The sequence below is a fragment of the Gossypium hirsutum genome, chromosome A10 (assembly GCF_007990345.1).
Source record: "Gossypium hirsutum isolate 1008001.06 chromosome A10, Gossypium_hirsutum_v2.1, whole genome shotgun sequence".
NCBI lineage: Eukaryota > Viridiplantae > Streptophyta > Magnoliopsida > Malvales > Malvaceae > Gossypium > Gossypium hirsutum.
This window is the reverse complement of record NC_053433.1, coordinates 36,139,310-36,211,398: the sequence shown is the minus strand read 5'-3', so window position 1 is coordinate 36,211,398 and position 72,089 is coordinate 36,139,310. Positions and strand designations below refer to the sequence as shown.

Below are 72,089 nucleotides of genomic sequence, written 5' to 3'. Positions count from 1 at the left end.
GCATAAAGTGCAAAAGTCCTAATTTGATAGCTAAAGGTGTTATTTTATTAGAGAATCAGATTTAGGGGATTTTAAAGGGAAATTAGACCCTTTTAAAGGAGCATAGCTGGCCATAGAGTCAAAGAGGAGACAATTTTAAAATTTGGTGGGTTAGGTGGCTTATTTTGACCAAAAATAGAAATAGATAAAAAAAATGATGATATCATCCCTTTTCATCTTCTTCCTCCACCAAAATTTTCAGCAAAGAATGGGGTTTTAAGAGCTTGAAATTTCAGCAACTTTAAGCCTTCACAAGTAAGTGATCCTAATGGCTTTTCTTAAATATTTTTGTACTTTTGAGGCCCTTGAAGCATGAGCTTTCAAATGAGGGTACTATTTTGAAAAATGATTAAGAGTCTAGGGCTTTGCAATGAAAGGATTTTTGATGTTTGCTGAGTTTTTATGGAAGAAAATGTGTCTTGGGTGTCTTATAAACAACTTTTGTGAAAGGTGTTAGCACGAAAACACCTAAAAGGACTAATGTGCATAAGTTGTAAAATAGATAATAAATGTGTGAAATAGTGGGAATTTGGAGTTTTTATAAGAGTCAAAAAGGTTTAATTTGTCTTGAGAAATAAAGAAATTTGATAAAAATTGATTTTTGGGCATAGGGGTAAAATGGTTATTTTGTCAAAATCTAGGGGCAACATAGTCGTTTTTACCAAATATGTGAATTTTTTATTCCTTAATTTTAATTAGAGACTAAATGAGTACATTTTTTCTATTATAGATCAAGAAATACAGAATCCGAACCTAGACTGAGGGAAAGCCAAGCAAATCTACTAAATCATCTAGTCACCACATTTTGTAATCCGAGGTAAGTTGTATGTAAATAATACAACTACTTTGATAATATATGTGTTTGATTTGTATCGAAATTATTATAGCATAAATTGCTTAACTTGTGGAAATGAGAAAATGTGATGAGGATAAAGATAGTAAAATTCTCGTTGGAACCTTAGGGAAATAAATCGGATACGCATGCCATGACAATGGGGTTATTTGTGAGAGCTAGTGTAAGATCATGTCTAGGACATAGCATCGACATTGAGACGAGTGCTAGTGTAAGACATGTCTGGGACATGTATCGGCCTTGAGACGTAAGCCAGTGTAAGACATGTCTAGGACATGCGTTGGTACGAGATGATAGTTGGTGTAAGACCATGCCTGGGACATGGCTTCGACTTGAGATAGTGTAAGACCGTGTCTAGGACACGACATTGGCATCTTACCCCACGTTTGAGGCTATGGTATATCCGATAGCATTCCAAATGGTTCAACGGTAGAAGTTCTGATTTCTAGTTAATGAGGAAAGTATAACCGTGTTGTGAGTAATACAGGTACCTATTTAGTATGTATAAAATGTGAGCCACATTATATGCTATATGATGTATATTGAGTATCGATGAGTAAGTTTTTCTTATGCCCACTTGTGTATTACGATACTTGTTGATAAATGGCAAAGTATTGTTGTATAATTATTTATATACAACTTACTAAGCTTTATGCTTACTCCTTCTCTTTTTCTTTTTCTTATAGTGCCGTCTATCTATATCAAGGATCAACGAAAGTCAGAGATATCAATCATACTATCAATCGAAGCATTCGGTATAGTTTGATTTATATTTTTTAATATGGCATGTATAGGGAACTAGACTTGAGTTTTGTGTTGTTATTAATTTGGCCAAATGTGTTGGCTTGGAACAAATTCCTCATTTTGTATTAAGCCCTTAATGATGGCTAATATTCATTTTGATATATGCAAATGGTGTTATGTTCATGGATGAGTAGAATGCATAAATGAAATATTGTCTATTGTGGCTAATTTTATTGCATGAAATAGTCATGTACTGGCTTTGGTTGCTTTTGTGTAAGTAAGGGTGGCAAAGGGGCTTGGTAAATAGCCTGATTCAGTCTACATGGTTAGACACACGGGCGTGTGTCTAAGCCGTGTGTGACACATGGCCAGCACCATGGGCGTGTTGTCCAGCATGATAGTAAACACACGGGCATGATAGTAAACACACGGGCAGAGACACGGCCGTGTGTCTCAGCCGTATGAAGGGCACGGTCTAGCACACGGGCATGTGCCTTGGCCGTGTGACCCTTATGAAATGCTGACGTCAAAAATAGAATGTCCAGGTTTTTACACATGGGCTAGGACACGGATGTGTCATGGCCGTGTGAAAGACACGGGCCAGGGACACGGGCGTGTGCCAGGCCGTGTGAAAACCCCTGTAGGTGTGCATTTTGAATTAATTCCACATGGGTGGAGGACACGGGCGTGTCCCTGTTTTGCTTAGGCCGTGTAAAACACACGGGCCATTAGCATGGCCATGTTAGAATGGTCACACGGGCGTGTCCCTGTTTTGCTTAGGCCGTGTGAGACACATGGGCCATTAGCACGACCATGTTGGAATGGTCACACGGGTGTGTTACCCCTCCTACACGGGCGTGTATCCCTTTGTCAAATAAAATTTTTCTATAATTGTGAAGAGGACCCGGATTGGTTCCGAATGATTTCCAATGTGTGTTTTGGGCCTCGTAAGCCCATGTTAAGAATATATTGATAAGTTTAAGAATGTTTGAAGTTTTCCAAGTCATGAAGACTCGAAATTGGTTGTAAGTATAAGTTCAAGTTAGGTAACGCCTCATATTCTACCCCAGCATAGGATACGGGTATGGGGTGTTACATTTAGTGGTATCAGAGCATGGTTTAGTTGGTTCTAGAACTAACCTAGTATGAGTACGAGTCTAGCTATACATGCCATAACTGTATACTGATAGTGTGACAATTTCTGACAATTATAAATTATGTTTTTATATATAGTAAATGGATCCTGATAGAGCCACAGTAGATGGCGTGGAGAGTAATGCGCCGACTCCCGCTGAAGGGACCGCGCCAATTAAGAGTGAGCCCGTAACTATGGGTTAAGGCGAAGGGGCTAGAGAAGCCTACCTCCGAATGATGGATGCTTGGTACACAGAGTTCATTCGTGCGAACCCAAACACTCTACCTCCCCCACCTCCTCTGATTCCTCAGTATGCTCCCGTAGCTCCACAAGGTATGGACATAATTAGGAGAGAGAAGCCTCTGGTAGACAGGATTTGGAAACAAGGGGCAGAAGAATTCCAGGAAAATCTTGATGACGACCTGGAGAAAGCAGAGTTTTTGTTAGAGAATACCATCAAGGTATTTGACGAATTGTCATGCACGCCTGAGGAGTGCGTGAAGTGTGCCGTGTCGCTCTTGCGAGATTCGACTTACCAGTGGTGGAACACACTCGTGTTTGTGGTACCAAGAGAGAGAATAACGTGGGAATTCTTCTAAGAAGAGTTTCGAAAGAAGTATATTAGCCAGAGGTTCATAGACCAGAAAAAGAAGGAATTCCTAAAGTTGAAGTAAGGAAGTAGGACACTGACAGAGTACAAATAAGAATTTGTGAAACTCAGCAAGTATGCGCGGGAGTACGTGTCCTCAGAAGCCGCCATGTGTAAGAGGTTCAAAGATGGCCTCAATGAAGATATCCGAGTGTTTGTTGGTATTTTAGAAATAAGAGAGTTTATAGTGCTCGTTGAGAGAGCATGCAAGGCAGAGGAACTAGTAAAGAAAGGAGGAAAGTAGCTATTGAGTCACAAGATTCAAAGAAGAGATAGATGGGGAAATCACATCAGTCCTCATCTAAAAGATCAAGAGAGTTTGCTACCCGATCTAATGCTTCTGAGGGGTTTTTGAATAGAAATAAGAACCGGCAAAACGCAACTTCTAGAGCTCAGACCACTTCTATTGCGAGCGTCGGTAGTGCTCGGCCAATTAGGCCAGAATGTTCGCAATGTGGTAGAGACCATTTCAGCGTATGCCGAGGTAAAGAAAGAGGGTGTTTTAAATGTGGGTCACTGGACCACTTTATTCGAGATTGCCCCGAAATGAAAGAGAGAGAGAAAAATCAAGAAGCGAAGGTAAGTAGTGCTCCATTGAGGGGTAGACCGCAAAAGAACCCTGGAAGTAGAAATTCTAGCAGAAGTGCACCCAGAGATGCTGCAGTGAAGTCTGAGGGTAGAGCGCTTGCAAGGACTTACACTATTCGTGCTCGTGAAGAGGCAAAGTCTCCCGACGTGATTACGGGTACCTTTACTATCCATGAAATATCTGTTGTTGCTTTAATTGACCCGGGGTCGACCCACTCCTATATTTGTATGAAATTGATACCTCGTATGAACATGTTAGTAGAGCCCATAGAATTTGTGATAAAAGTGTCAAACCCCTTAAGTAAACATGTGCTTGTAGACCAAGTGTGTAGAAATTGTCCTTCGACAATTAGAGGTCATTGTTTTCCGGCTAATTTGATGTTATTGCTATTTAATGAATTTGATGTGATCCTTGGGATGGATTGGTTGACTTCTCATAGTGTTGTAATGGACTGTGGGAGAAAAGTTATTAGTTGAAATGTGAAGACGAAAATGTCCTTTGGGTTGGACCAAATGAACCAAATAAACCATCTGTGGTGATATCGTCCTTGGTTGCTAAAAAATATTTAAGGAAAAGATATGAGGCTTATCTCACTTTTGTGTTGAATGCTCAAGTGTCTGAGTCGAAGATTGAATCGGTACCAGAGGTTTGTGAGTTTATAAATGTGTTCTCGGAAGAGTTACCCAGATTACCCCCAGCTAGGGAAGTTGAATTCGGTATTGAGTTGGTCCCTAGTACGGCACCTATCTCGGTTGCTCCTTATAGAATAGCCCCAACAGAGTTGAAAAAGTTGAAAGTACAGCTATAAGAGTTAACAGATAAAGGTTTTGGGAGATCTAGTTATTCACTGTGAGACGCACCATTGTTGTTTGTAAAAAAGAAAGACGGGTCGATGAGGTTATGTTCGACTATAGATAGCTTAATAAGGTAACTGTAAAGAACAAGTATCATTTGCCAAGGATTGATGATTTATTCGATTAGTTGAAAGGAGCCACGGTGTTCTCCAAGATAGACTTGAAGTTTGGTTATTATCAGTTGAGAGTTAAAGAGCAAGATGTACCAAAGACTACTTTTCGGACGAGATATTGGCATTATGAGTTCCTCGTCATGCCATTTGGTTTGACTAATGCCCCTGCGGCATTTATGGATTTGATGAACCGCATTTTTCAATCGTATCTGGATAAGTTTGTAGTCGTTTTTATTGATGACATATTGATTTACTCGCGTGATGAGGGTGAACATGCGGAGCATTAGAGGACTGTGTTACAGACCTTGAGAGATAAGAAATTGTATGCCAAGTTCAGTAAGACTGAATTTTGGCTTAAGCAGGTCGAATTTTTAGGACACATTGTGTCGGGTGATGGGATTAGAGTTGACCCAAGCAAGATCTTGGCTATTGTTGAGTGGAAACCGCCGAAGAATGTGACTAAGGTTTAAAGCTTCTTGGGCTTGGCCAGTTACTATTGAAGGTTTGTTTAATGGTTTTCTATGATCGCTACTCCAATGATGAGGCTATTACAGAAAGATGTCATGTTTGAATGGACAAAAAAGTGCCAACAAGGTTTCGAGAAGTTAAAGGCTTTGTTGACTGAAGCACCAGTGTTAGTACAACCAGAGTCAGGCAAAGAATTTGTGATATATAGAGATGTCTCCTTGAATGGTTTGGGGTGTGTGCTCATGCAAGAAGGCAAGGTTATAGCCAATGCCTCAAGACAACTAAAGCCACACGAGAGAAATTACCCGACCCATGACTTGGAACTAGCAGCTATAGTGTTCGCATTAAAGATTTGAGACGCCAATTGTATGGTAAGAAATGTCGAGTATTCACCGATTATAAGAGTCTTAAGTACTAGATGACTCAAAAGGAGTTGAACCTGTAACACCCCTTACCCGTACCCGAGGTCGGGATAAGGTACGAGGCATTACCGGACAAACATACAAACATTAAACTAAAATACGGGTCATAAAATTTCATTCATATTTCAAAACGTTCATTCACTTACACATAGTCCCTTATTTGAGTCTAGAAGCCCAAAACATACTTTAGAAAGGGTTCGGGACTAAACCGAGAACTTACGAAAATATTGGAAATTTCATGCTTTAAGGCTCCACATGTCCGTGTCCCAAAGTCGTGTTCCATACACGGCTGAGACACATAGTCGTGTCTCTGCCTGTATGGAATATACCTAGGCTATTTTCCAAGCTTTGGTCAACCTTAATCTCTTACACACTTATACAAAATCAAAAGCATATAACATGGTATTCATTTAATGATTAAATATTCTCAATTAAACCACAAACATAGCATTTGTATGTCATCATACATGTGTCTCTCATACTCATTTTACCTTGTTTATTATAGTACCACTTATACATTTATATCAAGATTATCATCTTACAAAATATATTCAGCTTAATCATCAAGCATTCATATTTAAAACTAAATCATATCTTTATAAAATACCACAATTCAGATACGCAAAATAGCATGTTTGCCTGAAACATTTCAATTCAACTCCATACCCAATGAACATTACATTGAGACTAGTCATATATATATATATATATATATGTCATGATACATATTATTCTCTTTCTGTTTTCTTATAAACACATATCATTTATTTCATTATATCAATATTTCATATACCATAGTTTCCATGTATTCCACATATATTTATTTTCCTCCTCCTCCTCTCCATTCCACATCCTTAATGTATATAGCATTCTTGTAAGTACGATTTCACAATTTACTAATAAATGCTCACATCAAACTGTCCACACGAGTCATAGTCACTTACTTATTTATAATTTGATACAGAGCTCCAAATTAAGATACGTAAATTTCCCCTAAAACTAGACTCACATATCTTTCTACGATAAAATTTTCATAATTTTTGGTTTAGCCAATTAGTACAGTTTATTCATTAAAATTCCCCTATTTCACTTTCTGACAGTCCTAACCTCTCTTCACTAAAAATTAATTATCTCACAGTACAGAACTCGGATAATGTTATTGTTGATTTATCTTGAAAATAAACTCATTAGGGATTTTAAAAATATAAGTTTAAGCCTCTAATTATTTTTATCCAAAATTTTTGATTTTCCAAAGTCAGAACAGGGGATCACGTAATCATTCTAAACCAGTCTCACAAAAACATAAATATCTCAAAATATAGAACTCCTTTTCTTGCTCTGTTTCTTTTATATGAAAATAGACTCATTAAGCTTTAATTTGATATCTTAATCAGTCTCTGTTTCAATTTATACTATTTTTGGTGATTTTTCAAAATCACATCACTTCTACTATCCAAAATAGTTTTATTGCTAATTCACTCTTTCACACTTTCTTTGTATTAACCTCATTTTAACATACATATCACAAATCATTTTTAGCACATTTCATACATCACAAGTATAGGCCCATGATCACGAGGTCACCATAGAATCATCCTCATGTATAACTTACTTGTTTATAACCTCACCACATCCTGGTCACTTAATGAACACATCATTCACATAATCAAGTTCTTGCACTTATTCATCACAAAACTCACAAAGCAATACATAGAGAGTCTCCCGTTGAACACTTCGGATCAATCCTCGATACTTGGTGGTTTCAGCACATAGCTCCACCCATCATATAGTTCGGCTCTCCTGTCCACATGGTGAACACTCAGTACCACCCATGTGACCTAGCCAATTTATCTCGTAGCTCTCTTGTCTACATTCTCCTGGAACCACGCATGCGACCTAGCTAAATATATCCCGTAGCTCTCTTGTCTACATGGTGTACACATAGTATCACCCATGCGACCTAGCTACATCATAATGTCTTGTATCTCTCTTGTACACATGATGTGCACTCAGCACCATACATGTGACCTAGCTACATACTATCTGTATCATCCAATATTTCCGAAGGTTCAACTGAGATTTCTCTCTCTTTTCTAACAATTTCACCAATCAAGTAATTAACCACAAACATATTTCCAATATTATTATAAAATATCATAATACAAGTAATATTGATGTATTACTTACATATAAACTTACATCTCATTTAATATCAAGGCAATAACATTAATTACACATTGCCTTATTAAAAATCATATGAACTTACAATTTCCCATAATATCCATAATCATAGAAATCACATTTATGTATGATAGTTCAATGCACTTCATGTACCATAGACATATTTTTAAATCAATTCATAAACTTGGCACCATAATCATTTAATTTAATATAATTCAATTAATTCACTAAATTTAACTTTCAAATATAAATTACAGCATTATTGCTGTATTATTATCATACCAACTTACATACTTTCAACACCTCGAAAATCATAATGAGTATATCAATTTTACATTGAAACATGCATAAATTAATGCTTATTATACATATGAACTTACCTCGATACTAAAACAACCATTTTACCAACTTTCCCAATTTTGATTTTTCTCTCATTCTAGGTTCAAATCTCGTTTTTCGGGATCTAAAACATCATATTTTACTTATTTAATTAATTTACTATTCAAAACAGTCCTTAACTCAAACTTTGGAAAAATTATAATTTTGCCCCTAAACTTTTGCATATTTACACTTTTTCCCCTAGGCTCGGGAATTAAACTTCATCCCTTATTCTTATGTTTTATGACATGCTGATCACTTTTACCTTCTATGGCAACATCAAATTCTCACTCTAACATATACTTATGACTATTAGGTATTTTTACCGATTAAGCCCTTTTACTCGTTTTCACTCAAAACCGAGTAGCACAAGTTGTCACCGAGTAGCACAAGTTGTTTAACATAATTTAAAACCTCATATTATATTATAAAACAGTAAAATAAACACATTTCACCTATGGGTGTTTTTCCAAATATGAACCCTAGCTTAAATTATTGTTAGAATAAGCTTAATCAAATTACCGGGATTCCAAAAACGTAAAGAACTTGAAAAACGGGGTTATAACGGACTTACTATTGAGCTTGGAAAGCTTGAAAGCCCTAGCCGTGGCTTCCCCCATGCTAATTTCGGCCTCCATGAGAAAGATGAGTCAATTTTGGCTTTATTTTCCCTTTTTATTTCTTTTAATTACCAAATGACCAAAATGCCCTTTCTTACTAAACTTTCAAAAATTCCATCTATGTCCAATTTTTTTCCATCACTTAGAAATTGGTCAAATTTCTATTTAAAACCTCCTAATTAATATTTCAAAGCAATTTCATACTAGAAACTTCTAGAATGCAAGTTTTGCAACTTATTCAAGTTAGTCCCTAACTTTAAATTGAGCATTTTATGCATAGAATTTCTTCATAAAATTTCACACAATCATGCAATCATATCATAGACCTCAAAATAATAATAAAATAATTATTTCTATCTCGAATTTTGTGGTCCCGAAACCTCTGTTCCAACTAGACCCAATTTTGGGCTATTACAAAACCTACGGTAATGACGATGGTTAGAGCTATTAAAAGATTATGAGTTGATTATCGATTACCATCCGGGAAAGGCAAACGTGGTCGCCGATGCATTGAGTAGAAAATCATTATTTGTGTTGAGAGCATTGAACGCCAATTTAGAAATGTTAGATGATGGTTCAGTTCTGGCAAAGTTGAGAGCTAGACCGATGTTTCTGCAAGAAATCCGTGAAGCTCAAGACAGTGACAAAGATTTGTAGGTTAAGAGAACTCAGTATGAGTTGGGGATTGAATCAGATTTTCGGATTGGCACCGATGGATGTCTAATGGTCAAAGATAGAGTTTGTGTACCAAAGATAATGGGATTATTCAAAAGATTCTACGAGAAGCACATAGTGGTTGTTTGTCCGTCTACCCGGGTAGTGTGAAAATGTACAATGACCTGAGGAAAGTGTACTGGTGGTCAGGGATGAAAAGAGACATTTTAGAGTTCGTTTCCAAGTGTCTAGTGTGTCAGCAAGTGAAGGCTGAACATCAAGTACCTTCTGGTCTACTTCAGCCTATCACGATCCCCAAGTGGAAGTGAGATCGGATTACCATAGATTTCATGATGGGTTTGCTATTAACCCTGAAGAAAAAGAATGTTGTTTAGGTTATTGTGGATAGGCTAACAAAGTCAGCCAATCTTTCAAGGGATTAGTTGGCTTCATGGAGTGTCGTTATCGATTATTTCAGATTGAGACCCGAGATTTACCTCGAGGTTTTGAAAAAAGTTACAAGAGGCACTGGGAACAAAGTTGAGTTTTAGCACGGCATTTCACCCGCAAACCGACGGTCAGTCAAAAAGAATGATTCAGATCTTAGAGGACATGTTGCTGTGTTGTGTTCTTGAGTTTCAGGGAAGTTGGGAAAGGTATTTACCATTGGTTGAATTCACCTACAACAATAGCTATTAGTCAAGTTTGAAGATGGCGCCTTATGATGCTTTATATGGGCGAAGGTATCAAACGCCCTTATATTGGACCGAATTCAGAGAGAGTTAGATTCACGAGGTCGATTTAGTCAAGGAGACTGAAGAAAAAGTTAAAGTGATTCGCGATTGTTTAAAGGCTGCCTCGGATAGGCAGAAATCCCATGCGGATTTGAAACGGAAGGATATCGAATTTCAAGTTGGTGATCGAGTGTTTTTAAAAATATCCCCGTGGAGAAAAGTTCTCATATTTGGTAGAAGAGGTAAGTTGAGTCCTCGTTTCATAGGACTTTATGTGGTTACCGAGAGAGTAGGGCCAGTTGCCTATCGATTGGCTTTGCCACTAGAATTGGAAAAGATTCATGATATGTTTCATGTGTCCATGCTACGTCGATATAGATCAGACCCTTCGCATGTGATCGCGCCATCAGAGGTTGAGATTCATCCGGACATGACTTATGGCGAAGAGCCGGTCAAGATATTGACTCGTGAAGTCAAACAGTTGAGGAATAATAGTATAACACTTGTGAAATTTTTTTTGCATAAACATGGAGTCGAGGAAGCCACATGGGAACCTGAGGAAACTATGAGAGATTAGTACCCGAACTTATTCGCCGGTAAGATTTTCGAGGACGAAAATCCCTAAGGGGGGAGAAATGTAACAACTCGATTTTGAGGCTAGTCGAAATAGTAGTCTTGGGACCACAAATCCAAAGTTATAAAAATTATTTTACTATTAATATAGAGTCATAGCATGTTTCTATTGGTGCATGAAAATTTTGGTGAGCTAATTTTAACGTTTGTGAGCCCAATTGCGAAAAAGGACTAAATCGCATAAAGTGCAAAAGTCCTAATTTGATAGCTAAAGGTGTTATTTTATTAGAGAATCAAATTTGGGGGATTTTAAAGGGAAATTAGATCCTTTTAAAGGAGCATAGCTGGCCATAGAGTCAAAGAGGAGACAAAATTTTAAAATTTGGTGGGTAAGGTGGCTTATTTTGACCAAAAATAGAAATAGATAAAAAAAATGATGATATCATCCCTTTTCATCTTCTTCCTCCACTAAAATTTTCAGCAAAGAATGGGGTTTTAAGAGCTTGAAATTTCAGCAACTTTAAGCCTTCACAAGTAAGTGATCCTAATGGCTTTTCTTAAATATTTTTGTACTTTTGAGGCCCTTGAAGCATGAGCTTTCAAATGATGGTACTATTTTGAAAAATGATTAAGAGTCTAGGGCTTTGCCATGAAAGGATTTTTGATGTTTGCTGAGTTTTTATGGAAGAAAATGTGTCTTGGGTGTCTTATAAACAACTTTTGTGAAAGGTGTTAGCATGAAAACACTTAAAAGGACTAATGTGCATAAGTTGTAAAATAGATAATAAATGTGTGAAATAGTGGGAATTTGGAGTTTTTATAAGATTCAAAAAGGTTCCCTTAGTCTTGAAAAATAAAGAAATTCGATAAAAATCAATTTTCGGGAATAGGGGTAAAATGGTTATTTTGTCAAAATCTAGGGGCAAAATGGTTATTTTTTTACCAAAGATGCAAATTTTCGATTTCTTAATTTTAATTAGAGCCTAAATGAGTACATTTTTGCTGTTATAGATCAAGAAATACATAATTCAAACCTAGACCGAGGGAAAGCTAAGCTAATCGACTAAATTAACTAGTCGCCACATTTTGTAATCAATGGTAAGTTGTATGTAAATAATACAACTACTTTGATAATATGTGTTTGATTTGTATCGAAATTATTATATCATAAATTGCTTGACTTGTGGAAATGAGAAAATGTGATGAGGATAGAGATAGTAAAATTCCCGTTGGAACCTTGGGGAAATAAATCGGATATTCATGCCATGACGATGGAGTCATTTGTGAGAGCTAGTGTAAGACCATGTTTGGGACATGGCATTGGCATTGAAACGAGTGCTAGTGTAAGACATGTCTGGGACATGCATCGGCCTCGAGACGTAAGCCAGTGTAAGACATGTCTGAGACATGCGTTGGCTACGAGATGATAGTCAATATAAGACCATGTTTGGGACATGGCTTCAACTTGAGATATAAGCCAGTGTAAGACCGTGTCTGGCACACGGCATCGGCACCTTACCCCACGTTTGAGGCTATGGTATATCCAATAGCATTTCTAATGGTTCAACGGTGGAAGTTCTGATTTCTAGTTAATGTGAATAGTATAACCGTGTTGTGAGTGATACAGGTACCTATTTGGTATGTATAAAATGTAAGCCATATTATATGCTATATGATGTGTATTGAGTATTGATGAGTAAGTTTTGCTTATGCCCACTTGTGTATTATGATATTTGTTGATGAATGGCAAAGTATTATTGTATAATTATTTATATGCAACTTACTAAGCTTTATGCTTACTTATTCTCTTTTCCTTTTTCTTATAGTGTCGTCTGTCTAGCTCAAGGATCAACGAAAGTTAGATATATCGATCACACTATCAATCGAAGCACTCGATATAGTTTGATTTATATTTTTGAATATGGCATGCATAGGGAACTAGACTTGAGTTTTGTGCTGTTATTAATTTGGCCAAATGTGTTGGCTTGGGACAAATTCCTCATTTTGTATTAAACCTTGAATGATGGCTAATATTCATTTTGATATATGCAAATGGTGTTATGTTCGTGGATGAGTAGAATGCACAAATGAAATGTTGTCTATTGTGGCTGATTTTATTGCGTGAAATAGTCATGTACTGGCTTTGGTTGCTTTTGTGTAAGTAAGGGTGACAAAGAGGCTTGGTAAATAGCCTGATTCTGTCCACATGGGTAGACACACGGGCATGTGTCTAGGCCATGTGTGTAATATCCTGATTTTGGGCCTAGTCGGAATAGCGGTTTCGTGACCATAAAATCCGAGATAGAAATAATTATTTTATGATTATTTTGAGGTCTATGATATGATTGCATGATTGTGTGAAAATTTCGTGAAGTAATTTTATGCATAAAGTGCTTAAATTGAAATTAGGGACTAAATCGAATAATTTGTAAAACTTGCATTCTAGAAGTTTCTAGTATGAAATTGTTTTGAAATATTAATTAGGAGGTCTTAAATAGAAATTTTACCAATTTCTAAGTCTATGGACAAAAATTGGACATGGATGGAATTTTTGGAAAGTTTAGTAGTAAGGGCATTTTGGTTATTTAGGGGTAAAATGAATTAAAATACAAAATTAAAAGCCAATTTTGCTCATCTTCAACCCCATGGCCGAATATAGCAAGGAGAAACCATGGCTAGGGTTTTTCAAGCTTTCAAGCTCGATTTTAAGTCTGTTCTAGCCTCGTTTTTAATTATTTTTACGTTTTTGGAGTCCCGGTAGCTCGATTAAGCTTATGCTAGCAATAATTTAACCTAGGGTTTATATTTGGAAAAATACCCATAGGTGAAATTTGTGTATTTTGGTGTTTTATGATAGAATATGAGGTTTTAAATTATGTTAGACAACTTGTGCTACTCGGTTTTAAGTGAAAACGAGCAAAAGGGTTTAATCGATAAAAATACCTAATAGTCATAAGTACATGTTAGAGTGAGAATTTGATGTTTCCATAGAAGGGAAAAATGATCAGAATGTCATAAAACATAAGAAAATAGGCTGAAGTTTAATTTACGAGCTTTGGGGCAAAAGTGTAAATATGCAAAAGTTTAGGGGCAAAATTGTAATTTTTCCAAAATATGATTTTGGGTTAATTTGAATCATGTGAGTCCTAATTAGACTATATTTTAAATGATAGAGCAAGGAAAACTGAAATTCGGGCTAAAATGGGGAAAATACCAAGTTGTGGACGAAATGGTAAAAGTAGCCATTTTCGCATACGAGGTAAGTTCATATGTAAATGTTGGTAACATAGTTATTATTTTAAATGTTTTAATGTTATTTAAATGATATGATAATTATTATGAAATGTGACAGCCCTCAATTGACCCTAGTCGGAAAGTGGTTTCGGGACCGCTAAACCGAGTCACCGAAGTATTTGAATATGATATTTATTGTCTAAAATATGTGAATATGAATGTGTGAAAGTTTTAAGCTTCGATTTAGTCAATTGCATGTGAATTTAATTAATAGGACTTATGTGTGACACTTTTAAAAGGTGATAAGTTAATCTATAAGGACCTATTAGTGCATGTTATAAAAATGATGGGTTTGCATGTCAAATTTCCATTTATAATAAGTAGTGGCCGGCCATGGTATGGGTCATTGATGATAATATGTATTTTCTATTAGCATTATTAGTTTACAAAATAAAATAAGGAATTAAGAATAATAAAACATGTGGTAAATGGGAGGAGAAACCAAAGTTTTCATCTTTGCTCCTCATTGCCGTGACTAGGAGAGAACAAGCTTGGAAAAATTCAGCTATGGTGGTTAGCTAAATCAAGGTAAGTTCAAGGATGATTCTTGGATTTCTAGCATTTTTTTTGAGTTAGTCATTAAGCTCCTTGCTTAGCCCATGTCCAAATTTTGAATCTTGTTGGTAACATGAGTAATCGGTTAAGAGAAAATGTTCAAGAAATGGTTGTTGTTCATGTTATTTGGATGAAAAGAAAAAAATTGATAGTTAGGTGAAGTAGAGTCTAACAAATGAGCACATATGTGCATTAGTTGCTAGATGGAGAAAAATCGGCTAGCAAGTTGAGTACTAAGGCCGAATATGATTTTGGATATTATTGGGCAATGTATGTGTTTTGAATTGATGGAATGGAGAGGATGCTTTAATTGTGTTATGAACAATTATATGTTAAATTAAGGTTTGCTAAGCTAGCTATTAAGGTGAAGTGCAAATGTTAGTATTTGATTGCTAGTGTATATATGTGTAATAGCTGAAATGAAGATGCTTGATGTCATGAATAAATGTTGTTTATATGTTTGGGAATTGAGTAAAAATTTGATGTTTAATCACTTAAGGATTCGGCATTGTTTAAGATAATTTACTTAAAATGTGATTTTGAATGTCATGAGTATTGGGATGTAAGTATATGTGTGTGCTTGGTCATAGGAGTTTGCTATGAAATTTTGTTTGGTTGAGTGATGAATGGCCGAATGAACTATAGGCTAGGGCGGATAAATTTTTGTACATAAGTAGTGTGTGTGACTATTGGTTAATGAATATTCGGCATAATGGGGTTTATGAGTAAATGGCATAATATATATATGTGTGAATATGTGGTAGTGCATAAAACAAGAAATCGATTAAATTGGGATGGTCACACATAGGTATATTCGGCTTGTAGTTTTATAAATGTGATATGAGTATTTTGTTTGTAAATGAGTACTAAATATGTTAAGAATGGTTCTAAAATGTATATGGATGCCGTGTGATTGTGTTTGATTGGGAAGTAAATTGTTTGATTTAGCTTAAGAGCTTAGAGGATTAAAGTTGGATAAGGGAAAGGAAAAAGTGATCGAATAGCCGTTGAAATCGTTTGACAACATCCGAGGTAAGTTTTCGAGTAATGAAACTTAGTTTATGATTTGATTAAGTCATGACCAGGGATTTAAATTGCGGTCGCGGTCGCGTTTTCGGTCGCGTCGCGTTTGTCGCGGTCGCGGACATAACGGACGCTATTGCGGTCACTGCGGGTATCGCGGTCGTGAATTTTTTCAAATTCGCACAACTTACTGTAAAACATAGTAATTATAATTATAATTATAAAAAGTCACTTTTAATGATTTTTAGAGTGTTTTCTAACACTTATGAACCTTTATTAATATGACATGAGAACACAACTTTTATAATCATTAATTATTCTTATATTTATTTACGAATTTTCTAAGAATGTTATATTAACTAATAACAAAGTAAAAAAAAGAAATATTAAACATTTATCATATTTAATAAGTTTGAAAGTTTTTATAAATAAAAGAATTGAGAATTCATACATGAGAGATGTCTTCAATATTTCTTGACAGCTTTGAAGATAGTGAAGATATAAATACGCTGCAAAAGGAAAAAAGGAATAGATAAATTAATGAATAGATTCTCATTAATTATTCCTATTTCCTACCACTTATTCTCATCTCATTCTACTTTCATATATAATTTAACATGCTTCGATTCTTCATTATCTTTTCATAAAATAAACTTCATTCATTTATCTAAAGATATATATTATTTTAAATGTTTTAATATCATCAAAATTAAGAACAATAAAAAAGGATTTCTTTAAAAAAAACATACCTTACAAATAATGATAGTGGCACGATTTAGTTTTCACCAATTAGTGGAATGACGAGGAAGATCAAATCCTTCACCTTCACTTTGGGAGCGTTCTTGACTTGATTCTCTTGGCCTTTGTCCAAAAATATATCCAAAAAAAGCAACATTTTCACCTTGGTTTTCATTCAATTGATATGGAGGATATATTTGAGGAGGAGGATACATGAAAGGTGGAGGTGGGTGATACATTGGTGGAGGAGGATACATTTGAGGCTGGTATGGCACACCATAATTAGGAAATGGTGGATAATAACCATATGGTTGTGGATAACCATGTGAAGGTTGTTCTGGTGGATAAAAACCTTGAGTGCTAGTAGATGAATCACTATACCCAAGGTTACTAGAACTCTATCTCTCCTAGGTTCAGGAAACATATTTCCATCAAACTCTGATCTGTCAAGAAAATGTCCACCAGTGGTACCACCCCCATATTCTCCTCCATACTGACTAGAAGACCTAATTTCACCTCTATCACCACTATATCCGTCATCCTCATCAATTGGACTTAAACCACCACCATCGGGTCCATCGCCACTCTGACTTGGAGTTGAACTAGAACTTGAATGAGACAAAATTTGTTGTTGCGATTGATCAACATCCATTTCATCATCAGAGGTATCCACAGGCAAAACACCGGCATTTTCACCATCTAACAATGGATTCTCTTTCTCATGAAGCCATTCTGATAGTGGATCAACATCTTCAAAGATATAATCAAGGCTGATAGGATTAAAACTAGCATTTATATCATCAGTGCTCATTCTTTGTTGATGCCTCATCTTAAGCCTCATATTATAATAGGTAAACACTAGTTTTTCAAGTTTTTTATACTTTAACCTATTTCTTGCCTTGGTGTGAATATAACTAAATGTGCTCCAATTTCGTTCGCAATTTGATGCTGAAGTTGTTTGACTAAGCACTTTAATTGCTAATTTTTGTAATTCGGGAACACATGTGCCATATATCATCCACCACTCAGCTGCATAATATTATTTAAATTTCAAAATAACTTTAAAATGTACAATATAATTAAATAATATAAATTAAATTAAATAATTTAATTAACTGTTTACCCGGATTCATTTGCTTCCAAGCTCTTTGTGCTTGTGGAGTACCGAATGTCTCATGTTTATCTCTAAATAATAACAACTGCATAAATAAAAGATAGAGTAAAAATAAAAATAAAAATTCTATTTCAAATTATTTAACTAAGTTATAAATAATAGTAGTTGAATCTAACCTGATTAACCATTCTGACTTGAGTATCCATAGAAGGTTCTAATCTTTCAATTACTGATCGTGTACCTTCTAATGTTTCTATTAATACATTCTCAGAATGCTCCACCCCAAATTGAAATTGAGGGTTGAGAAAATAACCTAAGTATAATTTATAAGAATATCATCAAATAATAATAATAATCTAAAGCTTAAAATAATAAAATATAAAAATAGTTCTTAATTATATGAAATATTTTATCTTACCAGCTGAATGCAAGTCGGAATGCATAAAATTCCATCTATTGTCAATAATCTTTTCATACTCTGTGAAATATCGACAATTTTGTTGAATTGCTCGTTTAGCCCTATCAACAGCCTCATAAATAAAGCCCATCGTTGGTTTTTCATCGCTATCCACAAGTCTCAATACTCTTACTAAGGACTCATAAACTTTTATGAGGTCATTGGCTTTTTTCCAAAAATCTTTTCCCAAAACAATTTTTTTGGCTTCATAAGCAGGCCCTGACTTTTGCTTTCCCCATTTTGATTCTTTAAATTCCTATATATTCATAAGAAAAATTTTAAAATAATATAATTTAAATTATTTGGAACTAATAAAATCACTAAAGGTTACTATATTTAAGTAATTATATTAACTAATTATAAAATACTGACCTTTGAATTAAACATTTCTCTCAAACCTTGCTTTTGTCTTGTTATCTCTTCAAGTTGAATGAAATGAGTTGCAAATCGAGTAAGAGCGGGTCGAAGTATTTTTTTCCCTTGTGTATACTTCTTCATCAAATCAACAGTCCAAATGTGATTGTATATAAAGCAAGTCACTTTCTTTGCCTCATCTAACACTTTTGCTACACTGGGCTTTTTCCCAATATCTTCAAGGCATAAATCTAAACAGTGAGCTGCACATGAGGTCCAATATAGATGTTGTCTTTTCAACATTAACTTTTTTCCAGCAGCTTTCATTGCTGCCTCATTATCAGTCACTATTTGGACAATGTAATTTTCTCCAATTTCTTCTACAACTGAATCTAACAAACGGTAGTAGAATTCAGCATCTCTACTACGGACACTTGAGACATCTACCGATTTCCAAAAAATGGTTCCTTTACTGCAATAAACAAGGAAATTAATGATGTGCATTTGATTCAAACTGTTGGTCCAACCATCACACATTAGAGTTGCACCCAATTCTTTCCAATGAGTCTTTAGTACATTTACCCAATCATGAACTCGTTGATACTCTGACTCCAAATACACATCTGAAACCTCATAAGGTGTTGGGAGCTTTACACCTTGTCCAACTTCTGTTGCCACTTGAATTAAGTTATACAACCATGGAGAGCTTGCTAATTGAAAAGGAAGTCTTTCATATATTATAAATTTAGATACCGCTTCACCTATCTTCCTTCGAAAACTCTTTAAAAAAGAGTCATTGACCTTTGGTTGCTTTGAACTTTTGCTTCTAACCAATTCAGGTATAGCTCCCCTTAAGGTAAACTCAGACTCACCTGGAATAGATTTACCTGTTCTTTCTCGATTATGTTCTCTAGCTGATCCATGAGAAGATCGCCCTTCTTCATAAATGTTATCCCAACCACCAGTACTTCGTCTGAATTCTTCCCTTCTATGCCACTCGTGTTGTGATTGGATACTTTCTCGAGTTGCTTGCCTTATAGCAGAAACCTCATCAATGAATCCCTCATGCTCATCCTCCTCTTCTATTAATTGAGATAAGAATTCATCTTTTCTCCTCTTTTTGTCTATTTTCTTTGTGTTGCTTTCTTTTAGTACATTCATCATACTTTCTCTAATGACACCTGTTAATAAAATAAAAATAATTCACACTTTATATTATTATCAATTATATATAATCTTTATTGATAAATTTATAATAACATTTAATAATAATAATAAAGTATCACATACCAGTAACATTAGGGCATGGTGCAACATTGCCGGTTTTATGAGCAATGTGCTCTTTAAATCGTGTTATTCCTCCTTTCACAACTTTACCACAAAGTTTACATACGATACTTCCTCTCGCATTTGGCACTAGAGTTCCAAAGTGCCAACCTATATCATTACTTGGTGCACCCTCCAATCCTTTAGTCGGGAACTCTTCACGTGGTGGCATGCTTTATTTTTATTTATATATAAGAAACATAAAATTATATTTAGAAATATAAGCAACTCATTACTTATATTATGAACAATATAATACAAAAAAAAAGTAAACATCATTAACATGGAAAATTTAAATTTATTGCATAATTCATACATAATAATAAATAATAAATTATGAAAGTTATGAAATTTTAAAATAATAATAAATAATAACTAATTATCATTATAAATTATAATTACAATATTAATTAAAAAATAACATATAAAGTAAAATTATAAACCTGATAAGATTGAAGCTTTCATATTAAAAAATATAATAATATGATTGTTATCAATGCAATTTTCATTTTCTATAAAATCTCTCCAAACTCTAATAAATCAACCCAAATATACTTTGCTTCAACAAGTTAAAAGAGGATGGGAGTGAGAGGTGGAATTCACTCTTTTCCACTTTAAATACTTACTAGTTTATAGAAATAGCATGTGAAAACATTTACGTAATATATTTATAAAAAAATTGCTATGAAAATTAAGGGCATGAAATGATAAAGTTAAGATGATTTTAATGTTGGATTTCAAATGTCATTATTTACATTTATATGCATGTATTTTTTTTCTAAATTTATCAAATATAAAAATATATAAATACCTCAAAATAATATTTGTTGTTTTATAAAATGAATGGATAATAATTTTCTAATTGAGTTTGGTCTCGGTTATTAGGTTACATCAACTCAATCAACTCCTTAATTTATAGTATAGATGATTTTTTATGGTTGCATTAGCATAGTATATAATTACACAAGAAAATTATTAAAACTCCATATGTGTACGTAAAAATTTAATTTCATAAATTATTAATATGTTAAAATTTATATCAATAAAAATTAAACAAATAGAATATAAATATTTATATTATACTTAATTGTCGATAAGTTAATGTCAAGAGTCAACTAAACACTAACTTGATTGGAAATTAATTAAAAAAATATAACCTTTTTACAAAGTAGCAAATATTAAAATATAAAAGTATTTTTACATTTTATACAAAATACAAAAAAAATCAATTTAAATCCAAAATACATATAGAAAAATACAAACAATAATCATATTTAAAAACTTTCAAATCCTCAATTTTATCATTCAAATTAAATCTCATTTTTTATATTAATTTTAATAAATATAGTAAGGATATCATTCTCATTAAATAATATATACTGGTTTTATTTTAAAAATGATTATATACATATATATGTTTAATAGTTATAATGAATTCTAATTTCAAGTCTTACAGCCTATTAATTTTACAGCCTATTAATTTTAGTCAAAGTGCCAAATTTACACCCATTAAACAGTGACCTGTCATGAAAATATTGGAAGCCTAAACGGTGCCTTGGTTTTGGCTAGGAGTAAAGACATTAAAAATGAAAAAAATAAAGAAAAAGGGAAATCAAACGTCAGAAATATTAGAAACAGAAAGAAAAACTGAAGAAGAGTCAAGAGGGAAATCAAACGCCAGTTTCCACTTTCCAGCTTCCAAGATCTCTCTTCTCTTGCTCGTTTTCATCTTCGTTGCTGGATTGATTTCATTTTTCTGGATCTTACAACGGTTAGTAAGGGATTGATTCACTTTGTGATCTAAAGTCTAAACTCTATCATCCTCTCAAAAAAACTCTGAATCTACTGCAAAAACAAGCAAGAATTAACAAGACGAAGTTTTAGGTACTTACTTGAAGATTATCAGTCTCTGAATCTGAATGTGAAGTGATCAGTTTACTTTGTTTGCCGTTTGGGTTTCAGTTTAGCGACCGAAATATGAGAAAGGAGTTTTGAATTTTGATTGCTTATTTGCTTGCTGTTTATTTGGTTTCAGTTTTTGTTTGCTTTCTTTTTACTTTTTTTGATTGAAAACACTGATTTTGCAGGGGAATATATTCCCTTTTGTTTTATTAAGTTTCACTGTTTCTGCTGATTTTTATTTAGAGGAGGGAGATGGATTTTTTTTAATTCACTATAACGGGATATAACGGGAATAGCGTCCCGTTATTGCCGCGACCGGCCGTTATCCGTTAAGTTGCGGCCGCGACCCACCGTTATCGGTGTGACTCCGCTTCACACCGTTATTTTTAGCCGTTGCGATTTCGGACGGCGCCGCTTCTGCTATATAACAGCCGCTATAGCGGTTTCGGTCCGCTATTTAAATCCCTGGTCATGACATATAAGCATAACAAATAAACGGTGATATAATGATTCTACTTGAATTGTATATTGAGGTGATTAGTTTATACCTATGACGGGTAGCCGAATGCGTATAGAGATCATGTTATAAAGCAAATCAAAATCATGCTCTTTGTATGTTCCGGGCTAAGTCCCGAAGGCATTTGTACAAGTTACTATATCCGGGCTAAGTTCCGAAGGCATTTGTGCGAGTAGTTGCTATACCCGGGCTAAGTCCCGAAGGTATTTGTGCTAGTGACTATATCCGGGCTAAGTCCCAAAGGCATTCATGCTAGTGACTATATCCGGGCTAAGACCCGAAGGCATTTGTGTGAGTTGCTATATCCAGCTAAATCCCGAAGATACTTGGGTTTGGAAGCGAGCGATCTTGCTGTAATAATTTCAATTAATACGCTCATAAAATACAAATGATAAGGTATGTTTCGTATATGCATCGGAAAGGTTGATTCCTTTCAAATAGTACTCGCTCAATTGATTAACGAGCTTCCGGCCTCTAGTTAGGTTTGATACCCTGTGTATGAATATATTGGTTGAAGCGTGAAGAAATTATGATTTTGAGAATGTGCATATATGAAATTATTCATTTAGTCATATGAACGCTATACTTTAGTCGTAAATAATTTCGTTACTCAAAATTTACTGAGCATTAAATGCTTATTCCGTTTCTTTAATTCTTTGTTTTATAGATTTTTGTTCGTCAGCTATCGGACTCGGGATTGTCGAAGTCGAAGTCGACCACACTATCTAAGCCCTTTTGGTACTCTTTTAGTTAAACGTTGATAATGGCATGTATAGGACTAACCTTTGTTGTTAATCAAGTACCTTTGGTAATGTGTATATATTCGGATAGCCATGCGAAAATGGCTTAAATATTTTGAGCATAGTATTAAAATCATTTGGTATATATATGGTTATTGAGAGGTGTGGAAATGCTTGGCAATGATTAGCCATTGGAATGGTTAATCACGATCATATTTGGTGCTATGTATGTCAAATGGCTAGTTGAATCATGGAAACTATGAAATAGGTGAAATTTACCTTAAAATAGATGCTGACAGCAGCAGTGATGTGAGTTTGAAAATTTACTAAAAATAGTAGGAATGTAATTAAATAATGAATAAATTATTTAATCGAACCTTGATGAGTCTATTTTCATATGGAAGAAGCAAAACGACCATATGAGCCGTATTTTATGAGATGTTTAAGTTTTCGTGAAACAGGGCCAGAACGGTTACTGGATCCCCTGTTCTGACTTTGGAAATTTACCATAAATTAACCAGAAATAATTAGAAGTCATGCTTTACATGTAAAGATTCCTTTTTGAGTCTAGCTTCATTAGAAACAAACGGAATATGTATTGAAGCCCGGTACAGGGAGATATCTAAGTCGTAATGCATGAAGGTCAGAGTAGTCGAACCCTGAAATAGGGGAGACTTTAACTAATAAACTGTACTAATTGGCCTGACCAAAAATTCTAGAAAAAAGTCTGTAGATGGATATATGAGTCTAGTTTCGGGGAAAATTTACGTAATCAGTTTTCGAGTTTTGGAACTCGAGATATGATTTTTAAGGTGACAGTGACGCAGTTAGCCAGCTTGTCTGGAAATTTTAAAATGAACTGTGTAAATAAATGAATTAAGTTCGTTAACACCTCGTGTTCGACTCCGGCAACGGTCTCGGGTGCGGGGCATTACATGAAATATTATACTTGTGATAATTGTTTGATAATATGTCAAATTATGTGATATACTTGGAAAATGTGAAATACTACCGAGTATCGGTATCGGCATTCCGTAGAAGATGGTTGAGACACATGATTGGGAAAAAGGTCCCGTTGAACCTTAGGAATGGATTAGGATACAAGTGACATGTCACTGGGATATTTGGGCATCTGAACGCGTTGAGTTGAGTCCGAGTTCACTTATGAATGCGAATGTCCGAACTCGTTGAGTTAAGTCCGAGTTCGTGAGATGTAACTAGGCATCCGAGCTCGTTGAGTTGAGTCCGAGTTCACTTATGGGCGGGTTACATGGTAGCTTGGCTACATATGTGGCACTTATGTGCAAACTTTTCATGTATCCGAATTATATTCCGATGTGTTCAACGGGTAAAGTTCTACTGAAATGGAGGAATACTCAAGATGAAAGGGGCGTATTGGTAAGTGTTGTGAAATGGGTACTTTGAACAGGTATGTACTTAACCCTCGGGTTGAAAAATCGATATAACAACAATATGGTAAGATGATAAATGAAAATGTGATATGAATGTCTTGGTGATGATTATGCAAATGATGTTTTATGTTTGCTTATATGGTTATGTTACTTGCTATTTGCATGTGAACTTATTAAGCATTTATGCTTACTCCCTCCTTTTCATTCCTTGTAGTGTTGACAAGCCAGCTCGGAAATCAGAACCGGTTGGAGGCACGCTCACACTATCCGTATACCATCTTGGCATAATGGCTTGTATATTTTGAGTATGGCATGTATAGCATTATAATCATTTTGTATATATGGTCTTATGATATGGTTATTGAGTGGTATGGAAATGCTTGGTAATGATTAGCCATTGGAATGGCTAATCATGATCATATTTGGTGTTATGTATGCTAAATTGCTAGCTAATCCATGGAAACCATGAAATAGGTAAATTTTACCATAAAATAGATTCAGACAGCAACAGTGATGTGAGTTTGAAAAATCATTAAAAATAGTAGAGATACAATTAGATGATGAATAAAATATGGAATTGAATAATTATGAGTCTATTTTTATATGGATGGAACAAAACAGGTATATGAGTTATATTTTATGAGATGTTTAAATTTTTGTGAAACAGGGCCAGCGATTTCTGGATCCCCTGTTATGACTTTGGAAATTCACCATAAATTGTTAAAAGATAATTAGAAGTCATGATTTATATGTACAGATTCCTTATTGAGTTTAGTTTTATTAGAAACAAACGGCATAGTCATTGAAACTCTGTACAGGGAGATATCTGATTCGTAATACACAGAGGTCAGAGCAGTCGAACCCTAAAATAGGGGAGACTTTAACTAATAAACTGTACTAATTTGCTTGACCAAAAATTCTAGAAAAAAATTTTAAATAGATATATGAGTCTAGTTTCAGGGAAAATTTACGGAATTGGATTTAGAGTTTTGGAACTCGAGATATGAATTTTTAAGCGACTGTGACGCAGATTGCTAGCTTGACTGAAAATTTTAAAAATAAATTGTTTAAACTGTTTAAGTAATGAATTAAGTCTGTTAACACCTCGTGTTCGACTCCGGCGACGGTCTCGGGTACGGGGCGTTACATTGTGTGACACATGGCCAGCACCATGGGCGTGTTGTCCAGCCGTGTGTCCCTTGCACGTAAAAATTTCAAGTTAGTATGCATGATAGTAAACACACGGGCAGAGACACGACCGTGTGTCTTAGCCGTGTGTCTCAACCGTGTGAAGGGCACGGTCTAGCACACGGGCGTGTGCCTTGGCCGTGTGACCCTTATGAAATGCTGACGTCAGAAACAAATGTCCATGTTTTTACACACAGGCTAGGACACAGGCGTGTCATGGCCGTGTGAAAGACATGGGCCAAGGACATGGGCGTGTGCCAAGCCGTGTGAAAACCCCTGTAGGTGTGCATTTAGAATTAATGCCACATGGGTGGAGGACACGAGCGTGCCCCTATTTTGCTTAGGCCGTGTGAGACACACGGGCCATTAGCACAACCATGTTAGAATGGTCACACGGGCGTGTTTCCCCTCCCACACGGGCGTGTGCCCTTGTGTCAAGTGACATTTTTCTATAGTTGTAAAGAGGACCCGGATTGGTCCCGAATGATTTCCGATGTGTGTTTTGGGCCTCGTAAGACCATGTTAGGAATATATTGATAAGTTTAAGAAAATTTTAAATTTTCCAAGTCATGAAGACTCGGAATTGGTTGTAAATATGAGTTAAAGTTAGGTAATGCCTCATATTCCTCCCCTACATAGGATACGGGTATGGGGTGTTACATAAGGACTTCAATGTCTCGAGACATTGTTATGTTACTGTAGAACTTTAGCTTCAAAGTTACCCTTTCTTGAGACAAATAGTTGTTGGTCTCGAGACAATAGAGCATTTGTCTCAAGACATGCCCCTATTAGTGTAGCTTTTTTAACTTCGAAGTTCCTGTGTCTTGAGACATATTTCGAATGTCTTGACCTGGAACAAGGGACCTGAAATTTTTGCTTTCAAATTTATCTATAATTAATCCAAACATTATCAAAACTCATAATTATATATTATTTTGAATTTTTTAAATTTATAATTATATATTTTAAAATTTTATAAAAATTATTTTAAAAATATTTTAAAAAAATTATATATATCATATATGATTTTTTTTTACATTTTCAACCAATATAATATATAATATTATAAAAATAAAAAAGGAACGTGACGTGTTTTAATAGTGCCATGTGGCCAATCAACACTGATAAATGATTAATCAACATCGGTTAACACTTGGTCAATGTCAGTCAACAATCAATCAAAGGTTGGTCAAAGTCAAAAATATTTTTTAATATTTAAATATTTAATATTATAATTTTCTATTTTTAATTGAATTTTAATATTTTTATTTTAAATAAACTTAATTACTACCTTATATTTTTTCATCTGCCAAAGTTGCCTAAATAAATTAATGGACATTACAAAATAGAAAAAAATATAAGAAATTTATATTTTAAGTATTTAACTGGAACAAAAAAAATTAAATACCAAAATAAAAAAATGTGTATATTTTAAAGGCTAAATCATGAATTAAACCTTTTTAAAATACTAGTATTACATTAAATATTCTATAAAACCACATGTACCAAATGTGCAGTTATCTCTAAATTAAGATTGCAGAGTAAGTTTCCTCTCCGATAAAAGAATGAAAGAAAAAAAAAGACGAAACAGATTTTGAAAAGCAGCAGCGAAGGGAAAGCGGGAAGACTCCATAAGCTGTTTTTGAACGAGATAGAAATAAATTAGTGTTTAAGCACTTAAACAATGGAAAGCAGCTCTACGGCAACGGCAAGACATACTTGCCTTAAGCTTGAAATTCCAAGCACCGATCCTCTCTTCGTGAAAGGCACGTGGTTCGATACTCACTTCCATCTCTCCGTCACCGATGGCCTCCGCGCTTGGCTCTGCAACGGTACTCCTCCGCTTCTCTATCAAAATTTCCGACCAATTTAATACTTAAATGTTCTATTTTTACTTAAAACATTTTGAATTTGTCGCAGCGACGGAGGAGGAGGTGCAGGAAAGAGCGGCTCAGTGGGATCAGCCCGTCGCTGAATACATTGAATTAGCCGAACGGTATTTAGAGTTTCAACAGCCCGGTTCAGCCTACCAGTTCGTTGATGCTGGCGATGATCACAAAAGAGTTAGCTTTTTCCTTTTCTGTGAATTTGCTTAATTCGAAGAATTTGATTTGAATTTGTTTTTCCTTTGAGAAAAACAAAGAAGAGTAAATTTGAGTATCTTAAAAATTAAGACTTGAATTATTTTTTGATTTTTTGTTTTTGGGCAGCTTTCATGGACTTTCGAAAGAGAAGGAACTAAACTTGAATGGCGATGGAAATTCCAGCCGTCGAATGATAGCCGAAAGATTACAGCGGGAATTTTGGATTTTCTTATGGATGCAAACATTAACCTAAGCGTAATATTTTCTATATATATATATATATATATTTCTAATTTTTGGCCATTGTCTTATTTTCTTGTTGCTTCCATTGGAAGCTCAATGATAAGCTCTTCAGCTTTTTGTTGTTGTTAATTGCAGTGGTTATATATGAAATATGTATGTATATGTTTATTCTTATGTCATAATGATACAGATGCTGATAAGAAGAATTTTACAGGAAGAAGTGGTTAGAAAAACTCAATCTTTTGAGAAGCTCAAACTGGAAGCTGAGAAATGTTTAGAACAAAGTGAGAGATTTACCAATGAGAAGATGGAATTTGAATCAGAAATCTATGCAAAGGTGTGTTACCTAAAATATTTGACTTGTTCATGATTATTATTATTATTTTATGCCATCTACATAATCAAATGCAAACATATTTGAATTTTTATTTGTTTTAATAGAAGAAATTGACTTTGAGGGTTACCATTTCTCTAAGCCCTCTGTATAGATCTCCATGTTTGAGCCATATTGCCATTTCTGAGGCAAGCTAATGAAATAAGGGAATTTTCAATTTGAATAGGAAGATGAGAGTATTTCTTTGTTATGAATCTTTTTAAATTTTTATTTGATTATATTTTTGAGCAACTTATGGTTTCATTTTATTATCTTTTGCAATTTTTAAAAAATTTTCTTGCTTCATCTTCTTGTTTATATTGGGTGTTCTAGATTTTTTCTTCTGGAATGATATTTTCTTTGATGGAGCGGTTTAGTTGGTAATGTAGATTTGATTGTTCCGGATTGCTATATAATATAAATATATATATTCTTGAATAGGAATCTCCAGTTCTTATTTCAGCTCATTTTTTAATTATCTCTTTCATGATTTCTAGACCAGATTGGAACTGAATTCGTATATGATTCTTTTTTTTTTCCCTCTGCGTATTAGTTCTGATCTGACTTAGCTAAGGGAAGCCATACTTGCTAGAAGATATCTAAAACATTATCACTTATCAATCTTGGCCAATTTTGAGATCAGGGAGAATGACATTGTTATAAGGAAAAATGGTGTATTCTGTTTGTTATAAGTTAAAACTGTATTTTGTTAGTAAAATGTTAAAAGAAAATTAACAAATACTCCAAAATAGGTGTTAAAATCGTTTTGAATGATAAGTTTATGGTTTGAATGCCAACTCTGCTCCAACAGTTTAGAGAGCTGAGCAGCATGGCTGGACTTCACCTCACATGTAGTTTGAATACATACAACATTCGCATGTTATGACTGAATTGGTCTTTGTCCCATCTTCAGTTCCTTGGGGTCTTGAATTCAAAGAAGGCAAAACTCAGGGAGCTTCGAGACCAGCTCTCAAAACAGGAAATTGCAGGAAAAGCTTCGGTGGATGAGGAAGAATCTACTGATAAAACAGAGAGCTACCATAGTGGAAGTAATGCTGAGGAAAGTGAAGAAGAAGCTGACAAGAAAATCACAAGCAGTTCAAAGGATATTCCAGCAGGCAGAGGTCGTGGTCGAAAGAGAGCTACACGTAAGTAATGATCTGGTTGAGCATAGATTGGTATGTTAACCCAATGCTATTCTCCCTCCCCTTTTGTGTGCTCTTCTTTTCCCTAATCTGTAGATTCTTCAACATCTCTACCAATATATTACAGTAGTTGATATTTCTCGATTGGCATTTTTTTGTCATTTCTAAAAAGTGGCATTTATTAAGTTTAACATTCGAATATGGACACTATACAATTTTTCGATTCCAGATTGGCGATCTCATTCGTATGCAAAAGAAGGAGAAAAAAAAAACTTGGTCCAATAAGTTATGATCATCGAATTCCTAGTTCCCGATTTGCTTTTGCTGTTAAACTTGATGTAGTGTTGATAATTTTTATAGTTTATTGAATTGGTATTTTGTGGTTTTCGGATTTGGATTAAATTGGTTCTCTGTCATTATTTCTATCACATTATTTTTTAAATATCTCAATACATGAGATAATAATAATTTTTTTTAAAAAAAAAAAACCTCAACCGATGCCTTTATTACTGGGATAAAACTAAAATCAGACGCAAGCATTAATATTTTATAGCTAACCTACTCTGCCAAGCACCGTAACCGGTGCATTGAGAAAATGAAAATAGAAATAGTTAAGAACCTAATAAATGCCAACACCCCAATCGGTGCATTGGGAAGATAAAGCAGAAAAAGACTTAAAAACAAAACAAATGAAAGCATGGTAAAGACCTTAAACCGACACAGAGACAAACCACTATTTTGAAATCTCATTTTCATTTCTCTATACCCAGACTTCTAAGTGCATCAGTCGCATAAGAGACTCTTCTTCTATGAATTAGCATCTTCTGACTTTTCCGATTCCAGTCTCCCTATTTTTGAGTTCATCGGATCTATCCGCCATTGTTGCATCCGGACTCATCGCTAACATTTTGTCCACCATTTGTGCTGATTCTTTCACGATTCACCAAGTCTTGCACTGCGCACTGTACCTTCTCCATCCAGTATTGAGGACCATCGAACTTCTTTCCTTCCATCACCATTTCATGCGCCACCGTATTTGCTTCTCTTGGTACATATTGAAACTGTATGCTGCTAAATCTGTACGATTTCTTCTTGATTGCATGAATAATGCTTCTAATACTTGATCTGTCTTCTGTTGCAAGGGTTAGTTTTCTGATGACCGTCAACGCATCTCCTTCAACACATATTTCGCGAAAACCCATTTCTTCCGCCATGGTGACAGCCTGTAAACATGCCTTTGCTTCAGCCTAAACAGGCCTTTGCTTTAACCGATAATTTTTAATCACGAGAATTTTTTTATTTTTATTTTTGCTTATATTGAACTGTCTTTTTTTCTAGGATTAACATGTAGTTTGTTCTCTAAATTTGTTTAAAAGCACTTGGTAGTTGAATGTTTTTTCGGATCTAGTTGGTACTTGAGGTTCCGTTTTTACATGTAAAATATTTTATAGAAAATATTTTTTTGCATTTTTCTATATTTATTTCATAGAAAATAATTTGGTGAACAGTTACCATTTAAAAAAAATATTTTTCGAAAAAAATTTATCTATTGATAATTTTATTTTTCTATAAAAATTAACTTAAATTAAGTTTAATATTATTATATAAATAATAAATTTTATTATATTTTTTAAAAATATTTAAAATATCATATTTTTTAATATTATTCAAGGTACATATTTAATTATTAATATTTAGTCATATAATAAATTATTAATATAATAAATATAAATTATTATTTTAATAAATTATTTAATATTTTAATTTTATTTTAATAATAAATTTTAAATAAAATATTATTGAAAATATTTAATATTAATATTTTAATAATAAATATTTATTACAATTATAAATATATTAATAATAAATGTTTTGTAGTATAAAACTTTAAATATATTATAAGTTTATGTATATTTTATAAATTTATAATTTAGTCTTTGTATTTTTATTTTTAAGAATTTAATTTTTTTATTTTTAAAATTTAAAAATTAAGTCTAGCTTTTGATATTGTTAATTTTTTTTTGTCAATTTTGTTGATGTCATATTTTTAAATAAAAATATTTTATTAGTAGTCATGTAATTAAAAAATGACATAATAAATCTAAATTTAATATAATATCTTTAATATATTTAAAAATAATTTAAAATATAAATTAATAAAATTTAATTTAATTAAACAACGAAAAAATTAGAAAATCTTAAATGTTTGTTTAATTGAAAATAATTTTTAGGAAATATTTTTAAAAAATTTAGCAAATAACAGAAAATATTTATCCACATACTAGAAAATATTATTTTTTTTAAAAAAGTAAATTATTTTCTTGAAATTATTTTTTGAAAGTTATTTTCAGTAAAATAAATGGAGCTTAAATCTCATCAATTAAATTGATATCTATGCATTAACACCATTTGTTGGTTTAGATATGGTATTGATAATCAATATGGTGATGACATGCATGTGGTAGTGCTTCATTTCAAGTGACAAACATAATTTAATTTTTTTAAAGATCTTTAAAATATATAAATAATCAAAAAAAATATTTTTCACATCAAGAATGATTTAGGTAAATGATTGTCTAAATATATTTAAATCTAAAAATCTATTTGTCTAGATTTATTCTAAATTTTTTTTATAAGTTTGTGTATTTTTATATTTTATAAAATATCAATTTTAGGTTATTATTATTTTAAATTATATATAATTAAAAATATATAAAAAGCGTAACATAAAAATTTATAATTTTCTAGGTCTTAATATCACTTGCGTTGCTCGTGAGTATACTGGTCTATATTTTTATTATTTAATAATTTATAACTATATTTAATAATGGAATTATACTTAATAAAAATCATCATAGGGCTCTAAAAAAATCATGGAAATCAAAATAGTAAAATAAAATAGTTTTGTAGATCAAAAGGTTGTTTCATTATATACCAAGTGATCACTATAATTATAAAAAAATATTTAATGCTTACAAATTTTATATGAATATAGAAATCAAATATAAAAAAAATATTTTTAGTATGATACAACAAACTGCAAATAATAGAAGTGAATAAGATCAGAATATATATACAAAATATAATAAATAGTTCAAAGTTAATGTAAAAAATTAATTATTGTACATAATAAATGTAACAAATTTATCTGACTTTATATATTCAAATTTTATTGAATAATTTTTTTATAATATTTAAAATATAATAATAAAATAACTTTTAATATTAATTTAGTAATATAATGATATTTTATAGTTTTAATCTTTAATTTTAAGTTTTATATAACTATAACATTATTTTATGTAAAATTTAATTTAATTTAATTTAGAGCATTTCAATTTAAACTATAGTGAAATTTTATTATTTTGGTAGGAAAAAGAAAAATAAAAAAATACGTTCTCACTGATCTTGGCTAACTTCGCAATATCATTCTGGATCAGCTAGGTTAAGAGCATGCAGGCTTGCTAGAGCATCTGCGATAGTAATTAAATATATGTGACATGTAACATTTAAATTTAATTTAAAAAAAGAATGGAAGAGTAACATAAATTTTGATAATATATATATTTTTATAATTATAAATCATAATTGTAAAGTTTTAAAAATATATATGCGAATCGACTTGAACTTATATTACATAATAATATATATACATTTAAATTAAAGTTAGAATTTTATCTAAATACATCAAATTTGTATATTCTTGTTCATGCATATGTCAGACCACAAAAATAAGTGCAAGTAGTTGTGTAGATCCTGGAATTAGATATCGGAAAAAATACAAAAATTGCCTCAATTAGGATTATTTATTATATGCAGCATTTGGCGCTTCAATAACTGCTAATGGGAGAAGTATCAGTAAATATCAAATAATTATATCAAACAACAAATAACATTAACAAAAAGTAAACATGTCAAATCATTATGAAATTTAATTACTTTTGCACGATGGAAGCAAAACATATCAAATATTACTACCGTCATTTTTACTTGACGAAAATATCAGGTTGTATTTATTTATAATATATAATATTAGTTTTAATCAATATATATATTACACTAATTAAATGATAATTAATCTGAAGTAATAAATATAATTTAATATAAATATAAAGTCTAATTCAATAGCTAATTGGCTGGGAGCAACCTTGTGTAATTGAATGAATACGAAGAGTGAAACCTCTTTTCCACACATGTAAAGGGTTCAAGATACCAAATTGCCCCAAATCTTCATCCCAAATGGCGCTCGAACGCTCCGGTCCCTCAGGACGAAATAAGTGGTACTTAAGATAGTGGAGCAAAATCCCCCTACAATGGAACAAATCTTGGAACAAATCTAGGTACATAGAAATCGTCTTTCAAAATAATCTTCCTAAAATTATCAAAATAAAGATGTACATCCCCCACTACTTCAGTTGCCACACTTGTCCCATTTCGATCTACAAGATAGACTATTATCTTTAAGATATTTTGTGTCTTTGAGCCATTGTAAAGAAACACACACATAGTTAGTGGCTCTAGAAACAATGACCCAATGGTCTATCGAATTTTCCAGTAAGCAAATTCTATCATAAAGAGTTCCATGCCTTTGCCTTTAGTGGCTAGCAGCCCTTCCACTCTTTGTAATTGTCCTTGAAGTGCCCTTTGTTGTTGCAGAAAAACATTTAGACTTAGATAAGTCTTTAGGTTTTTTAGTTCTCTTCCTTCCCATTTTAGGGGGCCCAGATGACTTAGCCTTATTTCTCTTAGCATGTTTTCCCTTCCCTTTAGAGGAAGAAGCAACTGCTAAGTTTGTTTCTTCTTTTCGTGCTTGTTGACTTCCGTTCAACATCAACTCATAGGATTGTAACTCATTCATGAGTTTTGTAAACTTTAGATTTTTGTTCCCAATGTTATATGTGGCGACCTTAAAGCTTGCAAAATCCTTGGACAAGCTTTTGAACACCATCTCTATTTGTGTGTTCTAGTCTAGATTGGCCTTATTATTCGCAGCTTTGGCAAAGTAACCCATAAGAGTAACCATATGGTCTATGATTGGAGTACCGGGTTTTTGTTGAGCATTCATCAAACTAGTTATAGTTGAGTGTCGAGCCAAGACAACTTGGCCTCCGAACATGTCTTCTAGTTTGTCTAGAATTGCTTTTAGAGGGCGATTAGGGGACAATATCAAGTGTCAAACTAAGTTTTATGCTCGAACCATTTTGATGCTCCTTTTTCTTGAAACCAAATCATCTTTAAGTTTTAGAATGTTACGAGACAAAAAGTCCTATGTGACCTTGACAGCTCAATTTATGGATTATTGACATGTTATTTGTATGAGAAATGACTGCTTCATGTTCTTTTGATATAAATATTATATCTGCAAAGTGAATTTTTTCTCTCGAATACACCAGATTTGGGGTGTGACACTCCAGCTATTTATATGTTGGATTTAGTGCCTTAAGTGTAATATTTTCGTTAATATACACTTGTAAATTTTTGAATAAATTGGTTAATAAAACAATTTCATTGATTATATTAATATACTTTGTATAATTGTCTTCACATGGTTTTTGTATGCAAAACAAAACGATTGGTTGTCTAAATGTTTAACAAATACTAAGTGGTATTACGTGGTCAGATCATAGGATGGAAAGATAGCTTGTAATTAGTAGATAAACCTATACATGTCCTTAGTTTAATCGAAAATGAGCAAACCGATTAAAATTCTAATATGTCGTCTATCAAGTCCAATTAGGGAGATGCCTTATCTTGGGAATGCAAGTGGATGACTAAAAAAATAGAGATATAGATGTGGCTGACTCGACAAATAGTACATCAAACAAGACCCAAGCATAATAGATTGTAACACCCCGTACCCGAGACCATTGCCGGAGTCAGACACGAGGGGTTCGCAGACTTAACTCACTTATTTGTACAGTCCATTTTAAATTTCCAGACGAGCTGGCTAACTGCATCACTGTCACCTTAAAAATCATATCTCGAGTTCCAAAACTCGAAAACCAGTTTTGTAAATTTTTCCTGAAACTAGACTCATATATCCATCTACACATTTTTTTTCTAGAATTTTTGGTCAAGCCAATTAGTATAGTTTATTAGTTAAAGTATCCCCTGTTTCAGGGTTCGACTACGCTGACCTTCATGCATTACGAATTAGATATCTCCCTGTACAGGGCTTCAATACTGATGCCGTTTGTTTCTATAGAAACTGGACTCAAAGAGGAATCTATACATATATGGAATAACTTCTAAATGTCCCTGGTTAATTTATAATGAATTTCCAAAGTCGGAACAGGGGATCCAGAAACCGTTCTGGCCCTGTTTCACGAAAACCTAGATATCTCTTAACATACAACTCATATGATTGTTTCGTTTATGTGAAAGTAGATTCATCAAGGTTTGATTACATAATTTATTCACTATTTAATTCCATTCCTACAATTTTTAGTGATTTTTCAAATCTACATCACTGTTGCTGTCAGCATCTGCCTTTAAGGTAGACTTTACCTATTTCATAGTTTCCATGATTCAACTAGCCCTTTAGCATATATAGCCCAAAATATAATCATGATGAACCATTCTAATGGCTAATCGTTGCCAAACATTTCCATGCCTCTTAATGAACATATACATTCAAGATGATTATAACATTATGCTCAAAATATATATAAGCCATTTTCGCATGGCTATCCAAATATATACAACACCAAAGTACTTGATTAATAACAAAAAAAAGGGGTGTCCTATACATGCCATTTCAAAGTTCAACCAAAAGTGTACCAAAAGGAGCTTTGATAGTGTGGGCGACTTCGACTTCAAAAATCCCGAGTCCGATAGCTGAAGAACCAAAATCTATAAAACAGAGATTTACAGAAGCGGAGTAAGCATTTAATGCTTAGTAAGCTTTGAGCCATAAAATTTGACACAACTAAAATGTAGCATTCATATGGCTAAATGGATAATTTGACATGCACAAATTCTCAATATCATACTTACTTCACATTACCAACCCTTATATTCATACACAAAAGATCAACATAGCCAAAGGCCGATAGCTCATTTATCGATTGAGCGAATACTTATTTGTAAGGGATCAACTAATTCAAAGCACATACGAAACATACCTCATCGCTGGGATTTTACGAGCGTATTAATTGAAACTATTACAGCAAGGTCGCTCATTCCCAAGCCACGTACCTTCAGGATTTAACCTGTAACACCCCGTACCCGAGACCGTTGTCGGAGTCGAACACAAGGTGCTAACCGACTTAATTAATTTACTTACACAGTCCACTTTTAAAAGTTTCCAGGCAGTTGGCTAACTGCGTCACTGTCACCTTAAAAATCATATCTTGAGTTCCAAAGCTCAAAAATCAGTTCCGTAATTTTTTTTCCTGAAACTAAACTCACATGTCCATCTACAGATTTTTTTCTAGAATTTTTGGTTGAGCCAATTAGTACAGTTTATTAGTTAAAGTCTCCCCTATTTCAGGGTTCGACTACACTGACCTTTGCGCATTACGACTTGGATATCTCCCTGTACTGGGCTTCAATACTGATGCCGTTTGTTTCTATAGAAACTAGACTCGAAAAGGAATCTGTACATATATGGCATGACTTATAATTATCTCTGGTTAATTTATAATGAATTTCCAAAGTCGGAACAGGGAATCCAGAAACCGTTCTGGCCCTGTCTCACGAAAACTTAAATATCTCTTAACATACTGTTCATATGATCGTTTCGTTACTTTCCTATGAAAATAGAGTCATCAAGGTTCGATTACATAATTTATTCACTATTTAATTCCATTCCTACTATTTTTAGTGATTTTTCACATTCACGTCACTGCTGCTATCAGCATCTATTTTTAAGGTAAACTTTACCTATTTCATGATCCTCCATGGATCAACTAGAGTTTGTCATACATATACCAAAAGTGATCATGAATGACCATTCCCATGGCTAACCGTTACCAACATTTCCATACCTCTCGACAAACAACACACAAAACGATTTTAATGCTATGATCAAAGTATGTTTAAGCCATTTTCGCATGGCTATCCAAATTTACACAAAACCGAAGGATACATGACCAACAACAAAAAGGGTAGTCCTATACATGCCATTTTCAGAGTTCAACCAAAAGTGTACCAAAGGGCTTTGATAGTGTGGGCGACTTCGACTTCAATAATCCCGAGTCCGATAGCTGACGAACCAAAATCTATAAAACAGAGATTCAAAGAACGGAGTAAGCATTTAATGCTTAGTAAGTTTTAAGCAAAACAAAGTGTTCTCAATCACTATCATTGGTCATTCATTTCAACTGTTCGATGAAGTTAATCTAGAGCTTCATCTCGATCTATAATATCATTAAACGCAACACTTGGCTGCCACATATATACTTTCGAATAATAATGACCTAGATGGTCAAATATTTCCAAAGCACATTCTTCATCGATTTTCAACTTTCAATAATCCTTTCCACTTGTTCATAATCACATCCATACTTTTAAGTATTTCAACATGACAAGTACTAAATTACCATAGGCACATAAAGAACCAAACATATTCCTTATCACATATACGTAAGCTTACAAATCATAATCCTTACCTTGTACTGGCACATCTAGCTCAACCCAACCCATACTCAAATCATAAGGCTTTTGGGCAGAATATGCACTAATACATAAGAATATTTCATCGCATACTTTATTATACAAACATACCATTACCAATTAGATCATTCTCATATTTGGAATTATAATATTAATCACATTTACCTACCTCTTTGATACTAATAATTCACCTCGAAATCACTCCACCGATGAGTAAGTAATACGTACCTGAACATCTTAAATACATAATACTTATTTGATGGTAACTTAATGCAGATACTCAATATCAAAGTCTTACTTGAATATTAGCATTTAGCCGTTGGGTCTTTAAAGCTCGGATATAGTACGAGCACGAAGCCTACGGACATTAATCAGGATAATATTCTCGCATAAAGCCTGCGGGGTTTTAACCCGGATATAGTACTGACACAAATGCCCTTCGGGACTTATCACATTTATACACTTTCACATCCATCACATTGGCCATTCGGCCTTATCACATATATACACTTTCACATTCATCACATTGGCCATTAGGTCTTATCTCATATATACACTTTCACATTCATCACATTGGCCATTCGGCCTTATCACATATATACACTTTCACATTCATCACGTTGGTCACTCGACCCTATCACATATATACACTTTCACATTCATCACGTTGGCCACTCGGCCCTATCACATATATATATACTTGTACATCAATTTCATCATAACAAAATTGACTAGGTATACTAGTCATTTGTGGCTTATAGCTTCACTTTAATACGGATTTGGTACTTTGATTACCAATGTTTAATCGATAGCTTATAAGCAACTCAAATGGTTTTATTAAGGTTTACAACAAAATCCCAAATTCAGCACAAGCTATTTTTCCTGAGCAACAGTCATTAAATTATTCGTAAATGGAGCTACGAAACTCCAAATGAAGTGCCGTTAATTTTCCCTGAAAATAAACTCATACATATCTTATCCAGAAAATTTTCAGAATTTTTGGTTTGGCCAATCAATACCAGATTTTTCTTAAAGTTTCCCCTGTTTCACTGTTTGACTAATCTGACCACTCTTCACTACGAATCAAATTTCTCATTGTACGGAATTCAAAATGTGTTCTATTTGATTTCATTTGAAACTAGACTCATTAAGGAGTCTAAGCATATAAATTTTATCTTATAAACATTTTTGTAAAAATTATAATGATTTTCTAAAAACAGAACAAGGGATTTCGGAGTCATTCTGACACAGTCCCACACAACTTTAAATATCTCTTGATAGGAAATTTCTTTGCTTCCACGGTCTCTTTTATAAGAAACTAGACTAACTAAGCTTTGATTACATATTTTATTCAGCCTATAATTCCACGCCAAAAATTTATAGTGATTTTCTAAAATCACGTTACTGCTGCTGTCCAAAGCAAATTATTACAATTTGCTCTTAAATTTCCAAGTCCAAACACTTATGAACTTACCTTTTGTGTTTAAGACATATCATGGCCACATCATATCTTATTAACTCAATTCATTATGTCCTATTTTGATTGAATTTACTCAACGTTTGATCACTTAAAACTTACCTCGGAAGTGGTCGACGATTAGGTATCCACGGCTATTCGTTTACATTCTCTTTTTCCCCTATCCGACTTTGATCCTCTTTGCTCTTAAGCTAAAGCCGCAGAGCACTTTCGAACACCATCACTCAGCTTGGATTGAAGCATCGGATACAAAAACTTTAACCTTCATGTACAATTAATTTCGGCATTCAATCCCCTTAAATTTCAGCTTGTAAAACAATTAATAGCAGTTTTAGACATCATAGTCTTCACCCATTTAGACAACATTCTTTAACATCTAAATAGCTCATTTATATATCATTTGTTCATTAACAACTTCAACCATTATTAATATAAATTTACAATCACTTAGATAACATTAATTGTCGTCTAAACAACAATTTTTTTTGCTGCATTAAAACACTAAACAACAGTCCTTAAAACAACATAAATACACCACTATCTGAACGTCATTAACAACACAATATTCAAACAGCATCAATACCACAATCAGATAGCATAAGCAGGGCAGCAATGAACAATACCAACAAGGTAAAATTCGGACAATGATTTAACATTTTCAACAATTGTCAAACACAAGAGAATAAAAGTTCAAGGAAAGCTCACTAAGGTTCCCAACACCGATTCTACCTATTCAATTTGCTCTTTCCCTTTTCTACTACAACCTTCTCCTACCTTGTTAGCTAAATACAATCAACCCCAAAGTTACAAAAATGGATTATAACAACACAAGCATTCACTAAATTCTTTTAACACAAGTGAGAAACTCTTCATCTACTAGACATGCAACATTTGCAACTAGAAAAGAAAATCTTCTCTTCTCCCACATATTCGTCAAGCTCAAATCAACAATGCAACCAGAATTTGTCAACGAAAAGCTATGGGCAAGGGAGAGTTTAGAAGAGTTACCCTTCTACTTGAAAATTTTAACTTCTAAGCAAACAAATTTCATGGTTTTCCACTACATGCAGCTGCCCTCTCCTTTCTAGCTTCATTCCTTTCTTCCTCTTTTCATTTCGGCCAAGAAGAACCGATTTCTTCTTTTCTTTCCTTCTCAAGTCACGGCAATGGGGGGGGGAACATGGATGAGACAACTTTGTTCTCATCACCCCTCCCTTTCCATTTCTTTATTACTAACCCTTTATTATATTCTTTCTCCCATAACACACTAACACAACATGTTTCCAACATGTTTCACCCCATAACATTTTGTCCACTCTCATGCTCATGGCCGGCCACTACTAATTAGGGGGGAAATTGACATGCAAGTCCACCCTTTTTATTTTATGCACTAATAGATCCTTATGTTTTGACCTATCACATTTCAAAAGTGTCACACATAAGTCCTATTGACTAAATTCACATGCAATTTACTAAATCAAAGCTTAAAACTTTCACACATTCGTATTCACATATAATAGTCATAAAATATGACGGCTAATTATTTTTATGACTCGATTTTGTGGTCCCGAAACCACTTTTCGATTAGGGTCAAATTAGGGGTGTCACAACTCTCCCCCCTTTAGGGATTTTCGTCCCCGAAAATTTCTACCGATGCATAGTTTAGGATAACGTCCTCTTATTGAATTATATTCATATAAACATTAGCTCATCAATAGCAATTGTAATTCATTATTGATTTCACATCGATCTATAAAATCATTTTCTTATCTTAAAACAAATACATAAACATTTCTACAAGTATGCACATATATCTCATTTTCTTGATTTCATAAGTAATAATCACTTAATTTAATTCACAAATGCATTTCAAACACATATTAAGCACATATTAACATGTATAATTCACATCATCAACCCACATATTTGTAACCCACATTTTCATTCATGTATAAGCTGTAACCTGACCGAAAGTACACATATGCTCAAACATCCCAATAAATATCCTTTATAACTCCATGGTATCTCACTATTCAACTTAACCTATTTCCAACAGAAAATCAACTTCCACATACCTGAACATTGAATTCATTTAGCACATTTAATCATTGTTAACGATACCCGTTGAATCATTTGAAATCATTATGGATACTCATTAAGCACATATAGCTCTTACAATGCCATATCCTAGATATGGTCTTACATATGCTCACATATCGAGCCGATGCCATGTCCCAGACATGGTCTTACACACTATCTCAAATCAATGCCTTCGTCCCAGACGAGGTCTTACATGAATTCCACTTCACACACTTAGTGCCCACTGACCGATCTCGCACTCATTGTGCTCGATTAAAGGAATTCGCACACACACAGTGCCTCTAATCATTCACACACATAGTGCTCTTATTCATTCGTTATTACACATTGAAATGACTTAACCAAGTCTATAAACATCATGTATGTACACTGTTAAACATATCATCTCATTTAAATTTGAATTCGTATAGTAATGAATACTTAAACTTTGCTCAAATTACCGGCACGAAGCCTACTAGGCACGAAGGCCTGAATACACGTCACCAGCATGATTGCTCTTCGGGACCTAGCCCGGATATAACACCAGCACGAATGCTCTTCGGGGTTTAGCCCGGATATATCACTAGCACGAATGCTCTTCGGGACTTAGCCTGGATACATCACTAGCACGAATGCTCTTTGGAACTTAGCCCGGATACATCACTAGCATGAATGCTCTTCGGGACTTAGCCCGGATACATCACTAGCACGAATGCTCTTCGGGACTTAGCCCGGATACATCACTAGCACGAATGCTCTTCGGGACTTAGCCCGGATACATCACTAGCACGGATGCTCTTCGGGACTTAGCCCGGATCATCGTCGAGACCTTTAGCTCGGATGAAATCTCCACACAAAGCCAACGAATTTTAATCCGGACATAATCTCTGTACATAGCCATCGGGTCTTTACCCGGACATAATCTCTTCATATAGTCAGCGGGTCTTTAAACTCGGATTCACATCACTGAGTCTCATACATATTTATTCACATGTTATCATGTTTCACATGGCACAAATCACATTTATAATTTAATCAATTCATTCACATGTAAACATATAACATGATTCTTGACTTTAAGTCGTAAATATCATTCAAATCTAATACATGTATGCTTCTTTTACTAAACTTTCAGCTCAATAAGCAATCACACAAAAGCATATATCCCCAATCTCTTCCTTTGTTCATTTCTCTAATAACCTTATTATGATAAGGACAATGGGACATCATTCATCTATCATACATGTATATCATGGCATTTTAAGTTAAATACCAAATTCAATTACTCAAAACTTACTTATGTTATACCCTTCTCAATATTGACACATCATAAGCATGTCTCAGTCCTCTCAATACCATCTGCTACAGCTCGGTCGGGATCGGAATTCATTACATTAAATAAACACATTTTCAATTGTCAGAAATCACCACACTATCAAATATTCACATAATGGCATGTATAGCTAGACCCAAACGTATTACGGTAGTCCTAGAATCGACTAAACCGTAGCTCTGATACCAATAAAATTGTAACACCCCGTACTCGAGACCGTTGTCAGAGTCGAACACAAGGTGCTAACCGACTTAATTAATTTACTTACACAGTCCACTTTTAAAAGTTTCCAGGCAGTTGGCTAACTGCGTCACTGTCACCTTAAAAATCATATCTTGAGTTCCAAAGCTCAAAAATCAGTTCCGTAATTTTTTTCCTGAAACTAGACTCACATGTCCATCTACAGATTTTTTCTAGAATTTTTGGTTGAGCCAATTAGTACAGTTTATTAGTTAAAGTCTCCCCTATTTCAGGGTTCGACTACACTGACCTTTGCGCATTACGACTTGGATATCTCCCTGTACTGGGCTTCAATACTGATGTCGATTCTTTCTATAGAAACTAGACTCGAAAAGGAATCTGTACATATATCGCACGACTTATAATTATCTCTGGTTAATTTATAATGAATTTCCAAAGTCGGAACAGGGAATCCAGAAACCGTTCTGGCCCTGTCTCACGAAAACTTAAATATCTCTTAACATACTGTTCATATGATCGTTTCGTTACTTTCCTATGAAAATAGAGTCATCAAGGTTCGATTACATAATTTATTCACTATTTAATTCCATTCCTACTATTTTTAGTGATTTTTCACATTCACGTCACTGCTGCTATCAGCATCTATTTTTAAGGTAAACTTTACCTATTTCATGATCCTCCATGGATCAACTAGAGTTTGTCATACATATACCAAAAGTGATCATGAATGACCATTCCCATGGCTAACCGTTACCAACATTTCCATACCTCTCGACAAACAACACACAAAACGATTTTAATGCTATGATCAAAGTATATTTAAGCCATTTTCGCATGGCTATCCAAATTTACACAAAACCGAAGGATACATGACCAACAACAAAAAGGGTAGTCCTATACATGCCATTTTCAGAGTTCAACCAAAAGTGTACCAAAGGGCTTTGATAGTGTGGGCGACTTCGACTTCAATAATCCCGAGTCCGATAGCTGACGAACCAAAATCTATAAAACAGAGATTCAAAGAACGGAGTAAGCATTTAATGCTTAGTAAGTTTTAAGCAAAACAAAGTGTTCTCAATCACTATCATTGGTCATTCATTTCAACTGTTCGATGAAGTTAATCTAGAGCTTCATCTCGATCTATAATATCATTAAACGCAACACTTGGCTGCCACATATATACTTTCGAATAATAATGACCTAGATGGTCAAATATTTCCAAAGCACATTCTTCATCGATTTTCAACTTTCAATAATCCTTTCCACTTGTTCATAATCACATCCATACTTTTAAGTATTTCAACATGACAAGTACTAAATTACCATAGGCACATAAAGAACCAAACATATTCCTTATCACATATACGTAAGCTTACAAATCATAATCCTTACCTTGTACTGGCACATCTAGCTCAACCCAACCCATACTCAAATCATAAGGCTTTTGGGCAGAATATGCACTAATACATAAGAATATTTCATCGCATACTTTATTATACAAACATACCATTACCAATTAGATCATTCTCATATTTGGAGTTATAATATTAATCACATTTACCTACCTCTTTGATACTAATAATTCACCTCGAAATCACTCCACCGATGAGTAAGTAATACGTACCTGAACATCTTAAATACATAATACTTATTTGATGGTAACTTAATGCAGATACTCAATATCAAAGTCTTACTTGAATCCTAGCATTTAGCCGTCGGGTCTTTAAAGCTCGGATATAGTACGAGCACGAAGCCTACGGACATTAATCAGGATAATATTCTCGCATAAAGCCTGCGGGGTTTTAACCCGGATATAGTACTGACACAAATGCCCTTCGGGACTTATCACATTTATACACTTTCACATCCATCACATTGGTCATTCGGCCTTATCACATATATACACTTTCACATTCATCACATTGGCCATTAGGTCTTATCTCATATATACACTTTCACATTCATCACATTGGCCATTCGGCCTTATCACATATATACACTTTCACATTCATCACGTTGGCCACTCGGCCCTATCACATATATATATATACTTGTACATCAATTTCATCATAACAAAATTAACTAGGTATACTAGTCATTTGTGGATTATAGCTTCACTTTAATACGGATTTGGTACTTTGATTACCAATGTTTAATCGATAGCTTATAAGCAACTCAAATGGTTTTATTAAGGTTTACAACAAAATCCCAAATTCAGCACAAGCTGTTTTTCCTGAGCAACAGTCATTAAATTATTCGTAAATGGAGCTACGAAACTCCAAATGAAGTGCCGTTAATTTTTCCTGAAAATAGACTCATACATATCTTATCCAGAAAATTTTCAGAATTTTTGGTTTGGCCAATCAATACCAGATTTTTCTTAAAGTTTCCCCTGTTTCACTGTTTGACTAATCTGACCACTCTTCACTACGAATCAAATTTCTCATTGTACGGAATTCAAAATGTGTTCTATTTGATTTCATTTGAAACTAGACTCATTAAGGAGTCTAAGCATATAAATTTTATCTTATAAACATTTTTGTAAAAATTATAATGATTTTCTAAATACAGAACAAGGGATTTCGGAGTCATTATGACACAGTCCCACACAACTTTAAATATCTCTTTATAGGAAATTTCTTTGCTTCCACGGTCTCTTTTATAAGAAACTAGACTAACTAAGATTTGATTACATATTTTATTCAGCCTATAATTCCACGCCAAAAATTTATAGTGATTTTCTAAAATCACGTTACTGCTGCTGTCCAAAGCAAATTATTACAATTTGCTCTTAAATTTCCAAGTCCAAACACTTATGAACTTACCTTTTGAGTTTAAGACATATCATGGCCACATCATATCTTATTAACTCAACTCATTATGTCCTATTTTGATTGAATTTACTCAACGTTTGATCACTTAAAACTTACCTCGGAAGTGGTCGACGATTAGGTATCCACGGCTATTCGTTTAAATTCTCTTTTTCCCCTATCCGACTTTGATCCTCTTTGCTCTTAAGCTAAAGCCGCAGAGCACTTTCGAACACCATCACTCAGCTTGGATTGAAGCATCGGATACAAAAACTTTAACCTTCATGTACAATTAATTTCGGCATTCAATCCTCTTAAATTTCAGCTTGTAAAACAATTAATAGCAGTTTTAGACATCATAGTCTTCACCCATTTAGACAACATTCTTTAACATCTAAATAGCTCATTTATATATCATTTGTTCATTAACAACTTCAACCATTATTAATATAAATTTACAATCACTTAGATAACATTAATTGTCGTCTAAACAACAATTTTTTTTTTGCTGCATTAAAACACTAAACAACAGTCCTTAAAACAACATAAATACACCACTATCTGAATGTCATTAACAACACAATATTCAAACAGCATCAATACCACAATCAGATAGCATAAGCAGGGCAGCAATGAACAATACCAACAAGGTAAAATTCGGACAATGATTTAACATTTTCAACAATTGTCAAACACAAGAGAATAAAAGTTCAAGGAAAGCTCACTAAGGTTCCCAACACCGATTCTACCTATTCAATTTGCTCTTTCCCTTTTCTACTACAACCTTCTCCTACCTTGTTAGCTAAATACAATCAACCCCAAAGTTACAAAAATGGATTATAACAACACAAGCATTCACTAAATTCTTTTAACACAAGTGAGAAACTCTTCATCTACTAGACATGCAACATTTGCAACTAGAAAAGAAAATCTTCTCTTCTCCCACATATTCGTCAAGCTCAAATCAACAATGCAACCAGAATTTGTCAACGAAAAGCTATGGGCAAGGGAGAGTTTAGAAGAGTTACCCTTCTACTTGAAAATTTTAACTTCTAAGCAAACAAATTTCATGGTTTTCCACTACATGCAGCTGCCCTCTCCTTTCTAGCTTCATTCGTTTCTTCCTCTTTTCATTTCGGCCAAGAAGAACCGATTTCTTCTTTTCTTTCCTTCTCAAGTCACGGCAATGGGGGGGGGAACATGGATGAGACAACTTTGTTCTCATCACCCCTCCCTTTTCATTTCTTTATTACTAACCCTTTATTATATTATTTCTCCCATAACACACTAACACAACATGTTTCCAACATGTTTCACCCCATAACATTTTGTCCACTCTCATGCTCATGGCCGGCCACTACTAATTAGGGGGGAAATTGACATGCAAGTCCACCCTTTTTATTTCATGCACTAATAGATCCTTATGTTTTGACCTATCACATTTCAAAAGTGTCACACATAAGTCCTATTGACTAAATTCACATGCAATTTACTAAATCAAAGCTTAAAACTTTCACACATTCGTATTCACATATAATAGTCATAAAATATGACGGCTAATTATTTTTATGACTCGATTTTGTGGTCCCGAAACCACTTTTCGACTAGGGTCAAATTAGGGGTGTCACATAACCGGATATAGCTACTCGCTCGAATGCCTTCGGGAGATAGCCCGGATATAGTAACTCGAACGAATGCCTTCGGGACTTAGCCCGGATATAGTAACTCGCGCAAATGCCTTCGGGACTTTGCCCGGAACTAGTCACTAGCGCAAATGCCTTCGAGACTTAGCCCGGTTATCATCCAAACATTCATGCACATATCAACAAATCATGACACATTTATATTCCATTTTCATAATCAGAGTTCAAACACAAGTCACGTATTAAGCAATCCCATTTTCGGCTCACTAGCCACATACAAACAGCATGGTTTAGTTTGCTTTATGACACGATCTCTATGTACATACGGCTACCCGTCACACGTATAGACAAATTAACTCAACATAAAATTCAAGTAGAATCATCATATCACCGTATATTTGTTACGCTCATACGTCATGACTTAATCAAATCGTAAACTAAGTCTCGTTACTCGAAAACTTACCTCGGATGTTGTTGAACGATTTCGATGGCTATTCGACCACTTTTTCCTTCCCTTTATCGGATTTAGATCCCCTTTGCTCTTGAGCTTAATTTAAACAAATAAATTCATTTAATTATTTTTCATTTGGGCAATTCCATTCAATACATGTATGTCATACAATTTAAGTACAATGACCTTGCTCAATACTATTTAAACATCATGCATTACCGAATTTCATCAACACCATCTAACTTCATATAGAAACACATATCGTCCTAGGTCGGTACACAAGTCAAATCATCATTTAAATTGTCAAAGTCCACAATTTAGTCATATTTCTCTATCATAGTTTCTTCACTTAAACCGAATTAGCAAGCCCATATAGTCCTTGGCCGAATGCTATTTAACCCAAGTCGTCAAGGATTTCATTATTTAACACCTTAGATATCCATAGCTAAATAGGTTATTTGTACATACATATATATACATAAGTGCATAGATACTATGTTACTAACAATTATTTCCTTGCTTAGCAGCCGAACCAATATACACATTACTTCATATCTACCCGTCACGTTTTCTCTACTTAAACTGAATAAACTTGCACATAAGGTCCTTGGCCGAACCTCACTAAAAACAAGTCAACCAAAATCTTAGTATTTATCTTGTGTATAACCTTATTTACCTTCCAAAAATCACAAAAACATCAAACTCTTAATGTTTATGTACAAGGCCGAATCTTAACATGATCCAATCTCCAACTCATTCCTTTCAACAACCAAAACCGAATGCTCAAGCCATCACCGAGATTTCAAAATTTTGCCATGGTTTGTGTAAGAAATTAGCTAATTAACTAGAAACAAGTTTAAAACTTAAGAATTTAACACAACATACTAACCTCCCCTTAAGCTCAAGGTGACCGAAACCTCTCTTCTTCCTCCTTTCAAACCGGCCAAGAAGAACCAAAGGATGAAGCCTTTCTCTTTTTTTTTCTAATTTCAGAAAAATGGGGGAACAACCACACACTTTTTTTTTCTTTGTTTTCATCATATTCCCTTTCATTATTTTATTCCCATGCTCCTTATTTTATCATACCTCCCATGAAACACTAACTTAACATGTTTATGACATGTTTTTGCTCATCACACTTGGTCCACCATACTTGTCGTGGCCGGCCACTACTAATTAGGGGGGGGGGAAATTGACATGCAAGTCCCCCCTTTTTATTTCATGCACTAATAGATCCTTATGTTTTGACCTATCACATTTCAAAATTTTCTCATATAAGTCCTATTGACTAAATTCACATGCAATTTACTAAATCGAAGCTTAAAACTTTCACACATTCATAATCACATATTTTAAACATTAAATATCATATTCAAATAATTTGGTGACTCGGTTTAGCGGTCCCAAAACTGCTTTCTGACTAGGGTCACTTTAGGGCTGTCACATAGATATTGAATCCATTTATAGATTTATTCACTTGTGACATTCATAGTGTGGCATACCTAAATATTGAGTGCATGCGTACTATGTATGCATGACTCATACACATTGATGTAAGTAAAAGTTTGAGCTTAAATAGATAAGGAACCGAAATTTGGTACGTTGGGTGTACGACTTTTGTAGTATGTAGTGTAATTCACAATAGTGTAATTCATAGCCCAAAACATGAATAAATGATATCTTCTCATTGGTATTACATAGTTGATGAAAAGTAAACATGGTGACAGTTTGTTCGTCTTTGTGATGGATGACTTGATCACTATTTGATAGTGATTAACTTTTTATAAAGAACGATGTAATGGTTACCATGAGATAAAATAGGTTCATGTTGGGAGAAGGCATATTATCACAAAGAGATCAAGCATATCCTATGAGGGTAACACACTTAACAAGGTTATTAGATGAGCATTGAATAGTTGCTTTTGTAATGGCATGTCGTTGGGGAGAGCTCAGTCACGATATTATAGTGGAATGACTTCATGACTGAATGAGTTTATAATTAATAGACGAAAAGTCGGAACTTAATTGTAAATCATTTGAGCCTCAACTACATATGTCTAATCGGTCCTTCTGCTAACTCATTCAAACCAAAAATAAATTGTGTTTGAAAAGAAATGAACAAAATGAATAGGAAAAGAGAAATTGTAACACCCCTAACTCGTATCCGTCGACAGAATAGGGTTATGGAGCATTACTGGTGTTCACAGGTAGTTTTATGTAATTATGTCATTTACTATTCATATCTGAAACTAATCATGTTGTCCCTTGATTGATCCTCGAGGTTCAATTTAAACATTAGAATCAAGTAGGGACTAAATTGGGATCTTAGAGAATTTTTCACAAAATTTTAAAAATTTTCTTTAATACAGGGGTAACATGCCCGTGTGAGTAGGCTGTGTGAGCCACACGACCAAGTGACATTCCCATTCTTAGATTGTGTGGGCATTCGATGTGAGGCACACGGCCATGTCTTTACCCATGTAACTCCTTGATTTGTGCCACACGGCCAGCCACACGCTCGTGTGCTAGGCCGTGAATTTCGCACGGATGAGACACATGCCGTGTCTCCGCTCATGTTTCAAATTCTGAGCATGCTATTTCTAAATTTTAAGATGCTGGGGACACACAACTAAACCACATGCCCATGTCCTAGGCCGTGTGTCACACGCGGTCAAGACACACGCCCGTATGTCTACCCGTGTGGACAAAATAAGACCATTTCCTAACCTTATTTCTCACCTAAATTTGTCAATAACCTACAACAATACTTGTACATATATACCAACCAATTTCAAGCATGAAACTAAGCAAACATGATTAATATGTATAGTATAACTTTACATACAATTATATAATCAAACTTACCCTTTTGCAAGAATATATATATTTTACCCTAATTCAATCTAACTATACCTTATACATGTATGTATTAAACATGATATGACTTTATATTATCATACCAAAATATACCATTACTAGCCATTCCAGTGGCTAGATTACAAACATCCATTTACATATCATCATTGGTAAAATTAGCTTATACATGCCATTATGTCAAAATAAGTTTTCTATTTATAGCAAAACAAGCTGGAGGATAGTGTGATGATACTCTGATCGATCTCCAACCTTTACGAGCTTCCGAGCACTATAAAACAGAGAAAAGGAAACCTAGTAAGCATTTAATTCTTAGTAAGTTCATAGAACATGAATTTAACTTACCATATATACATTTAAGATAAACATACAATAATGCATCCAAACATTTTGGCTTATAGCCTAAAACACAACTTTACCAAATCATGTTAGTTAAGTAATTCACATAATACCAAGAACATTGATGAGCTCATCATTTAATGTCTTTCATAGACATATGCTTTTCATAATATTATTCTATATTACATGTACACTTTGATGACAGATCACTTCAAATTCAGTTTAGACATGTTAGAACTTTACCCTTTGAATTTATTAGAAATATCCATGGATACACTCATATAGTACACTAAAATTTGTCAATTCATATCTATGGGTACTTAATTAGGGCACATAATCGGGAAGCACACTCTCGAGCCTTATAACGGGAAGTTCACACAGAACCATTTCGGGAAGCTCATAAAGAGCCTATCGGGAAACTTATCCGGGCTATATAACGGGAGGCTCATAAGAGCCATAATCGAGAAGTTCACAAAGAACCATATCGGGAAGCTCTGGAGAGCCAATATTGAGAAGTTCAAGCGAACATTATCGGGAAGCTCACAAAGAGTCAATTTAACAGGAAGCTCACGAAGAGCCTTTAATCGGGATGCTCATAAGAGCTAAGATGTGTCACAACAAATGTAAGATCACAACTTATTGGGACTCTCTGAAGAGCTACAATGGGAAGCTCGAGAGGACTAATAATGGGATGCTCTTTCGAGCTATGGTGTGTCTGTAACATATGTTGGACCGCAACCAATACGAGAAATCCTGTATCCATCGACTTTCATTTATTCAAATGGGATTTGACATTTATCAGGCATTGTGGGATATTCAATCTATTTCACATACATAATAATTATACCAACATTTAATTCAAACATATAAATATACATAATTTAGTTACACGAACTTACCCTGACACTTGCTTGTGTATGAAAATCTACTAATCCGAAACTTTTTCTTTTCCTCGATCTAGCTTCGAATTTGAGTTGCCCAGATCTAATTAAGCTTGATTAGTTTCCTTTCTCTCTCCTAGGGTTTCTATAGAATTTTTGGAGATGAAGATGATATAAAATGATAATATTTTTATTTAATTATTTATTATCCATTAATTTTTTTGCTTTTCAATTTAGTCCTTACCTTTTTCTAATTTTCCATGGATGATTCATCAAAAATATCTACTAACTTTTCTTTAATGGTCTAATTACCATATAAGGACCTGAAGTTTTGAATTCCATAACTATTTGATCCTTTTAGCTACTAGAACTCAACTTTTACATGTTATGTGTGACAACCCTAGTGTGACCCCAGTCGGAAAGTGGTTTCGGGACCACAAAACCGAGTCATAAAAATAATTAATTGCTATATTCTATGCTTATTATATGTGTACATGCATATGTGGAGGTTTCATTCCCTAATTTTGCCAATTGCATGAGAAATTATTGAATAGGGATCAATATGAGACATGGTGAAATATGATAGGCTAATTTAAAATGGTCTATTAGTGCATGTACCAAAAAGGGTAGTTTTGCATGTCAATTTACCCAAAAGAAGTAGAGTGGTCGGCCAAGGGGTGATGGAGCTCCACTTATTCTAATTTAATATGTTTTGTTTAGTTAACAATTAAAATAAAAAGGAATTAAAAAAGGAAAAAGGTGAATAAAATAAGGAGGGAAGAGGGAGTGTTCATCTTTTTTTTCTTAGCAATTGCCGTGAGTGAGGAGAAGGAAGGGAGACTTGGTTATTTGATTTTGGCTTGGAAGATGGCTAGAATGAGGTATGTATTGAATGATTCTTGAAAATCTATGCATGTTTGAGATGGTTAGTTCCAATTCTACTCATCCTATAGATTAGACTTAGGATTTTGGGGTTGAAATTCGGCCAAGAAGTTTGAAACTCTTAGTAGATGTGTTAATGTCATTAAAATGGATAGTAATGTAGGAGATGGTGAGTGGTTAATTTCTTTTAACTTGAAAGTTGAGGTTAAAATGGGTTAAGTGATTGCCGAATCTACTTTAGGGGTGGAGGATTGTGTTCATGTTATATTGAATAGGTAGAGGTTGTAATGAGGTTGAAATTGTTGAATTGTTAGTTGGGTAACAAATGAAGCAATCGGCTATATGGGATAAAAATGGGATGTTCATTTTAGTTGTTGTTTCATTTTTTATGAGAAATGGGTCAAGTGTTCATGAGATGAAATGTTGTGATTTGAGGAATTATAGGTGATAGTATAGATATACATATTCGGCCATCACTTGGGAGCTTATGTGATGTTGAGTATAAAATTAGCAAGGTGATTGCCGAATGTCCAAGTATGCATATGCATGTGTGATTAGATTATTGAAAGTATGGTAATTGCATAAGGTTATTAGCCGAATAGCTAAGAACACAAGGTAGCAAGATAAAAATTTTACCATGCCATTCCGTATGTCATAAAATCATTAAAATGTGAATACCAATATATGTAGCAAAGCGGTTGAATGAGTTAATTTATTTGTTTAAGCTCAAGATCCTAAAGGAGAGGCGTCCAACAAGGGGAAATCGAAGATCATCGAGTAGTCGACTTGGAGTTATTTTACCCAACACAAGGTAAGTCATTAAGCATATATTTGGTATTGATTTAAATAGTCATAATGTCTATGTAATTATGTCGAATGAAATGATAAATATATATATACACGTATGCATGGGGTGATGAAAGTATTGAATGAAAAAGAAAAGAGGTGAGGTGTATTGAGATGTTGATTTCGGCACTAAGTGTGCGGGTATAAACAATTATGATCATGAGATTGGCACTAAGTGTGCGGGTTTAAATTGCATAGCACTAAGTGTGCAAGTTTGATTATATAGCACTAAGTGTGCGAGTTTAATTATGTAAGCACTAAGTGTGCGAGTTTGATTATATAACACTAAGTGTGCGGACTTACTATGTGACAGCCCTAAAGTGACCCTAGTCGGAAAGCGGTCTCGGGACCGCTAGACCGAGTCACCAAATTATTTGAATGTGATAATTATTGCCTAAAATATGTGAATATAAATGTGTGAAAGTTTTAAGCTTCGATTTAGTTAATTGCATGTGAATTTAGTTGATAGGACTTATGTGAGAAAATTTAGAAATGTGCTAGGCAAATGCAAGTGGCCTAATAGTGCATGTAATCAAAGGGGTGGACTTGCATGTCAATTTCCCCCCATTTAAGTACTAGTGGCCGGCCATGACAAGGGATGATGGGCAAAACATGTCATGAAACATGTTGTGTTAATGGAAGAATAAAATAAGAAGCTTGGGCAATAAACTAATAAGAAATTGAAGGAAGAAAACAAAGAGAAAAAAATGTGTTCATCATTCTCATGCATGACCAAAAAAAAAAAAGAAGAGAAAAGCTATCATGTTGTTCTTGGCTGAATAGGAGAAAGAAAAAGAAGGAAAAAGAGCTTTGAGGAAATCGGCTATGGTGGTTTGATAGACTAAGCTCAAGAGCAAAGGGAACTAAATCCGATAAAGGGAAGGAAAAAGTGGTCGAATAGCCGTCGAAACCATTCGACAACATCCGAGGTAAGTCTTCGAGTAATGACCCTACTTGAATTATATTGAAATGATTAGTCATACTATGACGGATAGCCGAATGTGCATAGAGACTATGTTATAAAGCCAATTGAAATCATGCTCTTTGTGTGTGGCTATTGAGCCGAAATTGGAAAGGTTTAATAAATGTTTTGTGTTTGAGCCTTAGTAACGAAAATGAAATATGGATGTGTCATGATTATTGATATATGTGTGCATGAGCATTTGAATGATATCCGGGCTAAGTCCCGAAGGCATTTATGCTAGTGATTTTATCCGGGCTAAGTCCCGAAGGCATTTATGCTAGTGATTTTATCCGGGCTAAGACCCGAAGGCATTTGTGCGAGTTGATATATCCGGGCTAAGACCCGAAGGCATTTGTGCGAGTTGCTATACCCGGGTTAAGACCCGAAGGCAATTGTGCTAGTGATTTTATCCGGGCTAAGACCCGAAGGCATTTGTGCGAGTTGATATATCCGGGCTAAGACCCGAAGGCATTTGTGCGAGTTGCTATACCCGGGTTAAGACCCGAAGGCAATTGTGCGTGTGGTTATATCCGGCTAAATTCCGAAGAAACTTGGGTTTGAAGGTGAGCGTTTTGTGCTGTAATAAATTCAATTAATACGCTCGAAAAACCCAAACGATAAGGTATGTTTGCATGTGCATCGGAAAAGTCGATTCGTTTTAAATAGTATTCGTTCAATCGACTAACGAACTTTCGGCTTTTAGATAGGTTGGTACCTTGTGTGTGTATATGTTGATGAAGTGCGAAGTAAGTATGATTATGAGAATGTGTATTAATAAAGTGATTCATTTAGCTATGTGAATGTAATACTTTAGTCAAAGCCGATTTCATTACTTGAAACTTACTAAGCTTTAAAATGCTTACTCCGTTTCTTTGTTTCTCTGTTTTATAGATTTTGTTCGTTAGCTATTGGATTCGGGATCATCGAAGTCGAAGTCATCCACACTATCAAAACCCTTTTGGTACTGTTTTAGTTGAACTCTGGATATGGCATGTATAGGACTACCCTTTGTTGTTTTTTTTCAAGTACTTTTTGTGATGTATGTGTGTACAGCCATGCGAAAATGGCTCGTAGAAGTGGAGTATGGCATTAGACCATTTGTGTTTATGTATATATATATGGTTTCATGATGTGACTATGGATTGGAATGGAAGTGTTGGGCAAATGATCAGCCATTGGAATGGCTAAATATGATCATATGTGGACCAATGTATGACAAAACTCTAGTTGGTCCATGGTAACCACGAAATAGGTAAAGTTTACCTTAAAAATAGATGCTGGCAGCAGCAGTGATGTGGATGTGAAAAATCACGAAAAATAGTAGGAATGAAATTAAATAGTGGATAAATTATGTGATCGAACCTTGATGAATCTATTTTCATATGGAAGAAACGAAATGGTCATATTAGTTGTATGTTAAGAGATAATTAGGTTTTCGTGAAACAGGGCCAGAACGGTTTCTGGATTCCCTGTTCCGACTTTGAAAATTTATTATAAATTAACCAGAGATAATTAGGAGTCATGCCATATATGTATAGATTCCTGTCTGAGTCTAGTTTCTAAAGAAACAAACGTCATCAGTATTGAAGCTCTGTGCAGGGAGATATCCAAATCGTAATGCATGAAGGTCAGTGTAGTCGCACCCTGTAACAGGGGAGAATTTAACTAATAAACTGTACTAATTGGCCCGACCAAAAATTCTAGAAAAAAATATGTAGATGGACATATGAGTCTAGTTTCAGGGAAAAATTACGAAACTGATTTTCGAGTTGTGAAACTCAAGATATGATTTTTAAGGTGACAGTGACGCAGTTAGCCAACTGCCTGGAAATTTTTAAAATGGACTGCGATAGTAAGCGAATTTAGTCTGTGAACCCCTCGTGTCCGACTCCGGCAACGGTCTCGAGTACTGGGTGTTACAATTTTATTGGTATCAGAGCTACGGTTTAGTCGATTCTAGGACTACCGTAATACGTTTGGGTCTAGCTATACATGCCATTATGTGATTAATTGATAGTGTGGTGATTTCTGACATTTGAATTTGTGTTTATTTATAGTAATGGATCCCGATCCCAACCGAGCGATAGCTGATGATGTGGAGAGTGTGGCGCCTGCTCCCGCACAAGGGACAGCGCCGGCGGACTCTCAACCTAATGCTAGTAATCCGAATGATGAAGCTAGACAAGCTTTCTATAGCGTGATGAATGATTGGTTCAACCAATACATTCGAACTAATACGGCTGTTCCACAACCTCCATTCCCGACTAATACAACCCCCGCACCTACAATACCTCCGGTAACTGACCAAATAAGGTCAAATAAGCCCCCAGTTGACAGAATCCGAAAACATGGGGCTACTGAATTTAAAGCTACGGATAGCGACGATACCGAGCAAGCTGAATTTTGGTTGGACAACACTATCCGGGCACTCGATGAGCTATCTTGTACACCCGATGAATGCCTAAAGTGTACTATCTCCTTGCTACGCGATTCTTCCTACTATTTGTGGAGTACTCTGACTTCTGTTGTGCCCCGAGAGCAAGTAACTTGGGAGTTTTTCCAAACTGAGTTTCGAAAAAAGTATATCAGTCAGAGATTTGTTGATCAAAAACGGAAGGAATTTCTTGAGCTTAAGCAAGGTTCTATGTCAGTTACTGATTACGAGCGAAAATTTGTTAGACGTAGTAGATACGCTCGGGAATGTGTTTCGTCCGAGGCTATCATGTGTAAACGCTTCGAGGATGGGCTGAACGAAGATATAAAAATGTTCGTTGGCATTCTTGAAATACGAGAGTTCGTAGTACTTGTCGAGCGAGCTTGTAAAGCCGAAGAGCTCAGAAAGGAAAAAGAAGGACGGAACCATGAGGTTGTGCATTGACTATCGTCAGCTGAATAAAGTGACAATAAAGAACAAATATCCGTTACCGCGTATCGATGATTTGTTCGACCAACTGAAGGGAGCCTCAGAACGAGATATGGTCACTACGAGTTCTTAGTGATGCCGTTTGGGCTCACTAATGCCCCTGCGGTATTTATGGATTTGATGAATCGGATCTTCAGACCATATTTGGATCGGTTCGTAGTTGTGTTCATTGATGACATCTTGGTCTATTCAAGAGATGAGACCGAACATGCTGAGCACCTGAGACTAGTGTTGCAAATTTTGCGGGATAAGCAGTTATATGCTAAGTTCAGTAAGTGTGAGTTCTAGTTAAGAGAGGTTAGCTTCTTGGGTCATGTGGTATCCGCATCGGGTATTCGAGTTGACCCGAGCAAAATTTCAGCCATACTTAACTGGAAGCCTCCAAGAAATATTACCGAAGTTCGGAGCTTCCTGGGGCTCGCCGGTTATTACCGACGATTTGTAAAAGGTTTCTCGATGATAGCCACACCAATGACGAAGCTACTTCAAAAGGATGTTAATTTCGAATGGACGGAGAAATGTCAGAAAAGTTTCGATCAACTGAAAACTTATTTGACTGAAGCTCCAATTTTAGTGCAACCCGAATCAGGCAAAGAGTTTGTCATTTATAGTGACGCATCCCTACTTGGGTTGGGTTGCGTATTGATGCAAGAAGGTCGAGTGGTGGCCTATGCGTCGAGACAATTAAAGCCACATGAGAAAAATTATCCGACCCATGATCTCGAACTAGCTGCCATCGTATTCGCTTTAAAAATATGGCGACATTACTTATTTGGTGAAAAGTGCCATGTATTTTCGGATCACAAAAGTCTCAAATATTTGATGACTCAAAGAGACTTAAATCTGCGACAAAGACGTTGGCTTGAGTTGTTGAAAGATTATGAGCTTGTCATTGATTACCACCCGGGAAAGGCTAATGTGGTTGCGGACGCCTTAAGCCGGAAATCACTGTTTTCTTTACGAGCGATGAATGTGCACTTGTCTGTTCTACCCGACAATGTGTTAGTAGCTGAATTAAAGGCCAAACCATTATTGATTCGTCAAATTCGTGAAGCTCAGAAAGTCGACGATGAATTGGTTGCAAAACGGGCTGAATGTGTTCCGAATATGGAATCCAAATTTCAAATTGATGATGACGATTGTTTGAGGTTCAGAAGTCGGTTGTGTGTTCCAAGAAATTCAGAACTCATTTCGATGATTCTGAACGAAGCCCATTGTAGCCGAATGTCAATTCACCCGGGGAGTACGAAAATGTACAACGATTTGAAACGACGGTTTTGGTGGCATGGTATGAAACGAGACATCTCCGACTTTGTTTCGAGGTGTTTAATATGTCAACAAGTGAAAGCGGAACATCAAGTGCCTTCAGGATTACTTCAGCCGATCATGATACCTGAGTGGAAATGGGATCGAGTCACAATGGACTTTGTGTCCGGACTGCCATTGTCAGCAAGTAAGAAGGATGCGATTTGGGTTGTTGTTGATAGACTGACTAAGTCGGCTCACTTTATCCCCGTGCGTACGGATTTTTCATTGGATAAACTAGCTGAATTGTATATTTCTCAGATTGTGAGGTTACACGGGGTACTGATTTCTGTTGTGTCGGATAGAGATCCGAGATTCACCTCGCGATTTTGGAAGAAATTGCAAGAAGCTTTGGGTACCAAGCTACATTTTAGCACCGCTTTTCATCCACAAACCGATGGTCAATCCGAGCGGGTAATTCAGATACTTGAGGATATGTTGAGATGTTGCATCATTGAGTTTAGTGGTTCATGGGAACGGTATTTACCATTGATTGAATTCGCTTACAATAATAGTTTTCAATCAAGTATTAAGATGGCACCTTACGAGGCTTTGTACGGGCGTAAATGTCGTACACCATTGTTTTGGACCGAGCTCGGTGAAAGTAAAATTTTCGGAGTGGATTTGATTAAAGATGCTGAACAGAAAGTAAAAGTAATCCGTGAAAGTCTAAAGATAGCCTCAGATCGCCAAAAGTCGTACGCGGATCTGAAACGAAAAGACATTGAGTATCAGGTGGGAGATAAGGTGTTTCTTAAAGTTTCACCTTGGAAAAAGATACTCAGATTTGGGCGTAAGGGCAAATTGAGTCCGAGGTTCATCGAGCCATACGAAATATCCGAACGAGTCGGTCCAGTTGCGTATCGATTGATTTTGGCCCCTGAACTTGAAAAGATTCACGACGTCTTTCATGTTTCGATGCTTCGACGCTATAGATCTGATCCATCGCACATAATTAGCCAATCAAAGGTTGAAATTCAAGCCGATATGAGTTATGAAGAAGAACCAATGCGTATCCTAGCTCGTGAAGTGAAAGAGTTGCGAAACAAAAGGTTCCGTTAGTAAAGGTGTTATGGCTCAAACACGGGATCGAGGAAGCTACTTGGGAAACCGAGAGCTCGATGGAAGAACGATACCCAAACCTATTTACCGGTAAGATTTTCGGGGACGAAAATTTCTTAAGTGGGGGAGAGTTGTGACAGCCCTAAAGTGACCTTAGTCGGAAAGCGGTCTCGGGACCGCTAGACCGAGTCACCAAATTATTTGAATGTGATAATTATTGCCTAAAATATGTGAATATAAATGTGTGAAAGTTTTAAGCTTCGATTTAGTTAATTGCATGTGAATTTAGTTGATAGGACTTATGTGAGAAAATTTAGAAATGTGCTAGGCAAATGCAAGTGGCCTAATAGTGCATGTAATCAAAGGGGTGGACTTGCATGTCAATTTCCCCCCATTTAAGTACTAGTGGCCAGCCATGACAAGGGATGATGGGCAAAACATGTCATGAAACATGTTGTGTTAATGGAAGAATAAAATAAGAAGCATGGGCAATAAACTAATAAGAAATTGAAGGAAGAAAACAAAGAGAAAAAAATGTGTTCATCATTCTCATGCATGACCAAAAAAAAAAAGAAGAGAAAAGCTCTCATGTTGTTCTTGGCCGAATAGGAGAAAGAAAAAGAAGGAAAAAGAGCTTTGAGGAAATCGGCTATGGTGGTTTGATAGACTAAGCTCAAGAGCAAGGGGGAACTAAATCCGATAAAGGGAAGGAAAAAGTGGTCGAATAGCCGTCGAAACCGTTCGACAACATCCGAGGTAAGTCTTCGAGTAATGACCCTACTTGAATTATATTGAAATGGTTAGTCATACTATGACGGATAGCCGAATGTGCATAGAGACTATGTTATAAAGCCAATTGAAATCATGCTCTTTGTGTGTGGCTATTGAGCCGAAATTGGAAAGGTTTAATAAATGTTTTGTGTTTGAGCCTTAGTAACGAAAATGAAATATGGATATGTCATGATTATTGATATATGTGTGCATGAGCATTTGAATGATATCCGGGCTAAGTCCCGAAGGCATTTATGCTAGTGATTTTATCCGGGCTAAGTCCCGAAGGCATTTATGCTAGTGATTTTATCTGGGCTAAGACCCGAAGGCATTTGTGCGAGTTGATATATCCGGGCTAAGACCCGAAGGCATTTGTGCGAGTTGCTATACCCGGGTTAAGACCCGAAGGCAATTGTGCTAGTGATTTTATCCGGGCTAAGACCCGAAGGCATTTGTGCGAGTTGATATATCCGGGCTAAGACCCGAAGGCATTTGTGCGAGTTGCTATACCCGGGTTAAGACCCGAAGGCAATTGTGCGTGTGGTTATATCCGGCTAAATTCCGAAGAAACTTGGGTTTGAAGGTGAGCGTTTTGTGCTGTAATAAATTCAATTAATACGCTCGAAAAACCCAAACGATAAGGTATGTTTGCATGTGCATCGGAAAAGTCGATTCGTTTTAAATAGTATTCGTTTAATCGACTAGCGAACTTTCGGCTTTTAGATAGGTTGATACCTTGTGTGTGTATATGTTGATGAAGTGCGAAGTAAGTATGATTATGAGAATGTGTATTAATAAAGTGATTCATTTAGCTATGTGAATGTAATACTTTAGTCAAAGCCGATTTCATTACTTGAAACTTACTAAGCTTTAAAATGCTTACTCCGTTTATTTGTTTCTCTGTTTTATAGATTTTGTTCGTTAGCTATCGGATTCGGGATCATCGAAGTCAAAGTCATCCACACTATCAAAACCCTTTTGGTACTCTTTTAGTTGAACTCTGGATATGGCATGTATAGGACTACCCTTTGTTGTTTTTTTTCAAGTACTTTTTGTGATGTATGTGTGTACAGCCATGCGAAAATGGCTCGTAGAAGTGGAGTATGGCATTAGACCATTTGTGTTTATGTATATATATATGGTTTCATGATGTGACTATGGATTGGAATGGAAGTGTTGGGCAAATGATCAGCCATTGGAATGGCTAAATATGATCATATGTGGACCAATGTATGACAAAACTCTAGTTGGTCCATGGTAACCACGAAATAGGTAAAGTTTACCTTAAAAACAGATGCTGGCAGCAGCAGTGATGTGGATGTGAAAAATCACTAAAAATAGTAGGAATGGAATTAAATAGTGGATAAATTATGTGATCGAACCTTGATGAATCTATTTTCATATGGAAGAAACGAAATGGTCATATGAGTTGTATGTTAAGAGATAATTAGGTTTTCGTGAAACAGGGCCAGAACGGTTTCTGGATTCTCTGTTCCGAATTTGGAAATTCATTATAAATGAACCAGAGATAATTAGGAGTCATGCCATATATGTATAGATTCATCTCTGAGTCTAGTTTCTATAGAAACAAACGGCATCAGTATTGAAGCTCTGTGCAGGGAGATATCCAAATCGTAATGCATGAAGGTCAGTGTAGTCGCACCCTGTAACAGGGGAGAATTTAACTAATAAACTGTACTAATTGGCCCAACCAAAAATTCTAGAAAAAAATATGTAGATGGAAATATGAGTCTGGTTTCAGGGAAAAATTACGAAACTGATTTTCGAGTTGTGAAACTCAAGATATGATTTTTAAGGTGACAGTGACGCAGTTAGCCAACTGCCTGGAAATTTTTAAAATGGACTGCGATAGTAAGCGAATTTAGTCTGTGAACCCCTCGTGTCCGACTCCGGCAACGGTCTCGGGTACGGGGTGTTACATACTATATGTTTTTGAAGCACTATTGACACTAAGTGTGCGACCTTATTGAGTTGGTCACGGACAGCGGACGAGTAAGTGTCTTGAGTTCGTGGCTAATAGACGTTATGTTTATATTTGGAATTCTTGCTTGATAAGTTTTGAACCTATGTGATAATTATACTTGAAGTGACGTACATGAGATTCATCGTGGAATAGAGGGAATGTTATTTAGTTGCATGAATGTAACGAGAATGAAAGCATCCATGGAAAATGCCTCAAATACCATGTTGAGTAGCATATGAAAAATTGATGTAGTACTTTGTATGATATTGAGCCGAAAGGTCTAAGGAACCATGGCATAGTTGGTATGGGTGGAGAGAATTAACCCCTTTTCACTTGTTTTCTCATGTGATAATTTATTAATGGATGATTATGTAATGCTTATGACTTACTGAGTTATATACTCACTCGGTGTTTGCTTGTCACCTACTTTAGGTTTCTTGGACTCGTCTTTTTCCGTGCTTGGGACCGTCATCGAAGTCATCACACCAGCTAGCAAGTTTTGGTACTTTCTTCTTAGTCGGTCTAGGAGAACATTTCGGCATGTATAGGCTATTATGTTGTGTTTGAACTTTGGTATGTAAACTTTCAGCCATGCGAAAATGGCATAAATGTTAATTTGGACTTTGGGTCCTATGATATTTAGTTATAAATCTTAGTAAATGGGTTTTATAATGTGGTCATGACTGATATTGGGTCAATTCGGTTTTGGTTGAATAATAGTTGAGGCCTATTCGATTTTTATGCCATATGTCATGGTTGATTATTTTTGGTGCTAAAATTCATGATATGGCAATAGTGTAGTAGGGAGATGTTTGACAATGATTAGCCTTTGGCATGGCTAGTCATGATCATAATTTGTGATATGTATGATGAATTATTAGTTAGATCAAGGAGAAATCACGAAATAGGCATAGTTGCTTTAGTAACAGATGCTGGCAGCAGCAGTGATGTGAGATTGAAAAATCACTAAAAATAGTAGGAATGGAATTAAATAATGAATAAATTATGTAATCGAAGATCGATGAGTCTATTTTCATATGGAAGAAACGAAATGACCATATGAGCTGTATGTTAGGAGATAATTAAACTCTTGTGAAACAGGGCCAGAGCAATTTCTGGATCCCCTATTCCGACTTTAGAAATTCACCATAAATTAATCAGAGATAATTAGAAGTCATTCCTTATATGTATAGATTCCATTTTGAGTCTAGTCTCATTAGAAATAAACGGAATAAGTATTGAAGCTCTGTAAAGGGAGATATCTAAGTCGTAATGCACAAAGGTCAGAGTAGTCTAACCCAGGAACAGGGACGAATTTAACTAATAAACTGTACCAATTGGCCCGACCAAAAATTCTAAAAAAAATTCTACCATATAGATATATGAGTATAGTTCCGGGGAAAATTTATGGAACTGAATTTCGAGTTTCAGAACTCAAGATATGATTTTTAAAGTGATTAGTACGCAGATTGGCAGCTTGTCTGGGAAATTTTTAATAAGTGGTTTGAAGTCTGTTAACACCTCGTGTTCGACTCCGGCGACGGTCTCGGGTTCGGGGTGTTACATTATGCAATTTGGTCATTTCCTAATTAAACACATAATCAATAAAAATTTTTTATCAGAATTTTCATATGACATTCCTAACATAATGCAGACCATGCAAAAATATTAAAATAAATTTTATTTCTGGTTTGGATTTGTGGCCTCAAAATCACTGTTCTGATTTAATTGAAAATGGGTTGTTACAACTCTCTCCTTAAGAATTTTTGTCCTCGAATATCTTACTAGTAAAGAGATTTGGATATTTTCTTCTCATAGTATCTTTCAGTTCCCATGTAGCCTCTTTTATACCATGTCATTGCCAAAGAACTTTTACTAAAGCCACCTTTTTGTTTCTTAACTCTTTTGTTTCACATGCCAAAATTTTAATCGGTTCCTCATTGTAAGTCTTATTAGGTTGAATCTCTACTTCTGTTGGAGAAATAACATGTGAAGGATCCGAGATACCGTCACAACATAGTCACATGAAACGTATTATGAATCCGATCAAGTTCTGGTGGTAATGCCAACCAGTATGCAACAGGTTCGATTCTTTTAGTAATCTCATATGGCCCGATGAATCGTGGACTCAATTTTCCTTTTCGGCCAAACGGGAGAACTTTCTTCCAAGGTAATATTTTCAAGAATACCTTATCACCGACCTGAAATTCTGTCTCTTTTCATTTAAAATCGACATAATACTTTTGACGATCAGAGGTTGCTTTCAAACTGTCTTAAATTACTTTCACCTTTTCTTCAGTTTCACAAACTAAGTCAACTCCATGTATCTTTTTCTCACTGAGCTCTACAATGGAGTTCTACATTTAAGACCATACAAAGCCTCGTACGGTGCCATTTTAATATTGGACTGATAGCTGTTATTATAAGTAAATTCAACTAAAGGCAGATACTTTTCCTAGTTACCTTCAAATTCAAGAATACAACATCGAAACATATCTTCCAAAATTTGTATAACATGTTCGGATTGTCCATCAGTTTGAGGATGGAATGCAGTGCTAAAATACAATTGAGTACCCAATGCTTCTTGCAACTTATTCCAGAATCGAGATGTAAACAGAGGATCTCTATCAGAAATAATGGAAACCAGCACTCCATGTAATCTAACAATATCAAAAATATATAATTCAACGAATCTTTCCAAGGAATAATTCATACATACTGGAATAAAGTGTGCAGACTTCGTTAACTGGTCGATGATTACCCAAATAGCATATTTCTTCTTTAGAGACAGGGGTAATCATGATACAAAATCCATGGTAATTCTTTCCCATTTCCATTTTGGTATCGCAACTGGCTGTAATAATGCCAAAGACACCTGATGTTCAGCTTTTACTTGCTGACATATCAAACATTTAGATTCAAATTCAGAAATATCCCGTTTCATTCCCGGCCACCAGTACATCTTTTTCAAATCATTATACATTTTATTACAGCCAAGATGAATAGTCATATTACTATTATAAGCTTCATGTAAAATCTTCTATACCAGTTTTAAATTCTTCGGTACGCATATTCTATCTCTAAATAACAGGAAATCATCAGGCTCAATCTGAAATTTTGAATCAGAATTCAACTTACACTGTACCTGTTTAGCTCGTAGTTCATCATCATTTTTCTGAGCTTCAGAAATCTACTGTAAAAATATCAGTCTAGCTTTTAACTCAGCAATGATTGAACCATCATCAGATAAAGATAATCAGGCATTCTATAACACCCCTTACCCGTGTCTAACACCGTGATAGGATACGAGGCATTACCAGACTTAAACATACACATACATGTAAAACCGGGCCATAAAAATTCAACCAATTTAAAAACATTCAAACACATGCATATCGTCCCTTATACAGGCCTATGAGGCCCAAAACATACATCGGGGGTGGTTCGGGACTAAATTGAAAACTTCCAGAAATTTTACAACACTTAGGGAATTTTCAATGTTTAGAGAGTTTAACGCTCGGATTTGTGCAACTGTACATAGTCGTTATCGAGTAATAAGTAAGTATCGAGTTATCATCTCCACAGGGATTGTATTTGTGCTAAGTCACTTAATTTGTAAAAGTGTATTAACAATTTAATAAATAAAAACAATATAATTGAGAAGTGATGAAAAATTAAGTATATGAAACTAAATGCAATGATCCCTAATGCAATTTATCCTAAGTATGCAAACTATATGAATGAGATAGATTTTAGCAGAATTAACACAATAAGCAACAATTATAACATAAATAAGCTAGGACAATTACTTTAACTAAACTCAAATTATTATCAACATGCTTATCAATATTTAGAAAAATATTCCATGGCAACTCGATCTTTCATGAGTTTGAAAACCACGTTAGGTCCTTTCGGAATCCTTTACTTAGTAAATACACATTTTACTGATCCTTATTTACTAAGGGTTTCTTAGTATTCATGCAAGGTAACAAGGACATGTTAGGTTTGAAACAGTTTAATCACACAAATCTAAAAACTATGTAGATAACAGAGCCTGGTTAGGGATGTTATGCAACCTACAATTTAATCAGGTTAGGATCTAAATTGAGTATGCACATTTCAATTATGCGTCCATTAGCCGTCATTTGGTTAGGATTGTTCAGCTAATTCAGGTGCATTTCAATCTCGTATGAACGAAATACAGACTTGATTTTAATCGAAAACATGATCGACTGAGGCACAAATATTATAAGCATGAATCAAATAATTATTATTAAATCAAAGCAATCATCCTAGCTTAAATAAAATTAAGCTATCATTGTTGTAAACAAGAACAAAGAACACATAGCAAACATTCTTGAATGAAATTAAAGTAAGAAAGATTAAACCCAAATCAGAGTGGTTGTCATCCAAGACTCTGACTGATGAGGGCGCATTTGTTCCTTTGCTTTGCTCCTTTGCTGATGGCTCTCCGAGGTGGCCAACCAAGGGTTCTTTAAGAGGCTAATTTGCTCAAAATCTTTATGCAAAGATGATGATAGGCGTGAGGGCTAAGAAAGCTAAGAGAATTGAGATAGGAGAGAATGATGAATAAGTGAGGGATGAATGAGGGATGAGGGATGATTGAAAAAGTGAGAAAGGGGTTCTTATTTATAGGTGAGGCATGGGAGCTAATTTGCTAAAAATAGAAGTGTCCATCTTTCAAAAATCCTTCCAAAGGTGGCCGGCCATGAATTGAGGGAATGTGACTGATTTTGCTTGATTCTTGGTCAATTTGAGTGCCACAACAACTCAGGACTAAGACTCGGTCACCAGCAAATCTTCGGGAAAATTTTGATTTCTTCAACTCTTCAAGGACCTTGTGTAATTAAACCAAAAGATGGTTTATGAACCTCCATATTCAGCCGAATTTTGGGTTGACTTGGCCCTCCATTTGGACGGTTTTGTAATCAAATTAAAGCTCTCAGACCTGTCCAAAAATAAATTAATAAGTTAGAAGACCAAATAATTAAATTTTACCAACTTAATTAAATTAATTAAAACCCAAATTATTAATGAAATATTTTAAAATGAATTATTAAATATAATTTTATATTTTATTATTTAATTTAGTCATGCATGGCCCAGTTTATTTCATAAAAATATAATATGCTCAAATTAATATAAAATAAGCCATTTTATGCATGAAAACTATATAATAAAGCATAAAATCACATTTTAATAATTTCTATGTCATATTTTCACATATTTCATTAATTTATTAAACAATTACTTAATTTTAACAATAAATTTAAGTAAAAAGGTGATAATTTATATAGGAAAAATCCTATACATTTTTCAGTTTACACACCCCCAAACTTAAATCATTGCTTGTCCCGAGTAATGTTCATGCACAGCACAAGGTCTCGCTAAAGCAAAATTGCTAAAAGTGTAAGCAGCATCAATCATTGCCCCATAATCATGTATTAATAAATTCATGCTCGTCGATCTTCTTCATTAACATGTATTTCATATACAACCATTTTGAAAATTTTATACTAAGTTTCAAGGTATGCCAACATGAATCATAGTATGTACATACGTCCCAGCCATAGATAATATTCTTCCATTCAACATAATTTCTCATCAATCAAGCAAAACAATCATAAGGCTTATTTATAATCTTCATATGTTGAACTTAGGACTTCCTCTCCACTAATGTAGGTGACATAATCATCAAATCAATAGGTCTTTTATAAGGTGGTAATGGGGCTCGGTCAAAGGTAGGGACTTTAAGAGATGGGATATTTCAGTTTCAAGATCTTAACCTTTAACTTTGTCTTGGTTTTCTCGTAATACAACCTTTTTCTTTACGTGAACTTTTGGAACACCCCCAAACTTATTTTGAACTTAAGCTCATACATTATTTTTTTCCTTTTTGAAGATTGAGCAAACTTTTCTTTCCCCCCCCCTTTTTTTTTATAAGCATGAGCACATACATTTATGAAAATTTCCTCAAATGTTGATTACCAAGACAACTTAAGTTAAGATAGGTCACTATAGCAAAAATAGGTTTTTAGCGGGCTAAAACTATTTGCGGCGCTTTTACAAGCGCCACAAAAAATGTCGCTAAAGACAACGCTGCTAACATTTTGCGGCGTTTATGAAAAAAAATGCTACTAAAGACCATGACCTTTAGCGACGCTTTTCCCGCAAACGCCGCTAAAGACCATGACTTTTAGCAGCGCTTTTCTGGCAAAAGCCGCTAAAGACCATGACCTTTAGCGGCGCTTTTCTCACAAACGCCGCTAAAAATATGACCTTTAAAAAATATTTTATTAAATAATATTTATTTCTATGATAAATATTATATTATGTTTTATTTTTGAAATTTGAACATTAAACTATATACTTTTAAGGATAAATAAAAAATATTAATTAAATTAAATTTTCGATTAAAATTTTAACTTTAAAACTAAATATAAAAATTAATGAATTTAAATTTAGAATTTAAATATTATGTTTAAATAAATGGGAAATCTATCTCACAGCTCATCTGATCTATATATTAACTCGACCAATTATAAAAGAAGCTACAAAACTCGTAATAATTAACCATCATGGTTAAATAAGCTAGTACACAAGGTAGCTACAAAACCCTATTTCCATAACACAACATTCAGGTTCCGACTAAGATGAATGACCATGGAATGCAACATTAAATAACATTCCACTTGAATAAGTGCTAAGCCTTGGCTTTTCCAGCTTGAAGAGATTGAATGATGTCTGCTAATATTTTAAAGATCAGCCAACATGCAATAGAGCACATAATGGAGCGCAAAACTTATAGTGAAGGTAGAAAAGATGTACCTCCGATGATTCTGGTAGAAATTGTCCAGTTGGTAGTAGACATAGATAGGCTTCTTCATTCGCTTCTTAACCTAGTAAAAGAAATAAGAGAAGACTTTGAAGTCCACTTTTTTTAGAATATCTACAACTACTTCACTCATTTTACATGTTTTTTTTACAAACTATGTACTTATTGGAAGGAACAATATATGTTTAAATAATACAATGAAAGCTAGTTTTGACATTTTTGGTTTAGTAGAATATTTAAAATCAGCTCAGGAATTAGATATTTATAAAAGAAACCATGGCATACCTTTTTCTGAAGCTCAGAAATTGATTCAACTATAAGTTGATTCTGCGAGTTAAACATTATCAACAGCCAAGTTATGTTGCTGCAGAATTATAAGCAAAATTATATGCATGCATGCATAACTTCTTGTACAAAAGTAAGATTTGATATTCGAATTTTGAGTTTATTAAAAAATTTTAACTAGAGGGGCAAATTTAAAGGCAAGCAAGGACTTGACTCTTCAAAAATGAAAAATGGTATATTTAAAAGATTTTTGAATTCACCCCTAATTGTTTATGTGGTTGAGAGGCTATTTTTAATCAATACAATAAAATATTGGACCAATTTAAACTATAAATCATGAAAATCTTTTACACTAAGGAAAATAATGTTTTAGTATATATATATTGTTGGAGTGATTTAAACCTTTTTGGATCTTATGCATTTAAGGGCAGAATCAAGTTGTTGCTCCAAATTTTGAAGCTCTCTAAGACTCAAATTCTGGATACTTCTCCTTCGTAATGCCTAGAAATATAATTAATTATTTTATTAAAAGAGAAAGATGCATGCCTTGAATGTATCTGAAATTTGAAGCCATTGGGGGGTACCTCAGGTTTCTTTGTAAAGTCTCCATTCTAGCTTTAAGTTTTGCATGTTCCTAGGTCCAGTTTCTCTGTAAAAGAACATATTGAAATCATCCCAAGTCAACAAGTAGAACAGATTTGGTGTCTTCAAATTTTTCATGGTCAGATCCATGAACATCCCCTTTCAAAATGAAATCAAAAAAAGCATGTTTTAAAAAAAATTAAAGATTTGTAAAATGAAGTTTAGGAGGGTTGAGTTTACATTTTGTTGAATTTCATCTGTAGCGCATTGGATCTCAGTATACGAGTATCTTTCATATTGTTCAAGGATCCTTTCCATGCTGCACAAGAAATAAAAGATCGTCATCAAAGATTTAAAAATATAAAAAAAACCTTATCATACTAAAAATATACCTCCCTCTAGCTCTAACTCTCCAGTTACATGTCTGCTTTCAGGGAACAACACAACAAAATAAACATGTACAAGTTTCCTTTCAGAAAACATTTGAAAAAAAAAATGGATGCAATTACCATGGACGAATATCACTTCCATTTGCTCACAATATGTTCTCTTGCATAGCCAAACCAGTGTAAAGGAACAATAACCATGCCTGACAAATACATATCATACACTCAGCATTAATTCACAGAAATATAACTCTGCCTTAAATCAGCAACAAGTGAACCAAATCTAAGTAACCTTTATAATATCTTGTACAATTGAATTGGAAATGCAGGCAAGCATCCTTCCCAAATCCAAGATTTTAAAATAAGCAAAGTTAACAGGAAAAGAAAAAAGAAAAAGGCAGTCCTATCCTGTTGAAGGAAGATAGTACAGGGTAAGCATACATAAATACTTCAATTTTAAAAAATTCCCAATTTTCTGTCTAATAAAAATTCACAAACAACTCATGAATTTGATAAATCCTACTATTAATTTGGTGAATTTCTATACGAGGGAAATGGCATGCCATCGTTAATTTAAAAATATATTTATATGCAAACCAAAAGACAATCAACGAATAAAAATTAGAAAAGAGTAAAAGAGAAGTGATGCTTACCCTGTAGCTGTTATACTCCTCCTTAACTTTCAACTAGACTTCTTTACGAGATGCTCGCACATTGATTGGCCTCAGAAACATCCTCAGAAACCTGTAAATCCTCTTCGAGTTGTTTCTCAGATCCAAAAAGGAAATGAAATGAAACCTGTCAAACCAAAAGAGAAAGGGAGACGGCAAATGGGTTTGATCTAGGGAAAATTTAAGGTTTAGGGGAAATTTTGATTCGAGGGAAAATAAGGGGTTTCGGGTTTGTATTGGGGAGGAAATGGATGAAACAAAAACAACGCCGTTTTGTTAAACATAATGACGTTACTAAATCGCAGCAGAAGTGACATCGTTTTAATTAAACTTTAAGCGGCGTTTTTGAAAAAACCGCAGCCAAAACTCGATCTTTTGTGGCATTTTTACAGAAGCG

The 72,089-nt window shown here is 34.6% G+C and overlaps 3 protein-coding genes and 1 long non-coding RNA gene across 15 annotated transcripts; 1 reads left to right on the top strand and 3 right to left on the bottom strand.

The window, feature by feature from the left end:
• Nucleotides 1-16,258: 16,258 nt before the first annotated feature.
• Nucleotides 16,259-18,319, bottom strand: LOC121208477 (uncharacterized). The gene is made up of 5 exons (XM_041079184.1): nucleotides 18,149-18,319; nucleotides 17,907-18,043; nucleotides 17,740-17,815; nucleotides 16,628-17,645; nucleotides 16,259-16,387 (listed from the first exon to the last, which is right to left on the bottom strand). Exons 1-4 carry the CDS (start codon nucleotides 18,276-18,278, stop codon nucleotides 16,792-16,794), a joined length of 1,197 nt encoding a protein of 398 aa, XP_040935118.1. The 5' UTR covers nucleotides 18,279-18,319; the 3' UTR covers nucleotides 16,259-16,387; nucleotides 16,628-16,791.
• On the bottom strand, nucleotides 18,289-20,051 carry LOC121207988 (uncharacterized). Its single transcript, XM_041078528.1, has 4 exons — nucleotides 19,832-20,051; nucleotides 18,560-19,722; nucleotides 18,336-18,443; nucleotides 18,289-18,294 (listed from the first exon to the last, which is right to left on the bottom strand). Exons 1-4 carry the CDS (start codon nucleotides 20,037-20,039, stop codon nucleotides 18,289-18,291), a joined length of 1,485 nt encoding a protein of 494 aa, XP_040934462.1. The 5' UTR covers nucleotides 20,040-20,051.
• Nucleotides 20,052-27,123: 7,072 nt separating this feature from the next.
• LOC107897875 (DNA repair protein XRCC4) lies at nucleotides 27,124-30,938 on the top strand. 10 transcript variants are annotated; one of them, XR_001684298.2, is made up of 6 exons: nucleotides 27,151-27,458; nucleotides 27,547-27,689; nucleotides 27,837-27,965; nucleotides 28,168-28,290; nucleotides 29,240-30,519; nucleotides 30,620-30,938. XR_001684298.2 is itself a non-coding variant. In XM_016823459.2 (5 exons), exons 1-5 carry the CDS (start codon nucleotides 27,311-27,313, stop codon nucleotides 29,480-29,482), a joined length of 786 nt encoding a protein of 261 aa, XP_016678948.1. In that variant the 5' UTR covers nucleotides 27,124-27,310; the 3' UTR covers nucleotides 29,483-30,938. The 10 variants fall into 10 exon arrangements, 2 of the variants coding, with proteins under 2 accessions (XP_016678948.1, XP_040934870.1); XR_001684295.2 differs by having other exon boundaries at nucleotides 30,614-30,938; XR_001684299.2 differs by having other exon boundaries at nucleotides 29,240-30,534.
• A 36,427-nt stretch (nucleotides 30,939-67,365) lies between these two features.
• Nucleotides 67,366-71,915, bottom strand: LOC107896174 (uncharacterized). Of its 3 annotated transcripts, XR_005903253.1 has the most exons (8): nucleotides 71,675-71,915; nucleotides 71,145-71,224; nucleotides 70,876-70,954; nucleotides 70,638-70,702; nucleotides 70,456-70,554; nucleotides 70,054-70,095; nucleotides 69,762-69,832; nucleotides 69,374-69,677 (listed from the first exon to the last, which is right to left on the bottom strand). It is a non-coding gene; the product is annotated as an uncharacterized lncRNA (long non-coding RNA). The 3 variants fall into 3 exon arrangements; XR_001683632.2 differs by lacking the exons at nucleotides 69,374-69,677; nucleotides 70,456-70,554 and adding an exon at nucleotides 67,366-67,881; XR_005903252.1 differs by lacking the exon at nucleotides 70,456-70,554.
• Between the last annotated feature and the right edge of the window lie 174 nt (nucleotides 71,916-72,089).

What these genes read in the sequence shown, in the direction of transcription:
- LOC121208477 (XM_041079184.1), bottom strand. Translation starts at nt 18,278, where the DNA reads ATGGGCTTTATTTATGAGGCTGTTGATAGGGCTAAACGAGCAATTCAA. An exon ending in AAGTCAGAATGGTTAATCAG is followed by an intron (nt 17,816 to 17,906) that starts GTTAGATTCAAC and finishes TTATTTATGCAG; the next exon opens with TTGTTATTATTTAGAGATAA. An exon ending in TTGGAAGCAAATGAATCCGG is followed by an intron (nt 17,646 to 17,739) that starts GTAAACAGTTAA and finishes AATATTATGCAG; the next exon opens with CTGAGTGGTGGATGATATAT.
- LOC121207988 (XM_041078528.1), bottom strand. Translation starts at nt 20,039, where the DNA reads ATGCCACCACGTGAAGAGTTCCCGACTAAAGGATTGGAGGGTGCACCA. An exon ending in ACCATGCCCTAATGTTACTG is followed by an intron (nt 19,723 to 19,831) that starts GTATGTGATACT and finishes TTTTATTAACAG; the next exon opens with GTGTCATTAGAGAAAGTATG. An exon ending in GAGAAATGTTTAATTCAAAG is followed by an intron (nt 18,444 to 18,559) that starts GTCAGTATTTTA and finishes ATGAATATATAG; the next exon opens with GAATTTAAAGAATCAAAATG.
- LOC107897875 (XM_041078936.1), top strand. Translation starts at nt 27,311, where the DNA reads ATGGAAAGCAGCTCTACGGCAACGGCAAGACATACTTGCCTTAAGCTT. An exon ending in CCGCGCTTGGCTCTGCAACG is followed by an intron (nt 27,459 to 27,546) that starts GTACTCCTCCGC and finishes AATTTGTCGCAG; the next exon opens with CGACGGAGGAGGAGGTGCAG. An exon ending in ATGCAAACATTAACCTAAGC is followed by an intron (nt 27,966 to 28,143) that starts GTAATATTTTCT and finishes ATAATGATACAG; the next exon opens with ATGCTGATAAGAAGAATTTT.